At 42.9% G+C, this 55,145-nt stretch overlaps 1 protein-coding gene across 3 annotated transcripts; it reads left to right on the forward strand.

Annotated features, from left to right (window-relative positions):
- The first annotated feature begins 3,794 nt into the window (after positions 1-3,794).
- Positions 3,795-52,504, forward strand: LOC129821740 (AP-2 complex subunit mu-like). Of its 3 annotated transcripts, none has more exons than XM_055879355.1 (13): positions 3,795-3,920; positions 13,827-13,939; positions 22,056-22,233; positions 22,316-22,403; positions 24,583-24,665; positions 29,460-29,595; positions 37,242-37,389; positions 38,848-38,862; positions 39,862-39,993; positions 40,114-40,249; positions 40,491-40,588; positions 49,248-49,359; positions 49,749-52,504. In XM_055879355.1, the coding sequence occupies exons 2-13, from the start codon at positions 13,866-13,868 to the stop codon at positions 49,881-49,883; spliced, it is 1,335 nt and encodes a 444-aa protein (XP_055735330.1). In that variant the 5' UTR covers positions 3,795-3,920; positions 13,827-13,865; the 3' UTR covers positions 49,884-52,504. The 3 variants fall into 3 exon arrangements, with proteins under 3 accessions (XP_055735330.1, XP_055735332.1, XP_055735331.1); XM_055879356.1 differs by lacking the exon at positions 3,795-3,920 and adding an exon at positions 3,927-4,024; XM_055879357.1 differs by lacking the exon at positions 38,848-38,862.
- Positions 52,505-55,145: the final 2,641 nt, after the last annotated feature.

Raw genomic sequence — 55,145 nt, forward strand, 5'->3', positions numbered from 1 at the left:
GAAACATTGTCAATATCAAATCAATCCGGGTAGATTTCTCTGGACATTTGAGATTTGGGCGGGTGGGTGAGTTAATCAACTGTGTAAGATTCATAGTTACCAAACATTTTAAAATCAGACACTGGCTTTAACCAACACCAGTTGAGATCACCAATCAACATAATTTCACTGTAAAGAAGTTTAGACATAAGGTGCATCAGAGAAGAAAATGCATCAACGAGAGTAGAGGGGGTCTATAACAGCCAATCACAGTTATAGAGAGGCCCTTTGAAACCTCAATATTCAAAGCAAGAAATTCCAACTGTTTACAAATAGTTTCAGACTTTGACACATTTAAAAGGAATTTAGTCTTTACATTTATAGCCACACTCCCCCTTTCTTAACTCGATCAGTGAGATACACATTGTAACCATTTATACAAATATCCTTATCAAGAACAGACTTGCTGAGCCAGGTTTCAGAAAACACAAATACATCAGCTTCAGTTGATTTAGCCCAAATCCTAACCCCATCAATTTTTGACAACATTTAAATAAAAAATACCTAAACCAGATCTAGATTTAAAATCATCAGAGGGGGTTTGGAGACATTGCATATCAGGGCCAGGGTTAGGTTGCACGTTACCGGATATCAACAAAAGAAGAATAACTAGGCACCTCTGTTTAATAACCTTGCACAGCTTCTCTTTTTAAAAAGACCTACTGCAAGCAAAAACGTAGTCACGTTCTAGCTGCGGGTTCTGACATTATGTGTAGGCCTACAGTATATGGTGACAGCGGACACCCTTGTTCAACTCCTCTTGACAATTCAAAACTCTCTGAGAAGTAGCCGTTATTTACTATTTTACACCTGGGGTTGCTATACATTATTTTTTACCCATTTTATAAGAGAATTACCGAAAATGAAAAAATCCAGGCATTTATAAATAAAATCCAGGTTTTATCAAATGCCTTTTCAAAATCCGCTATAAATACCAGGCCTGGCTTCTTAGATATTTCATGATGTTCTATTATTTCTAGTAGTTGTCGTTTATTATCTCCAATGTATTGTCCATGTAAAAAACCTGTCTGATCAGGATGAACAATACCTAGTAAAACCCTTTTAATTCTGAGTACTATGCATTTTGCTAGTATTTTTGCATCACAGCATTGATGGGTTCCATGTAGAACCATTTCCACAGAGGGTTCTACATGGATCCCAAAAGGATTCTACCTGGAAACAAAAATTGTTCTATCTGAAACCAAAAAGGGTTCCCCTATGGGGACAGTCGAAGAACCCTTTCGGATCCCTTTTTGTAAGAGTGTAGTGTAAGTAGATCCAATTGAAATAGCACCGTTTCTAATAATATGTTTGTAAAGCAAATAAAATCCTATTTTAACTCGCCTTTTTTCCCAGGTGCAAAACCCTTGTGTTCTGGTTCAACAGACACCTCACTTGGTGATTCATGTAAAGTTTTCTCCCTCATGCTCAGTTGCAGAGAAGAAGAAGAGATTTTCCAATTACACCCATTGGTTGTTGCTTTTGAACAAGATAATATTTTGTTTCTTTATTGCCTCTTCACATATACACTACATGACCAGAAGTATGTGTACACTTTCTCGTTGAACATCTCATTCCAAAATCATGGGCATTAAAATGGGCACTCTTCTGGGAAGGCTTTCCACTAGATGTTGTAACACTGCTGCGGGGACTTGCTTCCATTCAGCCACAAGAAAATTAGTGAGGTTGGGCGATTAGGCCTGGCTTGCAGTCGGTGTTCCAATTCATCCCAAAGGTGTTCCATGGGGTTGAGGTCAGGGCTCTGTGCAGGCCAGTTAAGTTCTTCCACACCGATCTTGACAAACCATTTCTGTATGGACCTCGCTTTGTGCACGTGGGCCTTCCCCAAACTGTTGACACAAGGTTGGAAGCACAGAATCCTCTAGAATGTCATTGTATGCTGAAGCGTTAAGATTTCCCTTCACTGGAACTAAGGGGCCTAGCCTGAACAATGAAAAACAGCCTCAGACAATTACTCCTCCTCCACCAACTTTACATTTGGCACTATGCATTCGGGCAGGTAACGTTCTCCTGGCATCCACCAAACCCAAATTTGTCCGTCAGACTGCCAGATGGTGAAGCGTGATTCATCACTCCAGAGAATGTTTCCACTCCTCCAGAGTTCAATGGCATCGAGCTTTACACCACTCCAGCCGTGCGGCTGCTCGGTGATGGAAACCCATTTCAGAAACTTGGTAGTGAGTGTTGCAACTGAAGACAGACGATTTTTATGTGCTACGCGCTTCAGCACTCGATGGTCCCGTTCTGTAAGCTTGTGTGGTCTACCACTTCGCGGTTGAGCCGTTGTTGCTCTTAAATATTTCCACTTTGCAATAACAGCACTTGTAGTTGACCGGGGCAGCTTTAGCAAGGCAGAAATTTGACGGACTGACTTCTTGGAAAGGTGGCATCCTATGATGGTGCCACGTTGAAAATCACTGAGCTCTTCAGTAAGGCCATTCTACAGACAATGTTTGTCCATGGAGATTGAATGGCTGTCTGCTCGATTTTATACAACTGTCAGCAACGGGTGTGCCTGAAATAGCCAAATCCACAAATTTGAAGGTGTGTCCACATATTTTTGTATATATAGTGTACTTTAACTTTTGCATTTAAGACTGCCAAGCTGTCCTCAACTGGGGGAACCTCTGTCCGGGACAACGTCCTCAGGATTATGGAGCGGTGTGTTTATAAAAAGTTGTTTGAATATTACAACATGTATTAGGATAAAGCAAAACTTCCCCATTTAAAAATGGTCATTATCCAAATACTGTCTAATTTTGATATCCTCTTTCTTTCAGATTGATTACCAATGAATTAATGTCCCACTTCAATATGAAGGGACAGAGAAGCAAACATGTCTTTGCTACCACTTTTAGTAGATTCTGACTGTTGAAGATATTTTACTGTGCGTTACTGTTCTGTCGTGTCCTGCATGCCCACATTATACCAATCCTTAATTTAATTTGTTATCTTTTTATGCTTACAGTTACTGTCATGAAAAGTCCGAAAATTCAGGAGATTAATGTGTTGCAGGCCTTCTGGAAAGTCCTAAAATATTCCCCTGACTGGCATGGTGGAGATGGACGCGAAGGATGTATATAAGCAAGTTGAAAGCAAATCTAAGAAGCTGTAGATATGTTCTATGTGCGCTTTTTCTATGCTCCCCGTTCTTAAATTTCAGTTTTGTGTCTTTTACTTTCGGTTTTGCACACCAGTTTCAAAAAGCTGAAAATACAATATTTTTGGTTATGGAAAATTTCACAGCGGTTTAAATGGTACAAAGATTCTCTACACAATGACTGATTGTTTTGTCATATAAACTGAAATTAGGCTAACTATTAGAATTTGAACAACCAGGAAATGGCGGAGCAATTTCTGCACATTGCATCTTTAACTATGACCAGTAGGCTTCCTAATATAGCACATAATATAGTGGTCAGAATTATGACCATCTGGTCAGATAGAGGTCACAATTATGACCAACTGGTGGTATGGTGTTCAGGAAAAAACGTAATATTCCGGTCAGTAAAAATAGGTTAAAAAGAACATAAAAATACCTCATACATCTTTTCAAACAGTTTTGCAAATTGGGCCGGATTAAAAATTGTACATAATACCCTTTTTAAATAGTGTGGTTTATTCCTCCAAAATAAATCTAAAAGTGTAATGTCTACTACTTTTATTGTTGCTTGGGGAACATCCAATGCCATTACAGTACATGCTAGTCTTGATAAAGCAATACGACCGTTGAAATATATAAATCCAGCAGGGCTAGTAGTTGTGGGTGCTTTCACTGCCCTATAACCTGCTTCATTGTCAATTGACAGTGAGTCTCTTTGGAGCTAGGAGCGGTCGACATCTTGAATTGGAGTAAGAAAGTGAGTGAAATAAAAACCTTGATCTTAACCATCCTGTTTCAAAATTAGTGCCTTTAGGACACGTAGTTGCGGCTTTTCGGGTAAATTGGCCTGTACAGCTTCAGGTGAGTGCGAGGGAGACGGGTGAGAACAGGAGCAATGCAGTAAAAATCGTGACAATGGTAGCTTGCTAGCTAATCAGCCACATTTCGCATGCTAGTGTAACCGGTGCTGATACACTAGCAAGTTGATTTTAAAAGACAATTTGGAACCAAGAACTGTGTTGTGTGATGTTGAAAAAACGGTATAGTTATGGGAATACACAATAGAACAGAATACCCTAACGGCGATGGCTACAAAATGTATAGCTAGTTCGTTATCGGTGACAGATAACGTTAGCTAGCTACAGTAGCTAGTTTTCCGGTCAGGCAGACATCTAGCAGTACAGTAGTACTAGTAGAGGTTAGCTAGATAGCTAATTTCAAAACCTCTTACGTTAGCTGACATTAGCGAGCTAGGTACCTTGGTTTGCTGCATCCCCATGCAAATCGATGTAATTACGACATTATAACTCGTATTTCATGTATCTGCCCCCTTGCTACTGATGCTGTTCACAGGCCATTGCAATCTCAAGTTGTCAAAATAGACACACTACCAAATGCGTTCAGAGTTGTTATGAAGGTTAACTGGCTAATATTAGCTGCTAGACTATTCTAGAACGCTGAAGACATGTTGATGTATGGAATTAGTAATTCAATAGGATCTCAGTGTTGATCCCGCTGGTTCTCCAGTCTTTGAATGGATGGATCCTCAAATAAAATTGTATTTGTCACATGCGCCGAATACAACAGTTTACTTACGAGGACTTTGCCAACAATGCAGTTAAAAGGGAAGAAAATGTGCTAATTATACTGAAAAAAATGTATAAACGCAACCATTTCAAAGATTTCCCTGTTACAGTTCATCGAAGGAAATCAGTCAATTAAAATGAATTCATAAGGCCCTAATGTATAGATTTCACATGACTGGTACCGGAGCTCCAAGTCTAGGTCCAAGAGGCTTCTAAACAGCTTCTACCCCCAAACCATAAGACTACTGAACATCTAATCAAATGGCTACCCAGATTATTTGCAGTTTCTACCCCCCCCCCCCCCCCCCCCCCTTTACGCTGCTGCTACTCTCTGTTATTATGTATGCATAGTCACTTTAATAACTCTACCTACATGTACATATTACCTCAATTACCCTGACCATTGACTCTGTACCGGGACCCCCTGTATATAGCCTTGCTATTGTTATTTTACTGTAGCTATACTTTTATTTCATTTTTTTAAACTGCATTGTTGGTTAAGGGCTTGTAAGTAAGCATTTCACTGTAAGGTTGTATTCAGCGCATGTGACAAATACAATTTGATTTGATTTGGGAATACAGATTTGCATTTGTGGACCAAAAAATTTGCCTCATGCATTGCGACTATGGAGCGAGATAGCTGCCAAAAGGTTGAATGTACATATCATTAGGATCGTAAGAAAATCCATACGTAAATTGTTAGGATCGTAAGAAAAGCCATGCTCGAAACTTGAAACGTAAATGATAAATTAGATCTGTAAACGTACGTAAACGTAAACCCTATGTTACGACTATGAATTAGCATTTACAAATTCATTCCTTGCTTTACATTTATTTTTTTATATATATATTTTTCAATTATTCAACAACAGAACAATACAACACAGCAAGAGTAAATACTATGACAAAAAGTAAATCACACCTCCCCATCCCCCAAAATAACTTAAAACAATGAAAAATTACAAAATACAAATAATAAATGAGTTAAATTAGAATAGTAATAATACAAATGACTAAATAAGACAAATGACAAGGGATACCAACATATACACTAAGCAATACAAACAGTACATTACAGAGAGACAAAAGCTACATCGATCTACAAGCTCACCTCCACCAACCTCAATGGAAGTGTTTTCATAGAGTCCAGTAATGGTTGCCATATTTTCACAAAGTGGTTGAATTTATTTCTTAAAGCATAGGTAATCTCCATAGGAACACACTTATTTATTTCAGAGAGCCATCTTGTAATTGGGAGAGGGGAATCCGATTTCCATGTCAATGCAACGCATTTTCTTGCAGTGGCAAGGGCGATTTTCTGTAAATTTGATTTTGAAGTTATTCTTCAAATTCACATTTGTGAAGTTACCCAGAAGACATATTTCAGGGTCAAGTGGCAAGGGACCTCCATAATAAAGGGAGAAGGGAGGTCCCTTCTGGTCCCTTCTGGCATGATGTCACAAACAATATGCCAGAAGGCTTGTAATTTAGTACACTGCCAAGTAGAATGCAAAAATGTGCCTTCTGTTGTTCCACATCTAAAACACATTTCTGATATTTCTGGGTTATATCTATCGAACCTCTGAGCTGTCAGATAGAGTTGGTGGAGGAAGTTGTAATGTATAAGTATATATCTAGAGTAGAGGTCAACCGATTATGATTTTTCAACACCGATACCGATTATTGGAGAACAAAAAAAGCCAATACCGATTAATTGGACGATTTTTATAAATATATTTGTAATAATGACAATTACAACAATACTGAATGAACTATTTTATTTTAACTTAATTTTATCCATAAATAAAATCAATTTAGTCTCAAATAAATAATGAAACATGTTCAATTTGGTTAAAATAATGCAAAAACACAGTGTTGGAGAAGAAAGTAAAAGTGGAATAAATGCCATGTAAAAAAACTAACGTTTAAGTTCCTTGCTCAGAACATGAGAACATATGAAAGCTGGTGGTTCCTTTTAACATGAGTCTTCAACATTCCCAGTTAAGAAGTTTAGGTTGTAGTTATTATAGGAATTATAGGACTATTTCTCTCTATACCATTTGTATTTCATATACACCTTTGACTATTGGATGTTCTTATAGGCACTATAGTATTGCCAGCCTAATCTCGGGAGTTGATAGGCTTGGAGTCATAAACAGCGCTGTGCTTCAAGCATTGCGAAGAGCTGCTGGCAAACGCAGGAATGTGCTGTTTGAATGAATGCTTACGAGCCTGCTGCCTACCACCGCTCAGTCAGACTATCAAATATCAAATCATAGACCTAATTATAATATAATAAACACACAGAAATACGAGCCTTAGGTCATTAATATGGTCATATCCGGAAACTATCATTTCGAAAACAAAACGTTTATTCTTTCAGTGAAATACGGAACCGTTCCGTATTTTATCGAACGGGTGGCAACTATTGCTGTAACATTGCACAACCTTCAATGTTATGTCATAATTATGTAAAATTCTGGCAAATTAATTACTGTCTTTGTTAGCAACAAATGGTCTTCACACAGTTTGCAACGAGCCAGGCGGCCCAAACTGCTGCTTAGACCCTGACACGAATGCGCTTTTGTTAAATCATCACCCGTTTGGTGAAGTAGGCTGTGATTCGATGATAAATTAACAGGCACCCCATTGATTATATGAAACGCAGGACAAGCTAGTTAAACTAGTAACATAATCCCTACACATGGTTGAAGATATTAAGATTGATTGTTTTTTATATGATACGTTTAATGCTAGCTAGCAACTTACCTTGGCTCCTTGCTGCACTCGTGTAACAGGTGGTCAGCCTGCCACGCAGTCTCCTCGTGGATTGCAACGTAATCGGCCATAATCGGCAATTACCGATTGTTATGAAAACGTGAAAATCAGCCCTAATTAATCGACCCGGCCATGGTCGACCTCTAATCTAGAGTTGATGGTCGCTGACACGCTATCTTGGCATAGGTCCGACCATAGACCCTCATCAATTGTAGTATTCAAATCGGATTCCCATCGTCCTCTCGACTTATTTACATCTGGTTTTGGGCATTGTTGCATTAGCAATGAGTACACTGGATATGAATCTACATGTGTCATTGTTATCATGGAGTAGTTGTTCAATACCTGATAGATTTGGTAAAGTCATATCTCCAAAAGTGCATCTGAGAAAGGTTTAACTGTAAATACTAAAATAAATGATAATTGGATAACTGGTATTTTTCTTTTTGTTGCTCAAATGACATAAGTACCCCATCTATATAACAATGTTCTAAATGCGGTATTCCCTTCTCATGTCACTGTTGAAAAATGTTCCTATCCAAGATCATTGGCAGAAGTCTGTTTTGCCACAGGGGTGTTTTGGGTGACAAGTCTTGTTTCAGACCAAATAACTTACGCATTTCATACCAAGATCTTACTAAATTGATGGTACAGGTATTGCTTGTTTTTGCTGATATAGTCTTGGGGTTCCACTTGTAGATAATATTACTCCCAACCTCTTCATTAAGAGCACAGATTTCCATCTGAGTCCAAGAAGGGGCTGGTTGAGTTTCAAATACGAATGAAATTAATATTATTTGCGCTGCCCAGTAATACATCTTGAAATTTGGTAGGCAGAGACCTCCTAGACTATAATCCCACGTTAATTTGTCCAGGCTCACCCTTGGCGTTTTACGGTTCCGTACAAATTGTCTTATGGTCTTGTTAAAGAACTTAAAGAAACTCTCGGTTAGGGTTATTCGTAAAGATAAAAATAGGTACATCATCTTAGGCAGAACGTTCATCTTAATACAGCTAATTCTCCCAAATAATGTGAGGCAGATCTATCCATCTATTCAAGTCATTCACCACTTTCTGAACCAAGACAGAGTAGTTAAGTCATTATCAACTGTGATTCCTAGATATTTGAACCCCTGTGGCGACCATCTGAACGGACCCGTTCGTTCACAGATGCTATAGTCAAAGCGAGTCAGTGGAAGTATTACACTTTTGTCCATGTTGACTTTGTAACCTGATATAGAGCTGTATGTACCCAAAAGCGTCTGTAGTTTTGAGAGAGATCCGGTCGGGTCAGAGAGGAACAAAATAATGTTGTCTGCGAACAATGAGATCTTATGCGTTATTTGGCCCACCAGAAAACCCTTTATGCCAGGATTTGTTCTTATGGCCTCCGCCAGGGGTTCTGTGGCTAGCACAAAAAGGAGTGGGGAAAGTGAACTGCCCTGTCTACTACCTCTAAAGAGTGGGAATGTGGCTGACATCATGCCATTAATTGTGATCTTGGCTTGCAGGTTTATAGTATAACGTTTTAACCCAGTTGACAAACGAAGGACCAAGGTTAAAGTTGAATAGGTATGGCCACTCCAGCCTATCAAAGGCATTTTCAGCATCTAGAGATACTGCTATACTAGGATCTCTCCTCACACTGGCCATGTGAATTACGTTGAATAACCTGCGCAAATTATTGGTGGAGGATATTTTCTGTATAAAGCCTGTTCGATCGGTGTTAATCAGGTTTGGAAAATATTGTCCTAATCTATTAGCCATCACCTTAGAAATCTATTTATTGTCGGCATTGAGGAGCGAGATCGGCCTATAGGAAGAACATTGTAACTGTTATAATAGCCGTGGAAAAGGAGTCCGGTAGACTCTGCGTCTCAGCAGCTAAATTTAGAACATCCATCAAGAGAGGAATAAGCAAATCCTTAAACTCCTTATAAAACTCTGGGGGAAAGCCATCGTCTCCTGGTGATTTGCTGGATTGTAGAGAGGAAATTGCCTTTTCGATTTCTGTTTTTGTAAAGGGGCGATCTAGTTCTTTTTGGTCTTCCTGTGTGAGGAGTGGTAGTTCAATAGTTGTATCATTGCTGGTTCTGTTCCACCAGAAGTGTATAACTTAGAATAGTATTGTTTAAATGAATCATTCATCTCTTCCGGGTTGTGAGACACTTGACCGTTCTGTGTTTCAATAGAGTTGATGGTTCTCGAATTCTCCTCAGCTTTTATCTGCAAAGGCCAAGACTTTGTGTGTCAAGTTCCCCAATTCATACTATCTTTGCCTAGTTCTAAGAATAGTCTTTTCAGTTTTGTAAGTAGTTAGGGTATTATATTTTCGTTTTTTATTCACCAACGTATGTTTCTTTAGAGCCAGATTGTTGGTGTTCTTTTTGTAGTAATAGGATTTAATTCTCTAATTCATTCAACTCAGTAGTGCATTTTTAAGACCTTTGGTATAAGAAATGATTTGACCCTTTAATGGCCTTTAATGTATCCCAGAGTACAAAACTATCGGGAGAGGACGGACAGTTTGTTTCACAGAAAAACTTAATTTGGTATGTGATAAATTGACAAAATTCTGTCTGTTTCAAAAGAGTTGGATTTTGGCACCATCTATAAGTCCCTTGAACTCCATCTGGCATCCAAACAGAAAGTGTGAGGGGAGAATTATCTGAGATAGTTCTAGATAAATACTCAGTTTCTAGAACTCTATGGGTTACCTGTGCTGATAGGAGAAAATAATCAATCTGGGTAAGAGAGTTATGCGGGCAGGAGTAGAATAAGTAATCCTTATTTTATGGGTGGAGCTGTCTCCATATGTCTTTCAAATCTAAGTCTTTCATAAATGATAGAGTGCATTTGGCTGACTTAGTCATTGAGGTTGTTTTAGTTGAGGATCTATCCAGAATTGTATCCAGACAAAAATTAAATTTGCCCCCAACTAAATGTGTTCCCTGCAATACTGCTACCTTGAGGAATATATACATTTATTTACATTGACTGATTTCCTTATAAACTGTAACTCAGTAAAGTCGTTCATGTTTTTGATCAGTATACATTCAACTTGTTGGTGTTTCCTTATTTACAATATCTTAGTTAACTCACTTTATGTGAGGGATCGGTGAAACTCAGCCTAAAGTGTCCCCACTTGTGCTGATGAATAGCTAGTTTTTGCGGTGGCACAGCTGGGTCAGAAGCTTCAGGTGGGCAGTCATGTGTGTTTGCGAGGCAGACGTCCTGTGTTCGAGCCGAATTGAGCGTAAGTGATACTCTAAGCAAGCAGCGTGACATACTGTACATAATGTCATACCAGTCATACATACAGTTGATGTTGGAAGTTTACATACACCTTAGCCAAATACATTTAAACTCAGTTTTTGACAATTCCTGACATTTAATCCTAGTAAAAATGCCCTGTCTTAGGTCAGTTAAGATCACCACTTTATTTTAAGAATGTGAAATGTCAGAATAATTGTAGAGAGAATGATTTATTTCAGCGTTTATTTATTTCATCACATTCCCAGTGGGTCAGAAGTTTACATACACTCAATTAGTATTTGGTAGCATTGCCTTTAAATTGTTTAACTTGGGTCAAACGTTTCGGGTAGCCTTCCACAAGCTTCACACAATAAGTTGGGGGCAATTTTGGCCCATTCCTCCTGACAGAGCTGGTGTAACTGAGTCAGGTTTGTAGGCCTACTTGCTCGCACACACTTTATCAGTTCTGCCCACAATCTATAGGATTGAGGTCAGGGATTTGTGATGGCCACTCCAATACCTTTACTTTGTTGTCCTTAAGCCATTTTGCCACCACTTTGGAAGTATGCTTGGGGTTATTGTCCATTTGGAAGACCAATTTACGGCAAGCTTCAACTTCCTGACTGATGTCTTGAGATGTTGCTTCAATATATACACATACTTTTCCTACCTCATGATGCCATCTATTTTGTGAAGTGCACCAGTCCCTCCTGCGGCAAAGCACCCCTACAACATGATGCTGCCACACCCGTGCTTCACGGTTGGGATGGTGTTCCTCGGCTTGCAAGCCTCCCCCTTTTTCCTCCAAACATAACGATGGTCATTAAGGCCAAACAGTTGTATTTTTGTTTCCTCAGACCAGAGGACATATCTCCAAAAAGTACGATCTTTGTCCCCATGTGCAGTTGCAAACCGTAGTCTGGCTTTTTTATGGCGATTTTGGAGCAGTGGCTTTTTCAATAATGATTGGCCTTTCAGGTTATGTCGATATAGGGCTCGTTTTACTGTGGATATAGACACTTTTGTATCTGTTTCCTCCAGCCTCTTCACAAGGTCCTTTGCTGTTGTTCTGGGATTGATTTGCACTTTTCGCACCAAAATACGTTCATCTCCAGGAGACGGAACGCGTCTCCTTCCTGAGCGGTATGATGGCAGCGTGGTCCCACGGTGTTATTACTTGCGTACTATTGTTTGTACAGATGAACGTAGTTCCTTCAGGCGTTTGGAAATTTCTCCCAAGGATGAACCAGACTTGTGGAGATGTGCAAATATTTTTCTGAAGTCTTGGTTGATTTCTTTTGATTTTCCCATGGTGTCAAGCAAAGAGGCACTGAGTTTGAAGGTAGGCCTTGAAATACATCCACAGGTAGACCACCAATTAACTCAAATGATGTCATTTAGCCTAACTTAAATTTTCTGGAATTTTACAAGCTCTTTAAAGGCACAGTCAACTTAGTGTATGTAAACTTCTGACCCACTGGAATTGTGATACAGTGAATTATAAGTGAAATAATCTGTCTGTAAACAATTGTTGGAAAAATTACTTGTGTCAAGCACAAAGTAGATGTCCTAACCAACTTGCCAAAACTATAGTTTGTTTACAAGACATTTGTGGAGTGGTTGAAAAACAAGTTTTAATGACTCCAAACTAAGTGTATGTAAACTTCCGATTTCAACTGTGTGTACCAGCTCTTTACGCAAACGTATCTGTTTGACTGTGCTTGTCTGGCTTTCCACGTGCCAACTGTTTCACTATAATTGTTGCCCTTCTTTAGGGAAGCAGAAGCGGACGGCCCACCCTGGTTGTCATCTTACGGTCTTTGCAGACTGTATGTCGGATTCAGGCTTTTATGATTCCCACATCACACGCGATGTCACCAAGTATGCATCTTAGAAATAGTTTTCACATATAAACAAACGTTATGCCTGAACTCAGAATCAGATAGGCTTCCCCCAAATAACACGGTAGAATGTTTAAGAAGAAAATAAGTTTAAACCCATCAGGTAGCCTGATTTCAGGTGTGTCGTGTAAACAACATTATTAGGGACATCGTTCTTCTTGCACAGCGTGTAGGCTAAGCGTTTAAACCAAACTTTTATATTCATCTGACTATTCACAATAAACATATTATTGTGTGCATACTCTGTGCCGGCCATGTTCCTATTGGTTAGTCACCGGGATCTGACACTGCTAGAACTTTGTCACAGCCTACGACCACACGTAGCGGTACTTAATCGGCAGACATTGAAGCGGTCACACTGACCTTGGAGTGAGAGAGACATAAGGTCAGATCTTGTGGAACACACACACACATTCACACACACTAGGCTATTGCGCTGACTTGCATATGTCAACTCTATCCGTCTGGCTTCATGATGTTTGAATAGATGTAAGGGTCAAATGAGTTCTCTGTAAGCTTTTGGATTTGTCCTGAATAGACTGAGAGGTAGAGAGGTGAAGGGGGTGGGGTGGGTCCTTCAATCTGAGCCGAATTCAGTTCAATCATGGCATGAATTGGAAATGTGCTTCCTATGGCACCTGAAAGTCGAATGAAATTGTAGACGTGTTTTTCATCCATTAACAAATTAGCCTAGATGACATCGCTCCTCTAGGGTTGTGTTCATTAGAGCGCGTATTTTCTTATTGGGGGTTTAGGTAGGACCCATCCTGCTTTCTTCATTTTGGGGCCTAATGAACACCTTGATTCCCCTCCTGTTTTCTGTGTGTTAGCTATAGGAGCAGTAATCTGGTCTAGGCCTATTTAATTTGTCTTCCTGAGGAGTGGGAAGGAAGAGGATTAGTTAATCCAGGCCTTTTCTTGTTGTGGATCATGTACTTTTGTTAAACTACTCCTTTCCTGCCTAGTAGTATCTAGAGATGGATGTAGTAGTCTCTCTCTGCCTCTTCAGGCAGATATATGATTTCTTTCGGAATTCCTCCTGACCCAAGAAGACGTTTCTTCAAGAAGCCTTTTTCCCCCTCTGATTTTGTATTGTTGTGCAGACTGCTGATCACTTCCCTACTCTCTCTCTCCCCCATGCAGTCACTCCTCGTGGCCTGTTATGACTGAGAGGCTGCCATCATGATTGGAGGATTGTTCATCTACAACCACAAGGGGGAGGTGCTGATCTCCCGCGTCTACCGTGATGACATAGGGTGAGTCCACAGAGTAGTGTTGCATGGTATACCGAAACGTCAGTCATTTTTCCATTAAAAAAATGAAACGGTTCGGTACTGACATTTTTGTTACGTTCTGTACTTCTGTCAAATGTCTCACGTGATTGAGAGGATCAATTCTGTCGATCAGCGCATCCCCTTTATAGCGTGAAGAGCAAAGTGCATGCTCCACTTAGTCATTCATTGCGACGTTGTCTGGGCGGCATTGTTAGCTCCCCACTAATGTTGCACAAACACTTGAATAATGCAAAACATGTAGAAATGTTGAGACTGTTAATTACTGTTCGCAAAACAATGTCCATACAGATTATAACAGTAGCTTTCTGCATTAATTGTGGGCTTACTTTCCTTGTTAGCTTACATCTGAATTCACTATCCTAGTACCCAAAAAATACTGATTTCAAAGCTATTTGTCATCAAAAAATTTATAAATGAACTTAGTCTCCCTTGCCACCAAAAACTCGTTCATTTCATTGTCTCCCTCGCCTCCGTCGGATTTCTACTAGATTTCATAACCACATTCTGCCTTGCGAATGACGTCTTTACTTTGTTCGAGACCGTGCACACTTTTATAAAAGAGATTGCTTCTTCTATGCAAATGTTTTTGATCAGTACAATAAAATAATATGTTCTCCTAGCAGTTGACAGTAAAATAAGTCCTTAATGGCAGTGAATATTTCTCATCTGTAGCCCCATGAAACCGTCTAATACAACCTCAATAACTCAATGCATGCACACACTCCTATTGAATAATAAGCATTTACCTGTATTGTGAATAGACCTAGGCAACATCTTGATTTACCCAGTTTATCAATAGATTTACCCTATCACCGTTGTTATTTTAGTAGTTTGATTGGTCAAAACATATTCAAATTGATTGTATGATTTGTATAATTGATTAATTAATGCATACAGTGACTTCAGAAATTAGTTACAGCGTGAATTTAAAATGAATTACATTTAGATTTAGTGTCACTGATTGTGTCATTTTGTGTCACTACACACAATACCCCATAATGTCAAAGTGAAATTATGTTTTTAGAAATTTGTACAAATTAATAAAAATGAAAAGCTGAAATGTCTTGTCAATAAGTATTCAACTCCTTTGTTATGGCAAGCCTAAATACGTTCAGGAGTTAAAATGTGCTTATCAAGTCACATAATAAGTTTGCATGGATTTAATAATACTGTTTAACATAACATTGAATGACTACCTCATCTCTGTAACCCACACATATGTAAGGTCCCTCAGTCTAGCAGTGCATTTCAACCACAAAGACCAGGGAGGTTTTCCAATGCCTCGCAAAGAGGGGGACCTATTGGTAGATGGGTAAAAATAAATCAATGTGTAGTTTACTAAGACAATGGTTTGACGGTGAAGTGGACATAATCGGTCTTCACATCCTGAAGGAAAGAAATGATCTCACTACAATACATGTTAATAGACAGTTAGCAAAAATAGACAAGATCTTGCTACCATTGACAGGAAAATACCTGTCCATTTGTGGAAAGATCGCCTTTATTAACTCTTTAGTCATATCCCAGTTTACTCACTGTATTTGTTTATGGCCCTGCCTCACAACTTGTTTCTTAAATTATATGAGCAAAAAATATACAATTTTATTTGGAATGGCAAGCCAGACAAAATTTAACGGGCCTATTTATATAATGAATATGAATTCGGAGGGCAGAAATGATTAAATATTAAAGCATTCGACCTCTCACTAAAGGCTTCAGTCATACAAAAGTTATACTTAAATACGAACTGGTTTTCTAGTAGTTTAGTAAGAAAGGCTCACCCCGTGTTCAAGAATGGCCTTTTTCCCTTTTTTCAGATTACAAACTCTAACTTTCGGTTATTTGAAATGAAGTCATCTCAAAAAATATCATTATTTTTAAAACAAGCCATAGAACGTTGGTTTTAATCCCAGTTAAAATGTACTAATTGATGAAAAAATATATATATATACTTTGTAGGTTTCATTTTTGTAAATTATATCATGAATAGGACTGGTGAAGTTGTCACACATGCAGCTAATTAAAATATATGGAAATGTCTGCTCTACCCAAAATTACAACAAACTAATTGCAGCATTACAGCAAAAATAGAAGAGGCAAGTGGAAGGAGGAGAACGTAAGGAACTGTCGGCCCTGCATTAAAGACCAAAATTGGTTAAAGATAATTGTGATAAATAAAAAAGTATACCAGTTTGACAGATGTGCCATACAGATTGGAAAATAGTTGGGAAGAGATTTTCAGGGCACATGGTTTATGAACAGCACCTGATTCAGAATCATTAGATCATTTGGTCGCAGGTTCAAGAATGGCTGAAGGATTGCCACATTTACCCTGAGTTAACTGCAAATAGCACTACTGGGTGATCTGAAAAGTCATAGTCAATCAATCATTTGATATGTATAAGCTGGAAGTAGAAGCCTAAGTGGTGTTGTCCATCAGTTTACTCCAATAGGGGAGGGGTGGTATTGTTATGGGAAAATAATAAAGGAAAATACACTACATAACCAAAAGTATGTGGACACCTGCTCATCATACATCTCATTCAAAACTCATGTTCATTAATATTAATTTGCTATTATAACAGCCTCCACTCTTCTGAGAAGGCTTTCTCAGAAGAGGCTTTCTCAGATGTTGGAACATTGCTGCGGGGACTTGCTTCCATTCAGCAACAAGAGTATTAGTGAGGTTGGGCACTGATGTTGGGCGATTAGGCCTGGCTTGCAGTCGGCATTCCAATTCCTCCCAAAGGTGTTCAATGGAGTTGAGGTCAGGGCTCTGTGCAAGCCAGTCAAGTTCTTCCACACTAATCTCGACAAACCATTTCTTAATGGACCTCGTTTTGTGCACGGGGGGATTGTCATGCTGAAACAGGAAATGGCCTTTCCCAAACTGTTTCCACAAAGTTTAAAGCACGGAATCCTCCAGAATGTCATTGTATGCTGTAGCGTTAAGATTTCCCTTCACTGGAACTAAGGGGCCGAGACCAAACCATGAAAAACAGCCCCAGACCATTATTTCTCCTCCACCAAACTTTACAGTTGGCACTATGCATTCGGGCAGGTACTGTTTTCCTGGCATCCGCCTAACCCAGATTCGTCTGTCGGACTGCCAGGTGGTGAAGCGTGATTCTTCACTCCAGAGAACGCGTTTGCATGTCTTCAGAGTCCAATGGCGGCTAGGTTTACACCACTCCAGCCGACGCTTGGTATTGAGCATGTTGAATGTTTAAAACCATGACTAGAGACTCAACGAATACAGCAAAGAGCTGCTGTTCTTGTTTACGTTGGTATTCAGCACTGTCGAGACTGTATTGCACTGTATTCAGCACGGTGAGTCGGGTGAGAGGCAGCCTCACCGCTGCTCCTTCCTTCCCCTCAGACTGACCATCAGATGCAGACCATCAGTCCAGTAAAAAAAAATAAAAAAATATTATGCTCACTTAGCTGGGTCTCAGAAGATATACAACAAATGATCTATTACCAGTTTGATCATATACCTATATTTTTTCAATATAATTTCAAAATGGTGTAATCTTTATTTAACTAGGCAAGTCAGTTAAGAAGAAATTCTTATTTACAATGACGGCCTACCCCAGCCAAACCCGGACGATGCTAGGCCAATTGTGCGCCGCCCTATGGGACTCCCAATCACGGCCGGATGTGGTACAGCCTTTAGTTTTATTAGTTTTTAATTTCCTAAAACAATAATTATCCACCTCACGGTTCAGCTGTCGGAGATTTGAGCACTGAATGCATCCGGGCATTGCATGCATAAGCCTATAGGCTTTGGCGTCCACTGTACAATATGAATAAAAAAATATATATATATGAAGAGAAGCCTAAGCCTAGACCCAGAGAGTTAGATATATGCTGGCGGCATGCTACGACACCAACATGCATTTTAATGAGTGAGCTGGACATGAGATGAGTTCAGATTGGTCTGCCATGTAGCATGCTATAACATGGGTCAGTATGTGTAAAATATCAAGTAGTAGAACTACATAAGTGTTGCTCTCCACTTTCTGGAGAACCGAGTTTTGAAATCAGGGGAATTAGAGCATGATAGCTAAGGAGATGGCGTTTGATTGCAAATATGCAGACAGAGTCGAAAAGAGAACACAGCAGGCTATTGTATGAAACACCTGTCTCCGGATTACATCTTCAAACTAAGGGCAACCGTGGCATTCGTGACAGAGAGGGAGAAGCGTCGATCCATGTAAGATAGTCTAGCATGCTACATTTTCAGATGTTACATGTTTCTAATTTTGTCAGAATGTAATTTTCATTTCAAGTTAAAGAGTACCGTTAGCTAGCTAGCTAACGTTAGCTGGCTGGCTCGCTAGCTAACGTTACGTGTATGATCTGTGTAGTAATATTATTTGTATCTCAAAGCCATTTGCATTGCTAGTTATAGACTAATGTAAGCTAGCTAACATTGGACCTGGTTGGTTAGCTACCTGCAGGTTCATGCAGGTTAGTAACATTATGAGTTGGGATTATGGTTCATTGTTTAGCTAGCTAGCTACATGTCTAAACAAAAGACTCCACTATGCAAGTAACCATTTCAATCGAATATTCATGATGTCACTGCGACAACTGTCAATAGACGTAGCTGGAAAATTTGTTCAGACTATCTACTTCGATTTCAGAGCACTCTCGTCTGAGTGTGCGAGAGCACAGAATAAATGACGATTTTACGAACCCTCAATACCCGTTGAATATGGCTGGTGTAAACGTTGGCAAAAAAGCGTAATTAAATTGTTCCCAGCAGTACAGTTGCAGTCACCAACGTTCTGGATAACATAAAAACAGCCTAACCAGCTCTGCTAGGGTGAGTAATGTTCAGTGAGCTGTTCTCTCATTTGTGTCTGGAAGTAGCTAGCAAGTTAGCCAACGTTAGCCAGTTAGCTTGGATGCCTGACTGCTGTTGTTGGGTAAGAACGCTCGGAGTTTACGAACGCCCAGAGGCACACTGGCACTCTAAATTACATTTACGAACACACCTGTAGTATAAACCAGCCTTTAGTCTTGAAATCTTTGGTTGCTTAGTACATGGCCTCACATGTGAATCCTTAAAGAGATGGTTGGGGCTAAACCTTAAGAGGATGTGAACGATGCTGAATGGGTGTAGACAAAGAAGAGCTCTCCAGTAGGTGTACTAAAACATAAAATTATCAACTTTCAAAGCAGAATTATTTTCCCATTGTTCCTCAACTGTAGTGTATGATATACCATTTTCTAGCTCTGAGTCTCTACTTTTATCCAATGTAAAGAACGCAATTTCAAATGTAGCTACATATGTCAAATCGAGCCGGTCTGTCAAAATTAAAGGTAAAATACACTGCATTTCAAACAGTCAGCATCTAATGAATTCAGGGCGTGTGAAGTTATACCTAGGCTAAATATAAGCCTTCCACAACCATAAGACCCAATAATTTAATAATTTATTTTATCAAAATAGTTTTACCTGCTTTTTGTTGTTGTTGCAATAATAATAATAAAAAATAATAAAATAGCCATTTTTTGTTACAAATTTAACTAGAACCATGCATAATGCACATTGCACACAACTTCTTGTAGCATGCAATAGAAAATGAACACAGGTCTCATCAAGCCCGCGTGCTAATGATTAGCCAGCTAATCTTTATATTTCAAGGTTAGCCAACTTGGATCTATTTGCTAGCTAACAAAGTTGACCAGTTGAATTGTTATGAACACACCCTACTGTCTGTCTTCGACTGTTTGAAAAGCATGTTAGCCTGTCCACTTCCTTCAGCTGTTGAAATCAAGTGGCCTACCTTATTTCTCAGAATGAGAACGATTTGACAATTTCTTATATAATTGTGTTTTATGCTTATTGCACATTTATAAAACATAGACTACACAGCTAGTTGAACAGTTTTTGGCTAAAATACCAGCTCAATTCCGTGGTTTGCAAACTGTGCAAATTTTCCACAATCAATGTTCATTGATACTCTCGTTTCAGTAGTGTCTCCTCTGTCCTCAATTTGAGTAGTTGAGACATAAAAAAGGTATAGTTCGAAAATAACTTGTCCTCTATTACAGTAAAATAATGTCTCAATGTGTTTTGGTGTCCATATGACCGATTCTGTTTGACCAAACCTCAAATAAAACCCTTGATCTCTCAACTTTGTTGGCATGAGAGGCAAGCGGAGGGGCTTTGGTGTGTGTAAACCATAGCGGAAGAGGCGAAGCAAGAGGTTTCACTCTCGTTAAAATCTGTCCAAAATAAGGCCAATGTTTTTTTGGGGACCTAAAGCCTGCCTTCCTGCCCTTCCCGGTCAGTCTTTCTGACAACGACTCCCATTGTTAGTGCAGAGATGTGCATCTCTTCATTATATACAGATCTCTGGATACCTAGTCAGTTGCGCAACTGAATGCATTACACCGAAAAGTGTCTTCCGCATTTAACCCAACCTCTGAATCAGAGAGGTGCAGGGGGTTGCTGTTAGCAACTGCCTTGCTCAATGGCAGAACGGCAGGTTTTGCCATCTTGCTGGCTCGGGGATTTGAACAAGTGAGCTTTTAATTACTGACCCAACGCTCTTAACCGCTAGTCTATCTGCCGTACCTGGTGCACACAGCACAGAGGAGTGAAAGGGACGGGACCAAAAATACAACACGAGAACAAGCAGACATAAGCGTTCATAAAAACGAAAAAATTCCAAAACCTTGATTCTCGCAATACAGGCATTTGGAATAGTGCGCAAAAACATACATTTGAATTAATCAAATGAATTCTATATATCGTCCAGCCCTAGGCGTGTTCAGTAGGATATAGGCCCAAAACACTTATATCGGCTTTGCTTGAATTGCCCTGCCATTGCATGGCTATATGATCCCACTGGTAATAGATCAGTTGTTGTATTACTTGTCAGGCACAGCTGAGTGAGCATACATTTTAATAATTCATTTATTTTTTCTTTTACTGGGCTGATGGAGCCTGCATCTGGTGGTCAGTCTCAGTGGAGGGAGAGAGCAGCAGACTGAGGTGGCGCCTCTCAACAGCCCTCCGCTCTCCCTTTCCTCCGCTGATACTGACCGGAAAGGGACCATCTGGTGACTTGGTGAAACTCAAGTCGCACCACATTATTTCTATAGTGATTTGCTCTCTGGGCCTGCCGCGCACAGGGCAGCTAAATCGGGATGCACCTACTGCCAACAGTGCGAGATAAAAAAAGAAAAAATAGGAATGCAAGGTTTGTCGTTGTTTTTTTTTACAGAAATGTACGGTGATTGACTAGGAATGCCTTGGAGAGCGACCGGTTGGTGACTACTGATCGGCCACATTGCACAGTAGCCTGCATTTGGCCGTATCAACATTCATCTCATCTTTGTCCACTACAATTAAAAAATGTGTCCACACGGAGGACATTCCAGGCTATAGGCATATTTTTTTAGTATTTTTATTTTGCGCACAAGGAGTGAGAGAATGGTGCTGAAGCACGAAATTGGGATGCCGGCGACAATTGTATTTATTTTTAGCGGCCAAAAGCCGGCAGTTGCCAGCTAATGGAAACCCTGGTGCACCCGCCATTCGTGTCTCTCTAACCCTCTGCCCTGATGTCTCTATCCCCATCTTCATTCTCCACCTCCTTTTCCCTCTTCTGCTCCTCCTCCTCCTTGGCTTTTGTGTTTCTGTCTACCCTTTTTGCTGGTGCCATTTCTCTCCATGTCCATCATCTTGTCCATTGGATACTGTAGGAATAGGTAAGATGATGTGCTTGCTTGGCAACTGATTATCTCCTGACTGAAGTGTCTTGCCGGCATGCAAGCGGCGTTGACAACTCCCTATTAAAGCCCGTTTTCTTTTTCTCTAGGTGTAAGCTTGCCGTTTCCTCTCTTCTGTATATCTCTTGGTCTTCTATTTTTCCTCTTTCACTCTCCCCCTCTTTGACTTTCATTTATCTCATATCTTTACTTGCATAATACAGTGAAATGCCTTCAAACACTCTGTTCCTCTTCCGTGTGTGTGCGTGCCGCTCACGGTCTAGCTTTCGAACGTCTCTAACGACCCCCCCCCCCCCCCTTTTCTTTTCTGTATTTGTGTATCCAGGCGCAACGCGGTGGATGCGTTCCGCGTCAACGTGATCCACGCGCGGCAGCAGGTGCGCTCGCCGGTCACCAACATCGCCCGCACCAGCTTCTTCCACGTCAAGCGCTCCAACATCTGGCTGGCGGCGGTCACCAAGCAGAATGTCAACGCCGCCATGGTGTTCGAGTTCCTCTACAAGGTACATGGATTGGCGTTGTATGTATTGGCCGGAGCAGTCACATTTTCTGAAGTTAACTATCTGATTTGATCTGATCTTTAAGATGTGCGACGTCATGACGGCCTACTTCGGCAAGATCAGCGAGGAGAACATCAAGAACAACTTTGTGCTGATCTACGAGCTGCTGGACGGTAAAGGAAGCCTTTTCTGTTGCCGCTCTTTGAGGCTATCACTCTTTTTTCCCCCTGGCTCTTTTTTCCTCTGGAAAGAGTCGTCTTGAAAGAGTAGAGCTGATGTATCAGTCGTCTATTGTTGCTACTCTGTGTGTGTGTGTGTGTGTGTCTCTGTTAGGGATTTCTGGATAGTCGAAATACATGTTTTAAATATTATATATCTTTTTTTCACTTCAATGGGGGCTTGCTCGCGCTCTCAGGAAAGAGCCAGTGCACTCAGCTTGTTGTTTTAACAGAAGGGTGGGGAGGGTCGGAAGAGGAGCAGGGGCCTGTGTGTGATATGGAGGGAAGAACAAAAGAGGAAGTAGCCACACCAGCATGCGCCACGTTAGACAAAAGTATTACTGCGATTAGCTATCATCTCATCTGGTAGTGCCTGTCTTCACTGCGTCAAATCGATGTTAAGAAGCTAGCTACACTAGCCAGCTAAGTTAGCCAGCTTGCAACTTTGGAATACTCTCACAAGTAATCGAATACTAAATAGGTTCTGATGTTTGAATAACTGTGCCCATCCCTAGTGTATGTGTGTGTGTGTGTGTCATTTCCCCCCTCTGTTTACAACCACCTAACAAACCTTCCAGGAATTCCACACGACCGCCATGCCACATGCTGAAGTGGTTCTCTTGTGCCACAGTCAGCCTTTCTGCTGTGCTGTCGTTTTTTTAGGTTTAGACTTTTGTGACTTTTAAGTGAGAAAATCATAACCTAAAAAAAATATAGCGCCGGCAGTTGTCTACGTGTGACGGTGACAGACATTGCGTGCAGACTTGCTAATATCCACTCAAGAAATTGGTGAAATGAATATGATTGCTTTCAAACCATTTCTTTTTAAGGGATTTTCCGATTTTTTTTTTCATTGAACAGATAGTGAGATAGGATGATAGTGGGGAAAGATGGAGGCCAGTAGGCCAGATTATAACCTATGCCCACGCAGTAGACGTGTGGCAGATGCTGCGGCCTTACCTCTGAACCAGCCAGGACACGTTGGTTTTCTTCAGGTGAAGAGCGATATGCAGAACATGTTTTGAAAACATACAAGTACCACTTTCTTCTGACCTATGATGTGATGATGTTTGGGGAAGACGACTATGTGTTTATGAGACTGAAAGAGGGTAACTGTTCTAGGGCTGTCCCCGACAAAAAAAAAATCTTGGTCCACCGAAAAAGTAGTCTGTTCTTTCGACCAATCGACCAATTAAAAAAATGTAAACGTGTGTTTTTCCATATATAGACACACCCTATGTGTTTTAGGAAAATCAACTGAATGCAGTGAGCTTGTCTGATTCTTTAAGCTTACGATTTGATGAAATAAGACAAATGCCTCAATAGGGGGCCAGATATCTAGATAAGCAGAAGAGAAAAACCTGACCCAACTATTCTTCTCCCGCTCCTGCTGGCTTTCACAGATTCTGCCGTTACTCTCCTGAAGTTGCTAGTAAATAGACTACATGGCAACCTACTCGGAAACCTTTCTCATGTGTAATGCCAATTTATTTGACAATTTCTACCGATCTGCGTGCTAGTTATAGTTTTCATATGCACATTTTCAGTTTCATTTAATTTATAATAATGTCTTCATATCTCAAAATAATTTTCATGTTAATCAAAATTCTATCCAAATCTAAATGAAAATGATACAAATATTGCCATTGCCAACTATGTAAAATAGCCTACATAAAGCCAACAAATAAAAACATTTCAGCCTGTAGGTAGAAAATATTCTGATAAAAATAAATATCCTATAAATCACATTGGCTACACATGGCCTGTCTGCAACCAACTTGAAACATTGTATAAACTATTAACTTGGGTCAGGCTTCACTAGCGAACTTGCAACATTATATAAAATATTCTGGGTCCTCAGAGTTTTCAGCGCACGGACACAGCTTTAGGCTATTTGCGCAAGGGATAAGAAGCAGTGTTTGACTTGGGCATTAGCTCACCGGACCTGAGTACCGGCACCTCAAATGTTCCACTGATTGAGCTCCTGTTCCTCTTATAGAATATTTGCTCAAAAGTATTGTGGAGCTCCTGGTCAAATAACGGTTACATAAAACAAGATGGTGTTTCTTTGTGAGCCCATCTGGTGAGCTCATAGCAGAAGTGTGTGGTCTCACGGTCCCCTTGTCCGTTGTAGAGATCCTGGACTTTGGCTACCCTCAGAACTCGGAGACTGGCGCACTGAAGACCTTCATCACTCAAACGGGCATCAAGAGCCAGGTGGGAACTATGACAATTTTTTAAAGATATCTCTCATATCCAGTTTGGACTGCGTGGTAATCACACAGTAGTATACCTTTTCAGCTGTTGATGTTGGGCATGAGGGATGGCTCCAGTCAGAGCTGATGATATTGTTTAATTGGTTGTAGACTTGTGTAATGTCTTTTTCTCTCTCTCGCTTGCTCTCTCGCTCTCTTTCTTCTCTCGCTCTCTTTCTTCTCTCTCTCTCTCTCTCTCTCTCTTTTGATGTGCTCCGTGGCTGCCATTTTATCGCCTGGTTATGTCATTCTCCAGCACCATGTGAGTACTCTCACTTTTGATTGGTTGTTTAAAGGCAGACTCAACTGTTTTACATCTTGCACAGCTTGGTGACTGTCTCCTTATGGATATCAAATCAAATGTTATTTGTCACATGCGCCGAATACAACCTTACAGTGAAATGCTTACTTACAAGCCCTTATTAAAACCTCTCTGGGTTAGGGGTCCGGTGAAACTGGAGAGCGCACAATTCAAATAAATAATCATAAAAATTATGAATATTAAACATTTAAGTACATACAAGTGTTTTATATCGGTTGAAAGCTTAAATTCTTGTTAATCTAACTGCACTGTCCAATTGACAGTAGGCTTTACAGCAAAGCATGCCATGCGATTGTTTTTCCACCGGCACAGGTTTCATAAATTCACAAATAGCGATTAAATATTCACTTACTTTTTCAAAATCTTCCTCTGATTTGTCATCTAAAGGGTCCCAGCTATAACATGTAGTGTCGTTTTGTTAGATAAAATCCTTATTTTTATCCCAAAAGGTCTGTTTAGTTGGCACCATCGATTTGAGTAATCCACTCGTTCAACATGCCAAGATAAGAATCCGAAAATCTACCCCTAAACTTTGTTTCAACAAGTTAAAATACGTTTATATTAACTCCTCAGATACCCTAAAATGTAATCAAACTATAATACGGAAAGAATTATGTTCAATAGGAATCCGATTTTAGCAGGTGCGCGTTGTCTTCATGGCGCTCGCACACACAAATTTCCAAGTAGGTGTCCTTGTACTAAAACTCATTACTCTTACTCGTTTTGGAAGAAACAAGCCTGAAACCTTGAACAAAGATTACTGACACCCAGTGGAAGTCATGGGAATTGCATCCTGGGAGGATGATTTCATTATTTCCCTGTACTTTCCATTGTAAGAGCATGGGCTCTCAAAAAAATTTTTTTTTTATTTTTCTTTGGATTTTCTCCTACCATATCTATTGTGTTATAGTCTCCTACATTATTTTAACATTTCTACAAACTTCAAAGTGTTTTCTTTCCAATGGTACCAATTATATGCATATCCTGGCTTCAGGGCCTGAGTACTAGTCAGTTTACTTTGGGCACGTTAGTCAGGTGGAAATTGAGAAAAATTGACCCTAGCCTGAAGAAGTTTTAACCAACAATGCAGTTTTCAGAAAAATACAAAAAAAAGATCAATAAAAGTAACAAATAATTAAAGAACAGCAGTAAAATAACAATAGCGAGGCTATATACAGGGGGTACTGGTACAGAGTCAGTGTGCAGGGGCACCGGTTAGTCTGGGTAATTGAGGTAATATGTACACGTAGGTAGAGTTATTAAAAGTGACTATGTATACATAATAATAGTAGCAGCAGCGTAAAGGGGGGGGGGGGGGGATTGGGGGGGGCAATGCAAATAGTCTGGTTAGCCATTTGATTAGATGTTCAGGAGTCTTATGGCTTGGAGGTAGAAGCTGTTTAGAAGCCTCTTGAACCTAGACACTGGTACCGCTTGCCGTGCGGTAGCAGATAGAACAGTCTATGACTAGGGTGGCTGGAGTTTTTGACAATTGCCATACCAGGCAGTGATGCTCTCAACCTGCTCCACTACAGCCCCGTCAATGAGAATGGCGGCGTGTTCGGTCCTCCTTTTTCGGTAGTCCACAATCATCTTCTTTGTCTTGATCACGTTGAGGGAGAGGTTGTTGTCCTGGCACCACACGGCCAGGTCTCTGACCTCCTCCCTATAGGCTGTCTTGTCGTTAAGGGAGAGGTTGTTGTCCTGGCACCACACGGCCAGGTCTCTGACCTCCTCCCTGTAGGCTGTCTTGTCGTTAAGGGAGAGGTTGTTGTCCTGGCACCACACGGACAGGTCTCTGACCTCCTCCCTATAGGCTGTCTTGTCGTTGTCGGTGCCCCCGCACACTGACTGTTGTGTCATCGGCAAACTTAATGATGGCGTTGGAGTCATGAGTGAACAGGGAGTACAGGAGGAGACTGAGCACGCACCCCTGAGGGGCCCCTGTGTTGAGGATCAGCATCCAGAGGGAGGTGTTTAGTCCCAGCGTCCTTAGCTTGGTGATGAGCTTTGAGGGCACTATGGTGTTGAATGCTGAGCTGTTGGATAGCATTCTCACGTTTACATTTTTTATTTATTTAACTAGGCAAGTCAGTTAAGAACAAATTCTTATTTATAATGACGGCGTACCGGGGAACAGTGGGTTAACTGCCTTGTTCAGGTGCAGAACAACATATTTGTACGTTGTCAGCTCAGGGATTCGATCCTGCAACCTTTCAGTTACTGGCCCAACACTCTAGCCGCCGCTAGGTGTTACATAGGTGTTCCTTTTGTCCAGGTAAGAAAGGGCAGTGTGGAGTGCAATAGGGATTGCATCATCTGTGGATCTGTTGGGGCGGTATGCAAATTGGAGTGGGTCTAGGGTTTCTGGGATATTAGTGTTGATATACACTGCTCAAAAAAATAAAGGGAACACTAAAATAACACATCCTAGTGAATGAAATATTCTTATTAAATACTTTTTTCTTTACATAGTTGAATGTGCTGACATCAAAATCACACAAAAATTATCAATGGAAAACAAATTTATCAACCCATGGAGGTCTGGATTTGGAGTCACACTCAAAATTAAAGTGGAAAACCACACTAATGGCTGATCCAACTTTTAAAACAAATCAAAATGAGGCTCAGTAGTGTGTGTGGCCTCCACGTGCCTGTATGACCTCCCTACAATGCCTGGGCATGCTCCTGATGAGGTGGCGGATGGTCTCCTGAGGGATCTCCTCCCAGACCTGGACTAAAGCATCCGCCAACTCCTGGACAGTCTGTGGTGCAACGTGGCGTTGGTGGATGGAGCGAGACATGATGTCCCAGATGTGCTCAATTGGATTCAGGTCTGGGGAACGGGCGGGCCAGTCCATAGCATCAATGCCTTCCTCTTGCAGGAACTGCTGACACACTCCAGCCACATGAGGTCTAGCATTGTCTTGCATTAGGAGGAACCCAAGGCCAACCGCACCAGCATATGGTCTCACAAGGGGTCTGAGAATCTCATCTCGGTACCTAATGACAGTCAGGCTACCTCTGGCGAGCACATGGAGGGCTGTGCGGCCCCCCAAAGAAATGCCACCCAACACCATGACTGACCCACCGCCAAACCGGTCATGCTGGAGGATGTTGCAGGCAGCAGAACGTTCTCCACGGCGTCTCCAGACTCTGTCACGTCTGTCACATGTGCTCAGTGTGAACCTGCTTTCATCTATGAAAAGCACAGGGCGCCAGTGGCGAATTTGCCAATCTCGGTGTTCTCTGGCAAATGCCAAACGTCCTGCACGGTGTTGGGCTGTAAGCACAACCCCCACCTGTGGACGTCGGGCCCTCATACCACCCTCATGGAGTCTGTTTCTGACCGTTTGAGCAGACACATGCACATTTGTGGCCTGCTGGAGGTCATTTTGCAGGGCTCTGGCAGTGCTCCTCCTGCTCCTCCTTGCACAAAGGCGGAGGTATCAGTCCTGCTGCTGGGTTGTTGCCCTACTACGGCCTCCTCCACGTCTCCTGATGTACTGGCCTGTCTCCTGGTTGCGCCTCCATGCTCTGGACACTACGCTGACAGACACAGCAAACCTTCTTGCCACAGCTCGCATTGATGTGCCATCCTGGATGAGCTGCACTACCTGAGCCACTTGTGTGGGTTGTAGACTCCGTCTCATGCTACCACTAGAGTGAAAGCACTGCCAGCATTCAAAAGTGACCAAAACATCAGCCAGGAAGCATAGGAACTGAGAAGTGGTCTGTGGTCACCACCTGCAGAACCACTCCTTTATTGGGGGTGTCTTGCTAATTGCCTATCATTTCCACCTGTTGTCTATTCCATTTGCACAACAGCATGTGGAATTTATTGTCAATCGGTGTTGCTTCCTAAGTGGACAGTTTGATTTCACAGAAGTGTGATGGACTTGGAGTTACATTGTGTTGTTTAAGTGTTCCCTTTATTTTTTTGAGCAGTGTATATGTCACCAACATATTGCTAAGTCCAACTTTACATATTGAGTTATCACTACAAATTATCCTGGTGAAAATGTTTCAGGCATAACAATCTGGCATTCTCTTTTTCTCTCTCTCCTACTGTTCGTTCCTCTCTCTCTCTCCCCTATCTCTATCCATCCTTCTTTTTTCCCTCACTGTCCTTTTACTTTCTTCTCTTTCTGTCCATCCCTCTTCTCTTCCCTCCTTCTTGTCCTTTTCCTGTATCCTCTTTCTGTCAACCTTTTTTTCTCTACTCCTCTCTATCCTTTTCCTCCTGCTCTCCTCCCTGTGATTTTCTCCCTCTCCTCATTGTATTTTTATCTTTATCTCCTCTTTATCTTTATCTCCTCCTCTCCTCTTTATCTCCTCTACCTATGTCAACCACTTGTTTCTCTCCCCTCTCTGTCCCTTTCCTTTTTCTATCTCTGTCCCATCCCTCATTTTCTCCCTATCTCTGTCCACCAGTCCAAGGAGGAGCAGTCTCAGATCACCAGTCAGGTGACTGGGCAGATCGGTTGGCGTCGCGAGGGCATCAAGTACCGTCGCAACGAGCTCTTCCTGGATGTGCTGGAGAGCGTCAACCTGCTGATGTCTCCACAAGGTAATACCGATGTGTGTCGAGTTTGTTTTGCAGCAAGGACATTGTGACGCTGTTGTACTGAAACAAATCAACAAAGACAAACGTATACTAGACTCAGGTCTTGGGCCTTGAGTTAATACATTTTATTGGACATGTTTAAAATGCATATAGAGGTGACTCATTCATGTGAGGACAACACTAATTACATGAAAAATTATAGAGAATTAAAAAAAACAACAATGAAGTCTATTGACTTATTTCCATTATAGTCCTCGTTATCATGTGGGCAACAAGAATGGACAGTTTGGGCAAGACTGGCTGTGCATTGGGCACTTCAAAGGCACTTAAAATTCAATACAATTGGAAAATACATACAATACAGTGATCTCCAAAAGTATTGGGACAGTGACACACTTTTTTTTATTTTTGGCTCTGTACCCCAGCGCTTTGGATATGAAATGGTACAACGACAGATTGGTTGAGTGCTGACTGTCAGCTTTAATTGGAGGGTATTTTAATCCATATCGGGTAAACCCTTTAAATTATATATATTTTTTTTTACATAGTCCACCCAATTTAAAGGGACTGAAAGTATTGGGACAAATTCACTTATGTGTATTAAAGAGGTCAAAAGTTTCAAGTTTGTGACTACAAACTTGTTTGATGCATTTTCTGTTTGTTTTGGTTGTTTCAGATTATTTTGTGCCCAATAGAATTTTATGGTAAATGTATTGTAAATAAGAATAGAATCTGTTTCTAAACACTTCTACATTAATGTGGATGCTGCCATGATTACGGATAGTCCTGAATGAATGAGAAAGTATCATACCACTAAGGCATGCTAACCTCTCACCATTAGAATAGCATGGTAGGTTAGCATTTTTTTTGTGTGGTGGGGGGGGGGGGGGGGGGATAATTGTGCGTCTCACTTTCTCACTCATCATTATTCACTATCTGTAAACATGGTAGCATCCGCATTAATGTAGAAGTGTTTAGAAAAGTATTCTATTCTCATTTACAATAAAAGGGACTCTGAAATGGCAAAATACATTATTTAACTTTCATTTACATTTGGCATGAAATAATCTGAAACGCAACCAAAACAAACAGCAAATGCAACAAGTTGTAGAGTCACTAGCTTGATGTAATTATTGAATATTAGGAATATGGGACCAAATACTAAACTTTTGCTTACTTTAATACACATATAAGTGAATTTGTCCCAATACTTTTGGTTCCCTCAAATGGGGGATATGTACAATAAGGGCTGTCATTTCTAAATGGTTCACCCAATATGGATGAAAATGACTGTCTGCACTTTAACCTCATAGTCATTGTATCATTTCAAATTCAAAGTGCTAAAGTGCAGAGCCAAAATAACAAAAAATGTGTCACTGTCCCAATACTTTTGGAGCTCACTGTATTTACACACTATACAGTCACCTAGACTAGACAAGGTCAGTGATCTCCAATGATCTATCAAGTTTCTTTAAGTGCAGTCGCCAAACCATGAAGTGCTATGATGAAACTGGTTGTCATGAGGACCGCCACAGCAAAGAAAGACCCAGAGTTACCTCTGCTGCAGAGGATAAGTTCATTAGAGTTACTAGCCTCAGAAATTACAGCCCAAATAAATGCTTCACAGAGTTCAAGTAACACACATCTCAACATCAACTGTTCAGAGGAGACTGCGTGAATCAGGCCTTCATGGTTGAATTGCTGCAAAGAAACCACTACCAAAGGACACCAATAAGAAGAAGAGACTTGCTTGGGCCAAGAAACATGAGCAATGGACATTAGACCAGTGGAAATCTGTCCTTTGGTCTGATGAGTCCAAATTTGAGATATTTGGTTCCAACCGCCGTGTCTTTGTGAGACACAGAGTAGGTGAACGGATGATCTCCACATGTGTGGTTCCCACCGTGAAGCATGGAGGAGGAGGTGTGATGTGTGGGGGTGCTTTGCTGGTGACACTGTCAGTGATTTATTTAGAATTCAAGACACACTCCAGGCTGTGTAAGGGCTATTTGACCAAGAAGGAGAGTGATGGAGTGCTGCATCAAATGACCTGACCTCCACAATCACATGACCTCAACCCAATTGAGATGGTTTGGGATGAGTTGGACTGCAGAGTGAAGGAAAAGCAGCCAACAACTGCTCAGCATATGTGGGAACTCCTTCAAGATGGTTGGAAAATCATTCCCCATGAAGCTGGTTGAGAGAATGCCAAGATTGTGCAAGCTGTCATCAAGGCAATGGGTAGCCACTTTGAGGAAGCTAAAATATTAAATATATTTTGATTTTACACTATTTTTGTTTAACTCTTTTTTGGTTACTACATGATTCCATGTGTGTTATTTTATAGTTTTGATGTCTTCACTATTATTCTACAATGTTGAAAATAGTAAAAAATAAAGAAAACCCCTTGAATGAGTAGGTGTGTACAAACTTTTGACTGGTACTGTATATAATTTTTGCATTGTAGTTTCAGAAAATGTCCACAATATATCTGCAGTAATAATGGAATGATAGTGTTTCACAGTATTACTTATCCGACAGAGCGATTTCCACTAGATAACACAGCCAGAAAGTCAGACGGCGGGAGAAATCAATAGGCCAATATCACAGCAAATCATTCCTGCAGATTTATACTGAACAAAAATATAAACGCAACATCATGTCCCATGTTTCATGCGCTGAAATAAAAGATCCCAGAAATGTTCCAAATGCACAAAAAGCTTATTTCTCTACATTTTTGTGCAGAAATCTGTTTACACTGTAATTCAGTAAAATCTTTGAAATTGTTACATGTTACGTTTCTATTTTTGGTTCAGTATATTATGGAAAGAAGGTGCTCAACCGACGTGAGAAGAGGTGCAACCTACAAATGTGTAGACGTCATTGGGTGGGCGGGAGAAGGCTCGCTCGCCATTAAAAATACCTCGTTTTATTAGACAAGTTTAAAAGTTTGACGTTTCGATAAGTTCATATAGGGCATGGGGAGGAGAATTAGGGTGAAAACTCCTCCGCTGGTGATGCTAATGGGACACAGTGTGGTAGACACTGCAGGTTAGTGCTCAGAGTGTGCTGTGCTGTGGTCAATGTCTCCACCTAGTGATAAAATACAGAAGTGAAACCAGTAAACCACAATTGGAAAACCGGACAAGCTTTTTGTCAACTGCAGTAGGTGTAATTGACATATAAGCACTACTATGTAATATATGTTGAATATGGTGGGTATTGAAAAATAAACAACAGGGCTAAGCAAAACTAGGGACAACAGCAGTAAACATCAACAACGTAGGCAAAGAAGTCTAACAGCTGGTTTGGACAACAGTTAGTGAGCTAGTAAGCTCCCTCCATGTGTAAACAAGTAGTACAAATAGGGGGGTTGTCACTGGACCAACAAAGGGACCTTCGATGTTTGTCAAGTGCTGTAGGAAGTTGTGCTCTAGGAACATCCATGAGTTTACTTTCAGCTTGATTTAACCATGTCTGATTGTAGCCCTTTGCTCTGAATCTTTCTTCTGTTGAATGTGCTTTAACTCATGGATGTTCTTAGAGTACAACTACTGAGAAAGCCCACGAGCACACGAGCCAGACCTCCTATCCAACTGGTCACTACCTACACCCCACAAAGTCCAGAACTACTAGGCATCATTAAAAAACAGTTGGCATATTCTACGCTCAGACTCGGCTCTAGGTAATACATTTCAGCAGCCTCCTGCGGCTGCCTACCGTAGAAATAAAATTATTAAAGACAGTGTTGTCCGATCCGACATCAGCCAAGGCGCAAACAAGACCAGCCTCCCCCCGGCAACTACAAGTGTGCCAGTACACAAAACATATGAAAAGTTTCTCACACCCCAGATCGGGTCGAGACATAAAAATCAAAAGTACCATCAATAGTAATTATCGCGATGGGATCTATGGGATTCGCTGCCCGTGCAGCTTATTTTACGTAGGAGAAATTTCAAGGGAGTTACACACACCAGCTCTGACGCTCATCGAATATGGCAGGGCTCGCAAAACATTACACACCAGAAAGGGAAGCACAGCCGAGAGCTGCCCAGTGAAACGAGCCTACCAGACGAGCTAAACTACTTCAATACTCGCTTCGAGGCAAATAACACTGAAACATGCATGAGAGCACCAGCTGTTCCGGGCGACTGTGTGATCACGCTCTCCGCAGCCGATGTGAGTAAGACCTTTAGACAGGTCAACATTCACAAGGCCGCAGGGCCAGACGGATTACCAGGACGTGTACTGCGAGCATGCGCTGACCAACTAGCAAGTGACTTCACTGACATTTTCAAGCTCTTCCCGTCCGTGTCTGTAATACCAACATGTTTTTTTTTTATTATTATTGTTTTTTTAAATTAATTTTATCCCCTTTTCTCCCCAATTTTCGTCGTATCCAATCGCTAGTAATTACTGTCTTGTCTCATCGCTACAACTCCCGTACGGGCTCGGGAGAGACGAAGGTCGAAAGCCACGCGTCCTCCGAAGCACAACCCAACCAAGCCGCACTGCTTCTTAACACAGCGCGCCTCCAACCCGGAAGCCAGCCGCACCAATGTGTCGGAGGAAACACCGTGCACCTGGCCCCCTTGGTTAGCGCGCACTGCGCCCGGCCCGCCACAGGAGTCGCAGGAGCGCGATGAGACAAGGATATCCCTACCGGCCAAACCCTCCCTAACCCGGACGACGCTAGCCCAATTGTGCGTCGCCCCACGGACCTCCCGGTCGCGGCCGGCTGCGACAGAGCCTGGGCGCGAACCCAGAGACTCTGGTGGCGCAGCTAGCACTGCGATGCAGTGCCCTAGACCACTGCGCCACCCGGGAGGCCCAATACCAACATGTTTTAAGCAGATCACTATAGTGCCTGTGCCCAAGAACACTAAGGTAACCTGCCTAAATGACTACCGACTTGTAGCACATACGTCTGTAGTCATGAAATGCTTTCAAAGGCTGGTCATGGCTCACATCAATACTATCATCCCAGAAACCCTAGACCCACTCCAATTTGCATACCGCCCCAACTGTCACGCCCTGACCTTAGAGAGCCTTTTTATGTCTCTATTTGGTTTGGTCAGGGTGTGATTTGGGGTGGGCAGTCTATGTTTTATTTTCTATGTTTCTTTAGTTCTATGTTTTGGCCGGGTCTGGTTCTCAATCAGGGACAGCTGTCTATCGTTGTCTCTGATTGGGAACCACACTTAGGTAGCCCTTTTCCCTCCTTTCAGGGTGGGAAGTTAACTTTGTTAGTGGCACTTAGCCCTGTAAGCTTCACGGTTGTTTATTTGTTTCTTGTTTTGTTGGCGACATTTTATAATAAAAAGAAAACGTACGCTCACCACGCTGCGCTTTGGTCCACTTCCTTTGACGGCCATGATACCAACAGATCCACAGATGATGCAATCTCTATTGCACTCCACACTGCCCTTTCCCACGTGGACAAAAGGAACACCTATGTGAGCATGTTGTTCATTGACTACAGCTCAGCGTTCAACACCATAGTGCCCTCAAAGCTCATCAATAAGCTAAGGACCCTGGGACTAAACACCTCCCTCTGCAACTGGATCCTGGACTTCCTGACGGGCCGCCCCCAGGTGGTAAGGGTAGGTAACAACACATCCGCCACGATGACCCTCAACACAGGGGCCCCTCAGGGGTGCGTGTTCAGCCCCCTCCTGTACTCCCTGTTCACTCATGACTGCACGGCCAGGCACGACTACAACACCATGATTAAATTTGACGATGACACATTAGTGGTAGGCCTGATCACCGACAACAACAATACAGCCTACAAGGAGGAGGTCAGAGACCTGGCCGTGTGGTGCCAGGACAACAACCTCTCCCTCAATGTGATCAACACAAAGGAGAGGATTGTGGACTACAGGAAAAAGAGGACCGAGCACGCCCCCATTCTCATCTACATGGTTGCAGTGAAGCAGGTTGAGAGCTTCAAGTTCCTTGGTGTCCACATCACCAACAAACTATCATGGTCCAAGCACAGCAAGACAGTCATGAAGCAGGCACGACAAAACCTATTCCCCCTCAGGAGACTGAAAAGATTTGGCATGGGTCCTCAGATCCTCATAAGGTTCGACAGCTGCACCATCGCGATCATCCTGACTGGTTGCATCACTGTCTGGTATAGCAACTGCTCGGCCCCCGACCGCAAGGCTCTACAGAGGGTAGTGCGAACGGCCCAGTACATCACTGGGGCCAAGCTTCCTGCCATGCAGGACCTCTATACCAGGCGGTGTCAGAGGAAGGCCCTAAACATTGTCAAAGACTCCAGCCACCGTAGTCATAGACTGTTCTCTCTGCTACCGCACGTCAAGCAGAGAGAACAAGTCTAGGTCCAAGAGGCTTCTAAACAGGTTCTACCCCCAAGCCATAAGACTCCTGAACATCTAATCAAATGGCTACCCAGACTGTTTGCATCCCCCCCCCCCCCCCCTCCCCTCTCCACACCACTGCCACTCTGTTGTCATCACTTTAATAACTACCTACATGTACATACTACTTCAACTAACCGGTGCCCCCGCACATTGACTCTGTACCGGCACCCCCCTCTAAATATTGTTAATTTTTACTGCTGCTCTTTAATTACTTGAAATTGCACTGTTGGTTAGGGACTCGTAAGTTAGCATTATACTGTTGTATTCGGCGCATGTGACTAATACAATTTGATTTGACACTGGAATGTGTGAGCACCGAAGTGCCATTTGACGTGCTGACCCCAACAGCCCAGTGGCCTTCCATTTCAAAGAGAGGGGACAGTAAAAACAAACGGGGTGGCGATGTTGACAAAGTTTCCAGAGAGATATACTGGATCCATTCCTTAGATACTTTAATCCCCAGAGTTCTTAATCTAGAGAAGGACTATAGTATGCTTTTGTGAAGGGCCCCATCCTTTTGTTGGTCCAGTGACACCAACCAAAAATCCAGCGTAGCACCTTTTTAAGTTTACAAAAATTAAATTGGTTCTGCAATGTTAAAAATCCAATAACAGGGTGTGGAAACCATTTTTTTTTTCAATTACAACTTTTGATCTGGTTAATTCTTTTGTTTGTAAATTCAATTTTAACACCCTTTTCCCCCCAATTTCGTGATTACGATCTTGTCTCATCGTTGTAACTCCCCAACGCTCTCGGGAGAGGCAAAGGTCGAGTCATTCGTCCTCCGAAAACATCTGCCAAGCCGCCCTTCTTAACACCCGCTCACTTAACACGGAAGCCAGCTGCACCAATGTGTCGGAGGGAAACACCGTTCAACTGATGACCGGACCCCAGGCTGTATTGACGGCCCAACCCTGCGATGCAGTGCCTTAGACCGCTGCGCCACTCGAGAGGCCAATTGCAATTGGGAATTATTTAAGAAAAGTGCAAGGGTGTCAATATATTTGGCCGCAACTGTATATATGACTATGTATGCATATTTAGCAGTGTGGTGTAGTGCCGATGTGGCCACTAGAGGCCGCCACCCGCCTGTTTTAATGTTTGAGAAAGCTTCTCTTCTACTATAAATTGTTCTATACCTCTACATAAGTGTATCACTACCTCATAAAACACTCCCTGACAGCTCTCCTGAACCAGTTACCTGCCTTCCGTGTTGCTCCGTGGTAACCTCGCCCTCTCTCCCTCTTCTCCAATCAGGCCAGGTGCTGAGTGCCCACGTCTCGGGCCGCGTGGTGATGAAGAGCTACCTGAGCGGCATGCCGGAGTGCAAATTTGGAATGAACGACAAGATCGTCATCGACAAACAGGGCAAAGGGGGCGCCACCGAGGAGGCGGCGGGCAAGAGGTGAGGGGGCAACGGGTGTCTCCGACTTTGGATGTTTATGTTCGTACCACCCTGCATCCCACTGCTGGCTTGCTCCTGAAGCTAAGCAGGGTCGGTCCCTGGATGGGAGACAAGATGCTGCTGGAAGTGGTGTTGGATGGCCAGAAGGGGGCACTCTTTCCTCTGGTCTAAAAATATATACATCCCAATGCCCCAGGGCAGTGATTGGGGACATTGCCCTGTGTAGGGTGCTGTCTTTTGCATGGGATGTTAAACGGGTGTTCTGACTCTCTGTGGTCACTAAATATCCCATGGCACTTATCGTAGGGGTGTTAACTCCAGTGTCCTGGCTAAATTCCCAATCTGGCTCTCATACCATCATTGCCACCTAATCAGCCCCAGTTTCCAATTGGCTCCATTAATCCCCCCTCCTCTTCCCTGTAACTATTCCCCAGGTCGTTGCTGTAAATGATGTGTTCTCAGTCAATGATTTTTGCAGATGTCACTGTCCGAGAGTATCAAACAAGATATCACAACAAAAACAGTGGCCCAGAAATATACATATAGAAGTAGATTAGAATATAAATTAGAATAATCTGTAGAATAGAGATAGAAAGGCACCTGATCTGATTCAATTAAGCTGTGCACAGCTCTTGTATTTCCAAGGGGGCAGAGGTGCTTAATGAGCTTTCACAGCTACGCTCCATAGAACTCTCACCCCAGTAAGCTGTCTGATTCGCCAATAGGAAATAGCCTAAACTCTAGAGCAAGCTGACTGACGGCCCTTTGCTGGTGCCTGCAGCTATACCGTGAATTAAGCTAGCCTGAGTGCCAGTCTGTTTGTGCCGTCATGCCTACTCTGGCACTCATTGTCATGCCAAACAGTGTTTGGCTTGCCAATGACATCAATGGAGTTGGCAAGAACACAACAGATCTGGGACCAGGCTAGAGTTAAGCTCCTGTACTGTACATTTGGTTTTAAAAATACTTTTGTACTGCGATGTTTGTTTATGCTCATTGAATGTTTTGTAAAGCCTTGAACATCTTGATTTTTTTTTAAGTACCCATAATGATCAAAGCGAAATGGGCCACTGACTGAATTCAAGGACTGAATTGCTGCTGAAAAGACTAAGATGAAACTGTAAAATGGAAAACTTTAAATCATTCTCTAAAGTGTTTTCACATGCTTCTTGTCCAAAACACTGATTGGGAGGTGGATACATAGTATGTGTTCCAAATTGCACCCTATTCCCTATAAAGTGCACTACTTTTGACCATATTTTTACGCAGCCATCGTAACTAAGTCATCATGCTGCAACTGCATCACATGACTTGTTACTTTGTTCGTCATTTTCCATCGTTTTTCTTTCCTGGCGTTATGTTTATAGTGCTAAGATTTGAAGTGTCAATGTCAAGCTGTGTTTTTTCCCTTCTTGATTCGTGTTTTGATTTTCTCCCTCTCTCTGTGCTGGACCTCAGTGATTTGGGGGGCAGGTAGCGTACATCATTCACTCGGGTCAGACTGCTCTCTCCATCCTCAGTCTGCCTCAATCTGCCTCTCTGTGTGTGTCTGTCTTGTCTGTCCATTGTTTTGTCTAACACGGGGGTTGCGTTCAGTACAGCGCAATGTTATGCGTCTGATTTTCTGACTTGTAGATCTGGACATGTAGTGTTCATAATCGGCCATTCAAATGTTGCATCCTTCTGAACGCAACATGACAAAGTCAGACTGACCAGGCAGTTAGTGTCTGGCTGGTATGCCTCTACCGCTTTGTCTATCCGTTGTGTGTGTGTGGATTTCAGTATGTTGGGGCTCAGAGTGTGCATCAGCTCTTCATTGAAATTCATACTCTTCGTAAATTTCTGTTAATCGTTAATCTCACTGTCATCTAATGTCTGTGTATTATGATTAGGATTGGTTTCCCCTCCTTCAGTGTGTATGTCTATGTGTGGCCCTCTTGTCCCCTCTAAACACCTCGCTCCCGCTCTCCCTCTCTCCTTTATCTCCCTCTCTCTCTTCTTTATCTCCCTCTCTATCCCTCTCTCGCTCCCTCTCTCCCTCTTTCTCCCTCTCTCTCCTTTATCTCCCTCTCTCTCTCCTTTATCTCCCTCTCTCTCTCCTGTATCTCCCCCCTCTCTATCTCCTTATCTCTCATTTATCTCCCTCTCTTGCTCCCTCCCCCTCCCTCCTTTATCTCCCTCTCTCGATCCATCCCTTTCTCCCTCTCTCTCCTTTATCTCCCTCTCTCGATCCATCCCTTTCTCCCTCTCTCCTTTATCTCCCTCTCTCGCTCCATCCCTTTCTCCCTCTCTCCTTTATCTCCCTCTCTCGCTCCATTACTCTCTCTCTCTCCTTTATCTCCCTCTCTCGCTCCATCCCTTTCTCCCTCTCTCTCCTTTATCTCCCTCTCTCGCTCCATCCCTCTCTCTCCTTTATCTCCCTCTCTCGCTCCATCCCTTTCTCCCTCTCTCTCCTTTATTTCCCTCTCTTAGTGGCGGTGGTGGCGGTAAGCAATCCATAGCTATTGACGACTGTACATTCCACCAGTGTGTGCGTCTCAGTAAGTTTGACGCTGAGCGCAGCATCAGCTTCATTCCTCCGGACGGAGAATGTGAACTCATGAGGTAACGAGCTTGTGTGATACAGACACACAAACACACGCACACACACATGCACACACATTCACACACAGGCTATGTCTTTACGTGTCTGTTTTGTGTGTGTTTGCCTCTTCTTCTCCACAGGTACCGCACCACCAAGGACATCATCCTACCCTTCCGTGTCATCCCCCTTGTCAGGGAGGTGGGCCGCACCAAGCTTGAAGTCAAGGTGGTCATTAAGTCCAACTTCAAGCCCTCGCTTCTGGCTCAGAAGATTGAGGTATGGCTACAGAGGGATATAGGGGTACCAAGTGAGCATAGAGCTTTGGACACAGTACCTGACCAGGTCGTGGTCATCATGGTCAGGTAAAAGTCCTGAAATTACACACTTTTGTAGTAGTGCTCAACATAGCCATTTCGGATGTACCCTTGGTCTTACCCATGAACTAATGAAGGAGTGTTTGTAGATGGGGAATGGATCCACTGAACTGAATGTCTTTTTCCATGTTTTTACTACCCAGGTGCGCATCCCCACCCCTCTCAACACCAGCGGGGTCCAGGTGATCTGCATGAAGGGCAAGGCCAAGTACAAGGCCAGCGAGAACGCCATCGTCTGGAAGTAAGTTTTCCTCACTGTCGTTCACAGGTTATCCGTACCAGGGCCCTGTTTATTAGGGCTCACATTGGAAAACATTACGCAACCGGGGGGAAAAATATTGGAAAATAAGTGGTTCTTATTGGACAAGTCCAGGTAGTCCCTCCCTGTTTCAGGCAATTTTTACTGTTTTGTACCTGATGAACTCCACACAAGTTAGGTGCCAGCCTGAGAAATGTGTACGCTTCACAGTCGTCTGTAAACTACACATACATCACACAGAGTCCATGCAAAAATTAGATTCTGACTGACACGAAGCACATGGAGATTCTGACAGTCACAGAGAACATGAACACGAAAAAAAAATACAAAGTATTGTTAAAGCTTCACAAACAGTTTGGACATGCTACAGTTGACAGACTTCAGAAGTTACTCAGGGAGTGCAGGGAATAATGATGATGAGAGTATTTCCTTTCTACAGCAGATAGTTAAGAATTGTGAGACATGTCAAAAATACAGCAAACCTAAGCCCAAACCAGCTGTTGGTTTGCCACTGGCTTCCATGTACAATGAAACAGTGGCTGTAGATCTACATGAGTTAGGACCAAGTGTGTGGTACCTTCACATAATCGACCACTTCACACGCTTTAGTGCTGGAAGCATTGTGAATACAAAGAAACCAAGTGAAATCGTCAAGCACTTCATTCATTCCTGGATATGTGTGCATGGCCCGCCACAGAAATTGTACAGTGACAATGGAGGAGAATTCAATAATAATGAAATAAGAGAAATGGCAGAGAACGTAAACATGGAAGTAAAGACAACTGCTGCATACAGTCCATGGAGCAATGGACTTCTGGAGAGACACAATCAAACACTCACAGAGATCATGCTGAAAGTGAAGCAAGACAATGGATGTGACTAGAACACAGCCCTAGATTGGGCTTTGATGGCAAAAAACTCAATGCACAATGTTCATGGTTACAGCCCATATCAACTAGTGTTTGGGCAAAACCCTAATCTTCCCTCAGTACTGGTTGACAAGCCACCAGCACTAGAAGGGACCCGTGTGAGTGCATGGGTGGGACAGCACCTTTCAGCACTACATGCAGCGAGAAAAGCATTCACTGAAGCAGAGTGCTCAGAAAGAATTCGCAGGGCTCTGCGGAAACAGCTTCGACCCACCGATGAGAAGTACGAGACTGGAAACAGTGTACTACAAACGAGTTGACTGTCAAGAGTGGAAAGGACTGGGAGTAGTCATTGGCCAAGATGGTGTGGTGATATTTATGAGACACGGAGGCATCTTTGTCAGGGTGCATCACTCAAGATTGCGGAAAGTAAATGATCAACAAGATAGTTGCTGAGAATCATTCTCCTAATGAAAATGACAAAAAGGACACAGTAACAGACACAAACCTACCAGATGTCGCATCCAATGATATGGACACAGGAAATGGAGCAGAGACCTTCAACCATGCCGCAGGTAATACTGTTGAGGGTTCAAATGAGGAAAACATTCAACAACAGCCACATGTGTTAAGAGAACATGGTTGTTCCAATCTGAAAACTGGACAAACTGTTAAATACATGGACAGAGAAAGTGGTATTCCACACACAGCAACCGTCATTGGACGAGCAGGAAAAGCCAAAGGAAAACACCAGAACTGGTACAACTTGCAGTACTCTGAACCAGCTACACTTTCTGGTACAACAGGGTCAGCTGACCTGTCACTTGTAGATAATCTCAGAATTGAACCAATGGAAAATCGAGAAAAACAGAATGACATTCAAAATTATGATGTACTTGAAGCAAAGGACGTGTCATTTGTGTTATGCTGATGAAGGAGGACCCAAAAGCGACGTAATAGAAACAGAGTCTTTATTCCAGTCTTAAACAAACAATGATGTTCCTGGATATTATCCAAAGGTAATCCAAACAGGAAACTGAAAACCTCTTGTCAGTAGAGAGGAACGACTGGAGACGCGACCACCGACTGCAGGTCGCTTCAGGAAGGCACAGACCGTAGCTGACATAGACACCTGCTCACACGCAACATCTGACAAATGCAAAAACACAACAGGGCGGAACAAGGACACAGAGCAGCTAACCTCAAACAAGAATCCGACAAAGACAGAAGCAGAAAACAGAGGGAGAAATAGGGACTCAAATCAGAGGGCAAAAATAGGGGACAGGTGTGAAAGAGTAACTAAGGTCGTTAGGAGAATGAGAACCAGCTGGGAGCAAGAACGGAACGATAGAGAGAGAGAGCGGGAGAGGGAAAAAGGGAGGAGGAGAGAGAGGAATAGAAAGAGGGAAAGAACCTAATAAGACCAGCAGAGGGAAGCACAGGGACAAGACATGAAGATCAAAGACAAAACATGACAGTACCCCCCCACTCACCAAGCGCCTCCTGGCGCACTCGAGGAGGAACCCTGGCGGCGACGAAGGAAATCATCAATCAACGAACGGTCCAGCACGTCCCGAGATGGAACCCAACTCCTCTCCTCAGGACCGAAACCCTCCCCATCCACTAAGTACTGTTGACCACGTCCCTGAGAACGCATGTCCATGATCCTCCGTTCCTTGTAAATAGGTGCGCCCTCGACAAGGACGGGAGGGGGGGAGGGAAGACGAACGGGGGCGCGAAGAAAAGGCTTGACACAAGAGACATGGAAGACAGGGTGGACGCGACGAAGATGTCGCGGAAGAAGCAGTCGCACAGCGACAGGATTAACGACCTGAGAGACACGGAACGGACCAATGAACCGCGGAGTCAACTTGCGAGAAGCTGTCGTAAGGGAAAGGTTACGAGTGGAAAGCCACACTCTCTGACCGCGACAATACCTAGGACTCTTAATCCTACGTTTATTGGCGGCTCTCACAGTCCTCCCCGCAGACGAAGGCAGACCGGTAATAAAGTCTAAGGCGATCTGAGACCATGGTCGAGAAGGAATGGGAAGCGGTCTAAGACGACCGGCAGGAGGAGAGTTACCTGACTTAGTCTGCGCGCAGTCCGAACAAGCAGCCACGAAACGGCGCGTGTCCCGCTCCTGAGTAGGCCACCAAAACCGCTGGCGAATAGAAGCAAGCGTACCCCGAACACCGGGGTGACCAGCTAACTTGGCAGAATGAGCCCACTGAAGAACAGCCAGACGAGTAGAGACAGGAACGAACAGAAGGTTACTAGGACAAGCGCGCGGCGACGCAGTGTGAGTGAGTGCTTGCTTTACCTGTCTCTCAATTCCCCAGACAGTCAACCCGACAGCACACCCTTCAGGGAGAATCCCCTCGGGTTCGGTAGAAACCACAGGAGAACTAAAGAGACGGGATAAAGCATCAAGCTTGGTGTTCTTATTTCCCGGACGATAGGAAATCTCGAACTCGAAACGAGCGAAAAACAACGCCCAACGAGCTTGACGTGCATTAAGTCGTTTGGCAGAACGGATGTACTCAAGGTTCTTATGGTCAGTCCAAACGACAAAAGGAACGGTCGCCCCCTCCAACCACTGTCGCCATTCGCCTAAGGCTAAGCGGATGGCGAGCAGTTCGCGGTTACCCACATCATAGTTGCGCTCCGATGGCGACAAGCGATGAGAAAAGTAAGCGCAAGGATGGACCTTATCGTCAGACTGGAAGCGCTGGGACAGAATGGCTCCCACGCCCACCTCTGAAACGTCAACCTCGACAATGAATTGTTTAGTGACGTCAGGAGTAACAAGGATAGGGGCGGATGTAAAACGCTTCTTGAGGAAATCAAAAGCTCCCTGGGCGGAACCGGACCACTTAAAGCAAGACTTGACAGAAGTCAGAACTGTGAGAGGGGCAGCCACTTGACCGAAATTACGAATGAAACGCCGAAAGAAATTAGCGAAACCGAGAAAGCGCTGTAACTCGACACGTGACTTAGGAACGGGCCAATCGCTGACGTCCTGGACCTTAGCGGGATCCATCTGAATGCCTTCAGCAGACAGATAATCCTCGAGAGCCTTACGTTCGGGAGCCGACAGAGAGAATAATCTACCCCGAGGGGAAGTGGTCCCCGGAAGGAGATCAATACCACAATCATACGACCGGTGAGGAGGAAGAGAGCTGGCTCTGGACCGACTGAAGACCGTGCGTAGATCATGATATTCCTCCGGCACTCCTGTCACATCACCAGGCTCCTCCTGAGTAGAGGGGACAGAAGAAACAGGAGGGATAGCAGACATTAAACACTTCACATGACAAGAAACGTTCCAGGATAGGATAGAATTACTAGACCAATTAATAGAAGGATTATGACATACTAGCCAGGGATGACCCAAAACAACAGGTGTAACAGGTGAACAAAAAATCAAAAAAGAAATGGTCTCACTGTGGTTACCAGATACTGTGAGGGTTAAAGGTAGTGTCTCACATCTGATACTGGGGAGAGGACTACCATCTAAGGCGAACATGGGTGTGAGCCTCCCTAACTCTCTGAGAGGAATGTCATGTTTCCGAGCCCATGCTTCGTCCATAAAACAACCCTCAGCCCCAGAGTCTATCAAGGCACTGCAGGAAGCAGCCGACCCGGTCCAGCGTAGATGGACCGACAAGGTAGTACAGGATCTTGATGGAGAGACCTGAGTAGTAGCGCTCACCAGTAGCCCTCTGCTTACTGATGAGCTCTGGCCTTTAACTGGACATGACATGACAAAATGTCCAGCAGAACCGCAATAGAAGCAAAGGCGGTTGGTGATTCTCCGTTCCCTCTCCTTAGTCGAGATGTGAATACCTCCCAGCTGCATGGGCTCAGTCTCTGAGCCGATGGAAGGAGATGGTTGAGATGCGGAGAAGGGAAACCCCGTTAACGCGAGCTCTCTTCCACGAGCTCGGTGACGAAGATCTACCCGTCGTTCTATGCGGATGGCGAGTGCAATCAAAGAGTCCACGCTGGAAGGAACCTCCCGGGAGAGAATCTCATCCTTAACCTCAGCGTGGAGTCCCTCCAGAAAACGGGCGAGCAACGCCGGCTCGTTTCAGTCACTGGAGGCAGCAAGAGTACGAAACTCTATAGAGTAATCCGTTATGGATCGATCACCTTGACATAGGGAAGCCAGACCCCTGGAAGCCTCCTTCCCAAAAACAGAACGATCAAAGACCCGTATCATCTCCTCCTTAAAGTTCTGATAAACGTTAGAACACTCAGCCCTTGCCTCCCAGATAGCTGTGCCCCACTCCCGAGCCCGCCCAGTAAGGAGTGATATGACGTACGCGATCCGAGCTCTCTCTCCAGAGTATGTGTTGGGCTGGAGAGAGAACACAATATCACACTGGGTAAGAAAGGAGCGACACTCAGTGGGCTGCCCAGAGTAACATGGTGGATTATTAACCCTAGGTTCCGGAGACTCGGAAGACCAGGAAGTAGCTTGTGGTACGAGACGAAGACTCTGAAACTGTCCTGAGAGATCGGAGACCTGAGCGGCCAGGGTCTCAACGGCATGACGAGCAGCAGACAATTCCTGCTCGTGTCTGCCGAGCATTGCTCCCTGGAACTTGACGGTAGTGTTGAGAGAATCCATAGTCGCTGGGTCCATTCTTGGTCGGATTCTTCTGTTATGCTGATGAAGGAGGACCCAAAAGCGACGTAATAGAAACAGAGTCTTTATTCCAGTCTTAAACAAACAATGATGTTCCTGGATATTATCCAAAGGTAATCCAAACAGGAAACTGAAAACCTCTTGTCAGTAGAGAGGAACGACTGGAGACGCGACCACCGACTGCAGGTCGCTTCAGGAAGGCACAGACCGTAGCTGACATAGACACCTGCTCACACGCAACATCTGACAAATGCAAAAACACAACAGGGTGGAACAAGGACACAGAGCAGCTAACCTCAAACAAGAATCCGACAAAGACAGAAGCAGAAAACAGAGGGAGAAATAGGGACTCAAATCAGAGGGCAAAAATAGGGGACAGGTGTGAAAGAGTAACTAAGGTCGTTAGGAGAATGAGAACCAGCTGGGAGCAAGAACGGAACGATAGAGAGAGAGAGCGGGAGAGGGAAAAAGGGAGGAGGAGAGAGAGGAATAGAAAGAGGGAAAGAACCTAATAAGACCAGCAGAGGGAAGCACAGGGACAAGACATGAAGATCAAAGACAAAACATGACAATTTGACTCAGCTAAGCTAGATGAGCTCAGTAATTGGAGAAAAAATTGAGTGTTTGAGGAAGTCAAAGACATTGGTCAAAAATGTGGCTCAACAAGGTGGGTGTGTACCCTTAAAGAATCCTTAACTGGAATAGTGCCTAAAGCACGTCTAGTGGCTAGAGGTTTTGAGGAGCTGGCTGCTAAAGAACTCCCAAAAGACTCATCTAGTGGCTAGAGGTTTTGAGGAGCTGGCTGCTAAAGAACTCCCAAAAGACTCATCTAGTGGCTAGAGGTTTTGAGGAGCTGGCTGCTAAAGAACTCCCAAAAGCCTCACCGACATGCAGATTGCTGATGTCAGTGATCTGCCAGAAAAAATTGAAACTTAATTCCATAGACATCAAATCTGGATTTTTGCAGGGAACAGAGCTGTCAAGGGACATTCACATCGGACCTCCGCCCGAAGCTAAAAGTGAAGGAACACTGTGGAAACTAAAAAAGTGTGTGTATGGACTGGCAGATGCATCACTCTACTGGTACAACAAAGTCAAGGCAACAATGCTGAAAAATGTCACAAGTGGACCCTGCAGTCTTCTATTGGCTTGATCAAGACTGCAATGTGACTGGAGTACTTGCCTGTCATGTTGATGACTGTATCTGGGGTGGCTCACAGACCTTTGCTACAACTGTGATTCCAAACCTCAAAGCTGTTTTCCAGGTCGGCCGTGAAGAGCATGATCATTTTTGTTATGTTGGCATAGAGTTTATTACAGTTGATGGAACAATACTGATGCAACAGGAGAGCTATATCAAGAATCTTCAACCCATCCACATGGATTCTTCAAGAGCCGTACAAAGGAATTCCCCTCTATGTGGAATTGAAGCTGATCAATTGAGGTCGAAGATAGGTCAAATTCTATGGGTTGCTAGACAGAGTAGACCTGATGTAATGTTTGATGTTTGCAACTTGGCATCTAACACAAAACACGCCACTGTACAAACCATTCATGAGGCAAACAAAGTTGTTCGTAAACTGAAATCACAACAAGTGACTTTAAAGTTTCAGCATGTTGGAAAAGATGACTCTTTGAAACTAGTTGTCTTCAGTGATGCTTCGCTAGGGAACCTTACAGATGGAGGCACACAAGGTGGACATCTAATCGTGTTAATGGGTGAAGGAGGAAGATTCTCACCTATCTGTTGGCAGTCAAAAAGGATCAGAAGGGTTGTCCGAAGCACACTTGCTGGAGAAACACTTGCTCTTGCGGATGGAATTGACAATGCGATCTTTCTTGCAACTCTGTTCTCAGAGCTTACCACTGGTGAGACAAAACGGCACATTCTACCTGTAGTTTGTGTCACTGACAACTACTCATTAGTTGATGCTGTGAAGTCCGTCACAGAGAAAAGACTTCGTGTTGAGATTAGCAGCATCAAGGAACTTATTCAAGCACAGAGAATACAGCGGATTCTGTGGTCGACCACAAAGGAACAGCTTGCTGACTGTCTGACTAAAAAAGGAGCATCCAGTCTTGTGCTTCTACAGGCTCTCAGTAATGGAAAGTGGCAGCTTGAGTAATACAAATAAAAACTGTCACACAACCCATTTGAAATGGGGATCTTGAATAATACTTGGACCTTTAATTATGTTGTTGATGTTTTATTTGTCTTTAAAGAAAAGGGGGAGATTGTTAAGTTCATGTTTTAAGTATCCCTATACTTCTGTTATTACGGGGCTATCACTGAGTCAAGAGTGCGCCTGCGCATGAAATGAGTTCGTTGATGGACCTGGCCTTGAGTGTAATGGCTACTTGTAGTTTGTTCATATAGTATAGTAAACTTTGTTAAACTGGAACCTTGTCGTTGTGTCATTTCGAGTTAACAGCTACCTCTCATGGGCGCGCGCCTGTCAGCTCATGGCACTCTGCCAGACGTCTGGTTGAAACAGCTCTCATTCTCGCCCCGTTTACAGTAGAAGCCTCAAACAAGGTTCTAAAGACTGTTGACATCTAGTGGAAGCCTTAGGAAGTGCAATATAACCCCATAGACACTGTATATTGGATAAGCAAAGACTTGAAAACCTACAAACCTCATATTTCCCACTTCCTGGTTGGATTTCTTCTCAGGTTTTTGCATGCCATATGAGTTCTGTTATACTCACAGACATCAATCAAACAGTTTTAGAAACTTCAGAGTGTTTTCTATCCAAACCTACTAATAATATGCATATCTTAGCTTCTAGGCCTGAGTAGCAGGCAGTTTACTCTGGGCACCTTATTCATCCAAGCTACTCAATACTGCCCCCAGCCATAAGAAGTTAACACTTTTTTGGTTAATACATGATTCCATGTGTGTTATTTCATAGTTTTGATGTCTTCACTGTTATTCTACAATGTAGAAAATAGTACAAAATTAAGCAAATTCCTTGAATGAGAGTTTGATATCCGGATATTCGATTAACCGTGCCCATCCCTAGTGTGTACGTGTGCGTGTGTGTGTGCGCGTGTGCGCACGTGCCTGTGTTTGTGCTGTGGAATGTTCTTAACTGTGTGTGGCTATGTGTGTCTGCAGGATCAAGCGTATGGCAGGGATGAAGGAGTCTCAGATCAGTGCCGAGATCGAGCTGCTGCCCACCAACGACAAGAAGAAGTGGGCGCGCCCTCCCATCTCCATGAACTTTGAGGTGATTAGGTCTTTTATTTTCTTTACACAGTCACCTCTACTGTAGCTGGGTTCCAGATCAGTGTGTGTTGTATTACCAACTCTTATGGTTGAATGACCCAGGTGTGATAATGTTTCTGGCCTGTCAAATGGGCTCCCCAGTGGCACAGCCATCTAAGGCACTGCATCTCCATGCTAGAGGCGTAACCAGGCGACCCTGGTTCGAATCCAGGCTGTATCACAACCAGCTGTGATTGGTCCCATAGGGTGGCGCCCAGTGTTGTCCGGGTTTGGCCGGTGTAGGCCGTCATTGTAAATTAGTTTTAGTGCTTAACTAACTTGCCTAGTTAAGTGAAAAACAATACAGAACTCTCTCCCAGGTGTAATTATGGTTCTGTTATGGTCTCCCAGGTGCCATTTGCGCCGTCCGGACTCAAGGTGCGCTACCTGAAGGTGTTCGAGCCCAAGCTGAACTACAGTGACCACGACGTCATCAAATGGGTGCGCTATATCGGCCGCAGCGGCATCTACGAGACACGCTGCTAACCGCCACCTCACAATCGGGTGGAAAGAGGGGCGCAACAGGGAAGAGGCTGGAACAAGGGAGGGAGCGAAAGACCATAACATGGGACCGTTTCTTTCAGTCTTTTTTCCCCCTGGGCTGGCTGACAAAACGAAAAAAATCTATATATTGAAAATTGTTATATTATTAAACGCGTATATGTATAAATAATGCAAACATCCTGTGAAGTACAAAAAAGACCATCTGCATCTAAAGGGTATTTCCCCCTTTTTAATCTAAACAAAAAATCCATTCCACCCCATGATATGTTGTCTACTATTCCTGTACGTCCCATCTATTCCCCATGGCACTGAATTAGTGGACGACTGTACCCCTTGCCCATAACCACAGATCTAGAATCAGATTACGCACCATACCCTCAATCCTAATGTATTAGGAGGATAAAAAAAAAAGTATCTGACCATGTATCATTGGTTTAGGAGTAACTGCTACCCTTCCTCTCTTGATGCTGGCGTAGGAGTGTGTGTGTGTCGCTCTTCTGTTCTCCTGTAGCAACTAACGTCTCCTGTCCCACCTCTCTTTCCCCAGCCCTGCCCCTGTATCTGTATATCTAACCGGTGGAGTCCCTCTTTAGCCCAGTGTGTAGTTTTCAGCAGTATGCAGTGTAGATGCATCCATTTAGTGTCATGCCATGTTCAATACATTTTATACGTTTTGTTATTTTAACACCCAGCCTTCCCCGAGTATTTTAGTCATGAATCGTCTTGTGTTTTTGTATTTAGTGCTTTGTCGTGCTTCTCTAAAGCTCTCTGGCCACCATTCCATCGCGCTCACCCTCAGTCCTCCTCTACTATTTCCAATAGCTGGTGGTGTCATTGTTATTATGATTCCTCTTGACACAGATACAACAAGGACGATTTTTTTTGCTGTAGTTCCTGTTGTTTTCTGTCTTAAGTGCTGCAGAGATTCCTTCTGTGTGACCAAAATTGTCAGTTTTAGGAACAAAAGAAATGTAGCGATGACAATAGACGGGACACATCAGTCTATGAATATAAATATATATAAACACATTTCTATATTGTATGAATGGTAAAAATGTGCTATTGAACAGAGCCAGTTGTTACGGTCTCAATGGTCTGCTGTTAGTGGTGGTGTTTGTGTAGGAGACTCGGTTGAGCGGATCTCTCTCCCTCTCTGTGTGTGTGTGTGTGTGTGTGTGTGTGTGTGTGTGTGTGTGTGTGTGTGTGTGTGTGTGTGTGTGTGTGTGTGTGTGTGTGTGTGTGTGTGTGTGTGTGTGTGTGTGTGTGTGTGTGTGTGTGTGTGTGTGTGTGTGTGTGTGTTGCTATTCTTCCCCAGGACCACGATCTGCTCAACATGTCTCAGGAATCTGAAATTCTGGCTGCAAATTCTCAGTTCTGATCCCGACTGGAATTCTGACCCTCCCATACGCTTTACATTAGCATAGGTGTATGTCTTGACCAGTTAAAGGGATAGTTCACCCAAATTACAAATTAGTTTCCTTACTCCGTAAGCAGTCTATGGACAAGGTATGACAGCCACATGCTTTGGTTTAGTTTCCCTGGCACATGCAAACATTTTAGCATTTGTGGCACAAATCCCATTCAAGTCATGGGACCGATATTAGCATTTGTCGCGCATCATGTTCAAATCAATCTGACATCCATTTGGACATGATGCATAAAAAATGATAATGTCGGTCCCATAACTTCAATGGGATTCGTGCCACAAATGCTCAAATGTTTACATGTGGAAACGGTGCCAAGGAAACTAAACCAAAGCACGGCTTGCTGTCATACCTTGTCCAAAGACTGCTTACAGGGTAAGGAAACTCATTTGTAATTTGGGTGAACTATTCCTTTAAGCTTCGATAATCCCCTATATTCCATGTGCACTGATTTCCCCCACCCATACAAAAAAAATATTGTTTACAACTTCATTTTGAAATCAGTTTAATTTGGAAATGGAACAATGGTGTGTGTGTCACCAGAGAGAGAGAAATGGGCTACGTCCTAAATAGTACATTACTTTTAAAGGTGCAATTTGGGACAGAGACAGAGTGAGTGAGTGTTCAACTCAACTCGGCCTACTGGACTTGGACTGCCTGCATTTCAAATGAACATTTTAAAATATTCCACCTTTCTGACAATGAGTGCGGCTTCAGATAGCGTTCCTCTTCCATATTCCTTCTAGTTAAATCATGGCTATTGTGTGTATTAAACAAAGGCTATCAGATTGTCTGAGCATTTGCAGTTGCAACAAACACTCAGTGTGACACTACATCAAGTTTCCATTCTCTTTTTCTCGGGCACTACGTTCTACCAATGAACACTAAAAGCGCTTCTGCTATCTTCTGAAAACCCCTATCTCTCTGGCTATCTGTAATTGCACACTATTCTCAAAATCCTATGGGCCCTGGCCAAAAGTAGTGCACTATATAGGCAATAGGTTGCCAATTCAGACCTAGTCTCTCTCTGGTCAATGCCCACTATGTCATGCCACACCCTGAGAGATGGGGGGGGGGGGTCCTGGGGGCTTGACCCTCTGCTTCAATGTTTCCATGGGCTCCATTTGGTAACTATGTGACTGTCAAGGTAATCCCAATAAAAAGGTGTAACCAATGGAATTCTGTCTTATCAACTTATTTCTGCAGCAGAAGTTACGTTTCTGTCTTGCAGTTACAGCGCTTTCAGAAAGTATTTGCACACCTCGACCTTTTCCACATTTTGTTGTGTTACAGCCTGAATTTAAAATGGAATAAAATGAGATATTTTGTCACTGGCCTACATACAATACCCAGTAATGTCAAAGTGTAATTCTTTTTTTTATTTTTTATATGTTTTCAAACGAATTTATCAAAAGCTGAAGTATTCAAACCCATTTGTTATGGCAAGCCTGAATAAGTTTAGGAGTAAAAATGTGCTTAACAAGTCACAAGTTGCATGGACTCACTCTGTGTGCAATAATAGTGTTTAACGTGACTGTAATGACTACCTCATCTGTACCACACACACAATTATCTATAAGGTCCCTCAGTCGAGCAGTGAATTTCAAACACAGATTCAACCACAAAGACCAGGGAGGTTTTCTAATGCCTCGCAAAGAAGGGCACCTATTGGTAGATGGGTAAACATTTAGAAAAAGCAGACAATGAATATCCCTTTGAGCATGGTGAAGTCATTAATTAAACTTTTGATGATGTATCAATACACCCAGTCACTACAAAGATACAGGCGTCTTTCCTAACTCAGTTGCCGGAGGAAGGAAACCACCCAGGGATTTCATCATGAGGCCAATAGTGACTTTAAAACAGTTAAAAGTTGAATGGCTGTGAGTAACACTGATAATGTGGCAAAGCCATTCATTAACTTTTTGTCCTGAATAGAAAGTTTTATGTTTGGGGAAAATCCAATATAACACATTACTGAGTACCACTCTCCATATGTTCAAGCATAGTGGTGGCTGCATCATGTTATGGATATGCTTGTAATCATTTATTTTTTTAACCTTTATTTAACTAGGCAAGTCAGTTAAGAACAAATTCCTATTTACAATGACAGCCTACACCGACCAAACCCAGATGACACTGGGCCAATTGTGCGCCACCCTATGGGACCAATCACAGCAAGTTGTGATACAGCCCAGGATCGAGCCAGGGTCTGTAGTGACACCTTTAGCACTGAGATGCAGTGCCTTAGGCTGCTGCGCCACTCTGGAACCGAAATTCATTAAGGATTGGGGAGTTTTTCAGAATAAAAAAGAAACGGAACGGAATGAGTAGCCGAGTTACAGTTTTGGCTTAAATCAGCTTGATTTGACAAGACCTGAAAATGGTTGTATAGCAATGATCAACAACCAATTTGACAGAATTTTGAAAGGAATAACGGGCAAATGTTCCACAACCCAGGTGTGTAAAGCTCTTAGAAACTTACCCAGAAAGACTCATAGCTGTAATTTTTTACAAAAGTTAGGAATGTTTCTTCCACTTTGACACTTAGACTGTAAATTGTCCTTCCAGACTCACATTAAGCATCTCTAATCCAAAAATAAATCTAGAATCGGCTTCCTATTTCGCAACAAAGCATCCTTCACTCATGCTGCCAAACATACCCTCGTAAAACTGACCATCCTACCGATCCTCGACTTTGGCGATGTCATTTAGAAAATAGCCTCCAACACTCTACTCAACAAATTGGATGCAGTCTATCACAGTGCCATCCGTTTTGTCACCATAGCCCCATATACTACCCACCACTGCGACCTGTACGCTCTCTTTGGCTGGCCCTCGCTTCATACTCGCCGCCAAATCCACAGGCTCCAGGTCATCTACAAGTCTCTGCTAGGTAAAGCCCCGCCTTATCTCAGCTCACTGGTTACCATAGCAGCACCCACCCGTAGCACGCACTCCAGCAGGTATATCTCACTGGTCACCCCCAAAGGCAATTCTTCCTTTGGCCGCATCTCCTTCTAGTTCTCTGCTGCCAATGACTGGAACGAACTGCAAAAATCACTGAAGTTGGAGACTCATATCTCCCTCACTAGCTTTAAGCACCAGCTGTCAGAGCAGCTCACAGATCACATCACCTGTACATAGCCCATCTGAAAATAGCCCATCCAATCTACCTCATCCCCATACTGTATTTATTTATTTATCTTGCTTCTTTGCACCCCAGTATCTCTACTTGCACATTCATCTTCTGCACATCTACCATTCCAGTGTTTAATTGCTATATTGTAATTACTTATTTATTGCCTTACCTCCCTTATGCTACCTCATTTGCATACACTGATGATGAATAGGAATCATCGGACCAACACGCAGCGTGGTATGTGCTCATAGTAAATTTAATTAAATAAACTGAACACTGAATGACAAAAAAACAACAAAGAGAGTGAACGACATGAAACAGTCCTGTAAGGTGAAAAAACACAAAACAGAAAACAACTACCACAAACACAGGTGGGAATAGGCTACCTAAGTATGGTTCTCAATCAGAGACAACGATTGACAGCTGCCTCTGATTGGGAACCATACCAGGCCAAACACATAGAAAAGGACAACATAGAACAAAACATAGAATGCCCACCCCAACTCACGCCCTGATCAAACCAAAATAGAGACATAAAAATGATCTCTAAGGTCAGGGCGTGACAAAGGGAATACTTTCTGAAGGCGCTGTATATTATTGTTTACACTAATAACTATACAGTGCATTCGGAAAGTATTCAGATCCCTTGACTTTTTCAAAACGTTGTTACGTTATATA

This window comes from Salvelinus fontinalis, chromosome 24, assembly GCF_029448725.1.
Source record: "Salvelinus fontinalis isolate EN_2023a chromosome 24, ASM2944872v1, whole genome shotgun sequence".
In the NCBI taxonomy this organism is placed as follows: domain Eukaryota; kingdom Metazoa; phylum Chordata; class Actinopteri; order Salmoniformes; family Salmonidae; genus Salvelinus; species Salvelinus fontinalis.

Excerpts from the sequence above, each read along its gene's own strand:
- LOC129821740 (XM_055879355.1), top strand. The coding sequence starts at position 13,866 with ATGATTGGAGGATTGTTCATCTACAACCACAAGGGGGAGGTGCTGATC. Across the intron at positions 13,940-22,055 it reads GTCTACCGTGATGACATAGG|GCGCAACGCGGTGGATGCGT; the intron begins GTGAGTCCACAG and ends TTGTGTATCCAG. Across the intron at positions 39,994-40,113 it reads GGAGAATGTGAACTCATGAG|GTACCGCACCACCAAGGACA; the intron begins GTAACGAGCTTG and ends TCTTCTCCACAG.